The following is a 69,837-nucleotide window of genomic DNA, read 5'->3' on the forward strand; positions in this document are numbered from 1 at the left end:
CCTACCTCTACCAAACTAACTACCTAACATGTCACTTCAGACTGTCAAATGAAACTAGAAAAGTTGAAAATGTGTCAACTTGATATGCAAAATGTCTCCAGCAGGTTCATGTTTATGTCTGCATAGTGGTTCATTACCACCATTTCTACATTTAATGCAGCCCTTTTAGTATGATATGCAAGATTAAATTTAGGTATTTTTGCAAAACTGTCTCTATTATTAAGATCTGTACTGCAGAATACGGATCAGATTCAATGTTTCACTGAGCACCCGAACCCCTTCTTATGATTGATTTACTTAGGTGGCTGTCATTATCAAACTCAATGTTCAATCTATTTATTTCTTCTTTCTTCTACAGCTGCTTCAGATCAGCTTTCCTAGAAAAATATTTCAAGGTGATTTTGCAAACTTTAAACTGCACTGACTACTGTTTAAACAGTGATGGAGGAAATACACATTTTCATTAAGTAAAAATGATGAAAAAGTTCAAAAATGAGTCCAAAGTGATGCTTCCACCTTCCTTTTTTCATTCGGCACAGACAGATAGAAAGACAGATTATATGTAAATCAACCAGACATTACAGAAACTCTGTATTTGGCAGCTGCAGGATAGAGTTCCGTTAAACATCACATTATTTCATTGCTTCCTCTTGATTACACACAAGTCAGTGAAGACTTCCTAGTTGTGCTGATGAGTGCAGAACTTATAGTTTGTCACAGAATCTTTTAGGTGCAAATGGGGATTTTCTTAAAAAATAGATTCAAAAATCTTAATATTGAAAAACAAATAAGTATAGATAATGTGTTTGGTTCGTAGAATAGGGGCAAATAATACAATTCTGATTCATGATTAATGTCATTTGCCATAAAAGGACAGATATAACAATAACAAGGAACATTCTGTCAGCATTGTGTTTCTGTGATTCTTTCTGTGTGTCAACAGTGACACAGACATCAAAGCCAACATTTTCATGTCTTAATAGAGCACTGTGATTATCAGCATAATGTATATATTCTGAGATAATTATGATAGTATGTTCTTATAAGGTGATAAATAACCCCTTGACTTCCATATCTGACTGTTAAAGTGTTGCATTCTGCATTATTTCCTTGTTAGAATCCATCAGTTGTACTGTGAGCCAAGTTCCTTGATGACTTTTTCATCACTTCAGAACTGAAGAAGCCGCCTGGAGCAGCAGCAAAATGTCTTAAAGCAACTGGAACACGTCCAGCTGCTTTGCTTTCTAACTCTTTGATTATGCTGGATAATTAAATGAAGGCATGTAACACTTTTGTTTGTCAAAAGTGTCAAAAGCTTGAATCAGTGTGAATTGTTAGTGATTAGAGATACTGATCACTGAGGCTTTTATCTTATCTTATCCTATGAACATAATCTACATATTTACAGATCTACAAGTGAGTATCATAGCTATATTATAAATGCTACCTGGCTCCTAAAGTTGAGCAGGTTCATCAGAAAGTTACTTTTCTGTTTGTGTTTGTTGTCCAGTTGTCATGATGTAACTGAAAGCAATCCTTACAGTCTAAACCATTTCACACCTTTTGGTTTGTTTTCAGTAAATAAACAGGACGAGTTCCCTGGATTTCTTTGTTAATTGGACTCGGTGGGTGTATTATGTTGTTATTCCCACAACTATGTGTTCATAAGTTTGTTTTGTTACTGTATTTGTTATTGATGGAAACAATTAAGGCCCCAAAGTTGAAGAGATGTGATGATCCAGGTGAGTGTTTGTTTGGTGACAAAGCCAGCATAGGGACTCCCTACCACACCATGCATTCACACCTCTAATTGATGTTGTCTATCCTGAGACATAATTATCAAGACAAGTGAGCTGCCAGGTAAACACACACTAAAGATTTTAAACTTTTCAAACTATTCTGTATATTAAAAGATAAACAAAACAAGCAGAAAATGCAGGACAGGAATGGGATCAAATGTCACTGTAGGAACTAGGACCAGGAAGTTGTTCCTGGAAAAGCTGCTGCTTTAAGCTAAACGCTAACACACTGTACCCATACTAATCCAGGCTGATGTTAAACATGTATAATGTTTAACATTTACTTATTTGACTTCACAAACATCTAATAAGAATCAACTTAAGTCATTAGATTATAACATCACAACTTGGGGGAAAAGGGCTGTTTTCTACACAACACTGTAGAACTGAGCTTGGCTGGATCTTAACTATGACATAGTTTAGCCCTGACATGCATATCTTCAAAAAGCTCAGTATTTAGGCCCTCTATCGAACATGTCATTATGTCAGTACTATTCATCATGTGTGGTATTACTAATCATCCATCCATCCAACATGACAGCATTCCTACCTCTACCCAACTAACCACCTAACATGTCATTTCAGACTGACTAGAAAATGTATCAACTTGATATGCAAAATGTCTCCAGCAGGTTCATGTTTCTGTCTGCATAGTGGTTCAGTACTACTGTTTCTACATTTAATTCAGCCCTTTTAGTATGATATGCAAGATTAAATTAAGATATTTCCACAAAATACCACATTCTAAAGACATGCTCTAAATTGCTTGTAGATGTGAGTGTGAATGGTTGTCTGCTGTGAACTCTTGATTGGTGACCTGTCCAGGGTTTACCCAAAGCCAGCTGGGATAGGCTCCAGCCCCCTGCAACCCTCCACTGCAGGACAAAGCGAGTTAATAAAAAATGGATGGATGGTATGGGTAAATTCCTTACCACAGATGCCTGTGTGATGCTATAAATTCTAAATAAATCTTTAGTTCCATGCTCCAAATGTGAACACAGGCATGTGTGCAAGATTGTATTTTTTCAATGTTCCTAAGCATTTAGTTGTCTTTACAATTATGTGTGTGCAGATGTGAGTTTCAGGAGACCTCACATGACCTCAGGGGTTGTTCAGGTTTTCTAGTGGCCTCCTAGCTGATGTCTACGCAGGGCCTAGTGTTCACCTTTTGATGATTACAGTCATTTTAAGTGTCGTATGTGTTTAGGGATGCATTAAGCAGAACCTGTCTGTATTCAACAGACAGTGCTGGGAAGGATACTTTTAAAAAGTATTGAGTTACAGAATGCAGATTACTTGTCCTAAAATGTAATCTGTAATTCATGATTCAAGCAATCATAAGCGTGCAATGTGACACCTTCACTCTTCATCCTCATCCTCAGACTCTGAACCCCATCAGCTTGGCTGCACTGTCCTCTCTGTCACTCCAATGACTATTCACCGTCATACACATGCACATAACCAGACAATGAGACAAGAGATCAGGAGAAAGTCGGAAATCTGCTGTAAACAAGATCGATGTTACAACGAAGACATTTGATTGGTCATGGTCTCCTGTCACTGGTTGCGTAACAATATGGTAATTAGATGGAGTCTGATAAGTATTAAGGTTCTGCACAGTGATACATGTGACAGCCTTTAACACAGAGGTACTGGATGATAACTGACCCTGGTAAGCTATGCACAGTATGTGTTATGATTTGTCTCTGTATAAGATAAGATAAGATAAGATAAGATAAGTATTTCTGTATTGATAATAATATGAACTGTATTGAATTGTAGGTGACTGAAGACATGAAAACAGAAGTTAGTATCAACTGGACTGATGTAGTGACTGACACATATCAATGCTCTGAGATTGTTGGCTTCAACAGCCTGTCTCCAAACAACCATTTGAGTATATGTAGATTGTTATATGTTCTCCTAAGTTTATTAGCTGTTATAACCACATGTGGAAACCTGCTTGTAATAATCTCCATTATTTACTTCAAACAGCTGCACACTCCTACTAACTCTCTCATCCTCTCTCTGGCTGTGGCTGACCTGATGGTTGGGATTATTCTCTTTCCTCTCAGCATGGCGTTCTCTCTCAAATCATGTGCAAATTTTGAGGGTTTATTCTGCAAAGTACGAGGTAGCTTTGATGTTTCACTGTGCACATGTTCTATTCTGAACCTGGTTTGTATTTCTATTGACAGATACTGTGCAGTGTGTCAGCCTCTGACATACAGAGCTAAGATGAATCACCCGGTTGTTGTGATCATGATCATGATATGCTGGGTGGTTTCTGTTCTGACTGGGATTGGGGTTATAATTTCTGGGTTAAACAATAAAAACTGTGGGGACAGGTGTTTAATAGAAGTCATCGTGTCTAACACTGTGACGCCTATATTAACCTTTTACCTCCCAGTGATCATAATGCTGTGTATCTACTTAAAGATTTTTCTTGTTGCACAGAGACAGACGCGCAGCATCCACAACACAACAAAGTGTGGAGCAGCTGTCAGTAAGATGGAGAGGAAGGCCACCAAAACTCTGGCTATAGTTCTGGGAGTGTTTCTTTTCTGCTGGTCTCCTTTCTTTCTTTGCATCACCTTTCTGCCTCTTGCTGGTGATTCAGCGCCCCTTTCTGTGATTGAATCCATCAGGTGGCTCTCATTATCAAACTCAATGTTGAATCCATTTATTTATGCTTTCTTCTACAGCTGGTTCAGATCAGCTTTCAGAATGATCATTTCTGGGAAAATGTTTAAAGGTAATTTTACTAACTGTAAACTGCACTGATTGCTGTTTGAAAAGTAATGAAGGAAATATAATTGTATGTACGTATATGTGTTGTGAAAACAGGTATTTACATGATTAAATATCTGCGATAGAACAAAATGTCCCATGTGTTGTTGTTTTTGTACTCATTCATTGTAAAAGCTTGATTGTACTGCTGATTTTTGTCATGGTTAATTGTTGGTGTGTAGAATATTTTACGTAAAGAGAAACTCCAAAATGGTGCCTACACAATGCCTGTGGCTGGACAGACAGGAGGCAGAAGTGAACTGTGTAAACATCAAAATAAACGATGTGAAGCGTCATGCAATAAGAACAGAACTTACATGTAGGTAAAGAATGGAAACCATGATTTAACTAACTTTAACTAACAATAAACAGCTGGACATTACACAAGCTCGGTATTTGGGGGCTGCAGGATAGAGTTCAGGCATCCCGATTATTTTGTCACTGCCTCCTCTCAGTCACATGTGAGTCTGTAAAGACTTCTTGTGTTGATGAGTACAGATCGTGCATCATGGGAGTCGGAGTCTGTTGCTGAACGAGCTCCTGTAGCTGGTCAGCACAGTGTGGAGTGGGTGAGAGGGACAGTATAGTTTTTATTTTGGACAACATCCTCCTCTCTGACACCTCTGTCAAAGAGTCCATGTTGTGGGAGAGGAACTGGACTCACTGACAGAGGTGTGTCAGAGGAGGACACACTGTGCTGACCAGCTACAGGAGCTCGTTCAGCAACAGACTCTGACTCCCACGATGCACCACTGAGAGACACAGGAAGTCATTCCTGCCTGTCTCAATCAAACTACTGAACTCTGAACTGTAACAATTCACTCAGACACTGTACATTCATACTGGTACATTCATGTCATGCTCTTTACTATGTAAAGGTTTTTATACAGTAGTAAATATGTTCTTCTTGACATAAAACTCAGCAATGTAAATGCTATCTAGGTATTTAGATATTTATTCTATATTTCAATTTATCTTTGATTCTATTTGTCTGTAACAAACAAATGGGGATAAATAAAGTAATTCTGATTCTGAGAAGGTTTTGTTTGTGACATTATGGTTACAAAATGTCATTATTGATTATTCAACAAGTGCATAGATAATGTGTTAAGTTCAAAGAATGCATGGGCAACTAAAAAAATTCTGATCCATGACAAAAAATGTGCATTAGGAAGACAGATGTAACAGTAAACATGACTGTGCTTTCTATGGCTTAATATGTAGGCTAAGAAACATTGTTTTGATGACTCAGCAAACATAAAAAAGGTACTACAGTTTTTCTTTTAAGTGATTAATTCCAACATTGACTTGAGGTATAGGAGCGCATGTCCAAAAGATAAGTTCATTAAGTTGGCATGCAGATGAAGCTCCCTGCTTTCACGACTGCCTGTCTGCATTTAGCCCCACCTTTTTTAATTAGATTAAATGAAGGTTAAATCTACTGACATTAGTCAAAATGTCAATGGTAAGCAGCCCTTAAACTTAAGCTTCAAAATAAGACTGGGTGATGTAATGAATTAGGGTCACACTAGAAGAAATACTGGAAAAAAGAAGACAGTGAAGATCCAGTGTGACATAACTGACAATCCCAGAGACAAACACAAAGGCTTCATACTTTGTCTTTACATAATCCCCAGTATGGCCCCTCACTTCATAGTCCTGATGGTGCACAACTGATTCCTTACAGAAAAGCGTCTACGGCCTTCTATAGTGGAATAGTTTATATATATAGCTATAGGACAGAATAAAGTATAGAAGAGAGCACTACACATGTTTTACAGTAGTATAGAGCTGCCATTCACACCTGTGCCAGAAATTAGTTTGTGGATATCTTATTTAGTTTCCAAAGATATTACTCAATAAACCTGGTCTTTGCAACGCTTTAAAATCAACCAATCAGATATATTGTTTTTAATTTTTTCTTTCATTTCTTTAGTTTTAATTTTTTTTTCCAAACTCCAGAGCAGAATCAGCCTCACAGCCAACACAGTCCTTGTCTCTCCCTCGGGATGATGTGATGTCATGCAATGCCTTTACTACAATGCTGGAATTTATAATTTAGGAGATTACATGTAGCACTTTATCAGAAACAGCAGAAACCCCCCAGCACATCAGGATCATGATCACAACAACACAGTGATTGATCTTAGCTCTGTATGTCAGAGGCTGACACACTGCATAGTATCTGTCAACAGAAATACAAACTAGGTTCAGAATAGAACATGTGCACAGTGAAACATCAAAGCTGCCTCGTACTTTGCAGAATAATCCCTCAAAATTTGCACATGATTTGAGAGAGAACGCCATGCTGAAAGGAAAGACAATAATCCCAACCATCAGGTCAGCCACAGCCAGAGAGAGGATGAGAGAGTTAGTAGGAGTGTGCAGCTGTTTGAAGTAAATAATGGAGATTATTACAAGCAGGTTTCCACATGTGGTGATAACAGCTAATAAACCAAAGAAAACATATATTAATCCACATATAGTGGAATGGCTGTTTGCCGGTATATTATTAAAGTTAACAATCTCAGAGCAGTGATATGTGTCAGTCACTACATCAGTCCAGTTGATACTAACTTCTGTTTTCATGTCTTCAGTCACCTACAATTCAATACAGTTCATATTATTATTAATACAGAAATACAGAGACAAATCATAACACATACTGTACATAGTTTACCAGGGTCAGTTATCATCCAGTGCCTCTGTGTTAAACGCTGTCTGTGCATGAATGCTGGCTGTCACATGTATCACTGTGCAGAACCTTAATACAACCGCAATCTAATTACCAAGGGACAGGAGACCATGACAATTAAACTGACCAATCAAACACTATATACATAGTGTTGCCATTTAATGTTTCTGCAAACCAGATACATGCATTCCCAACATTCCTAAGCCTAAAATACATGTCAACATTTCCATATCACTTCTTTTTGTAAAATGGGCGTTAATTTAATTCATTCTAATTATATTACATGTCATATTTCTATATAATTAGTGCTGTGGCTACGTTGAGAAAAACAACAACACAACAAAGTGTGGAGCAGCTGTCAGTAAGATGGAGAGGAAGGCCACCAAAACTCTCTATATGACTATTCTCTGTCTTGATCTAGCATATATTACTCAATAAACCTGGTCTTTGCAACGCTTTAAAATCAACCAATCAGATATATTGTTTTTAATTTTTTCTTTCATTTCTTTAGTTTTAATTTTTTTTTCCAAACTCCAGAGCAGAATCAGCCTCACAGCCAACACCGTCCTTGTCTCTCCCTCGGGATGATGTGATGTCATGCAATGCCTTTACTACAATGCTGGAATTTATAACTTAGGAGATTACATGCAGCACTTTATTTCTTGACGAGTCAACAATAATATTAAGTAGGCTAAATACTAAACTATTGGCAGTTATTTAAACAGTTAGCTTAGCAGGCACGTTCCTTGTTATTGTTATTATGTCTGTCTTGTCAAAGCCATAGCCTAGCATTATGTCATGATTCAGTCTTAATATTTGTTCCTACATTCTGTGAACCTCATACAAATTCTTTACTTATTAATTACCCAATAATGTATTTTTTTGACATGTTATATTTTTATTCCATGGTTTTTCTCATCAAAGATCATTTGTGCTTCTTGTCCATACAACATTTTTCTTTATTGGATATATTTGATACCTTAAGTACAAGCTTAAGGTCTCCTTACAGACAAGATCACAGTATTTACATTTATAGTAGTCAGTGCAGTTTACAGTTAGTAAAATCACCTTGAAATATTTTCCTAGAAATAATCATTCTGAAAGCGGATCTGAACCAGCTGTAGAAGAAAGCATAAATAAATGGATTGAACATTGAATTTGAAAACAGAGAGAGTTAGTAGGAGTGTGCAGCTGTTTGAAGTAAATAATGGTTTAATGTTATTAAAGTTAACAATCTCAGAGCATTGATATGTGTCAGTCACTACATCAGTCCAGTTGATACTAACTTCTGTTTTCATGTCTTCAGTCACCTACACTTCAATACAGTTCATATTATTATTATGCTCCACAGCACACTTGCGTACATATAATTATTTTTACACATGGAAAAATGTATTTCCTCCATCACTTTTCAATCAGTGCAGTTTACAGTGAGTAAAATCACCTTGAAATATTTTCCAAGACATGATCATTCTGAAAGCTGATCTGAACCAGCTGTAGAAGAAAGCATAAATAAATGGATTGAACATTGAGTTTGATAATGAGAGCCACCTGATTGATTCAATCACAGGAATGGGTGCTAAATCATCAGCAAGAGGTAAAAACGAGATGCAAAGAAAGAAAGGAGACCAGCATAAAAGAAACACTCCCAGAACTATAGCCAGAGTTTTGGTGGCCTTCCTCTCCATCTTACTGACAGCTGCTCCACACTTTGTTGTGTTGTGGATGCTGCGCGCCTGTCTCTGTGCAACAAGGAAAATCTTTAAGTAGATACACAGCATTATGATCACTGGGAGGTAAAAGGATAATATAGGTGCCACAGTGTTAGACATGATGACTTCTATTAAACACCTGTCCCCACAGTTTTTATTGTTTAACCCAGAAATTATAACCGCAATCCCAGTCAGAGCAGAAACCCCCCAGCATATCATGATCATGGTCACAACAACACAGTGATTGATCTTAGCTCTGTATGTCAGAGGCTGACACACTGCATAGTATCTGTCAATAGAAATACAAACTAGGTTCAGAATAGAACATGTGCACAGTGAAACATCAAAGCTGCCTCGTACTTTGCAGAATAATCCCTCAAAATTTGCACATGATTTGAGAGAGAACGCCATGCTGAGAGGAAAGAGAATAATCCCAACCATCAGGTCAGCCACAGCCAGAGAGAGGATGAGAGAGTTAGTAGGAGTGTGCAGCTGTTTGAAGTAAATAATGGAGATTATTACAAGCAGGTTTCCACATGTGGTAATAACAGCTAATAAACCAAAGAAAACATATATTAATCCACATATAGTGGATTGGCTGTTTGCTGGTATATTATTAAAGTTAACAATCTCAGAGCAGTGATATGTGTCAGTCACTACATCAGTCCAGTTGATACTAACTTCTGTTTTCATGTCTTCAGTCACCTACAATTCAATACAGTTCATATTATTATTAATACAGAAATACAGAGACAAACCATAATACATACTGTACATAGTTTACCAGGGTCAGTTATCATCCAGTGCCTCTGTGTTAAACGCTGTCTGTGCATGAATGCTGGCTGTCACATGTATCACTGTGCAGAACCTTAATACAACCGCAATCTAATTACCAAGGGACAGGAGACCATGACAATTAAACTGACCAATCAAACACTATATACATAGTGTTGCCATTTAATGTTTCTGCAAACCAGATACATGCATTCCCAACATTCCTAAGCCTAAAATACATGTCAACATTTCCATATCACTTCTTTTTGTAACATGGGCGTTAATTTAATTCATTCTAATTATATTACATGTCATATTTCTATATAATTAGTGCTGTGGCTACGTTGAGAAAAACAACAACACAACAAAGTGTGGAGCAGCTGTCAGTAAGATGGAGAGGAAGGCCACCAAAACACTCTATATGACTATTCTCTGTCTTGATCTAGCACCCATTCCTGTGATTCAAACAATTCAGTGGCTCTCATTATTAGACTTAATGCTGAATCCATTTATTTATGCTTTCTTCTACAGCTGGTTCAGATCAGCTTTCAGAATTTTTTTCTGGAAAAATATTTCAAGGTAATAATCTAACTGTAAACTGCACTACTGACTACTGTTTGAAAAGTGATGGAGGAAATACATTTTCCATGTGTAAAAATAATTATTTGTATGCAACTGTGTTGTGGAGCATGTGTTTAAATTACTAAATATCTGCAATAGAACAAATGTCCCTGTGTTGTTTTTTTGTCATGACCCTGTGTTTCTTTTGGTTTTGTTTTCCTTGTTTTGGGTTTTTTGTTAATCCTGTGTTCAGTTACCATATTTTCTCGACCATAGGGTGCACCGCATTATAAGGTGCAGTCTCAATTACGGGGTCTACTTCTGTACTCAACACATACATAAGGCGCTCTGTATTATAAGGCGCATGCTACGCTAAAACATACATTCTACCAAAGGTAACGGGAGCAAAACTGTGAGTTAAGTCGAACTTTATTACAACAATGTACAATAAACAGTAAACACCTGTGCGAGTTCAAACATGCAGCTTCCCTCTCATCACTGTCAGAGTCACTGTCACTGTCGTTGTCGGCTGGCTGTTCAGAAATTATGCCGGTTTTTCGCAAAAGCTCGCACAACAGTCATTGCAGAAACATTAGTCCACGCATCCACAATCCATTCGCATATGGTGGCATAACTTGCCCAACGCTGCCTCCCAGTAAGTAATTTAGTAGTAAAGAATTTCATAAAATTCTGAATTATGACAGAAAGCTATTTGCATTAGGAAGATAGATATAACAGCAAACATGCCTGTATGCTAAGCTAATTGTTTAAGTGCTTTCTATGGCTTAATATGTAGGCTTAGAAACATTGTTTTGATGACTCGGCAAACAAAAAAGTGATTGATTAAGTGATTAATTCCAACATGACTTGAGGTATAGGAGTGCATGTCCAAAAGATACGTTAATTAAGTTCATCTTATGAAATGTTAATGGAGGTGTTTGGTTGGTAACTTAGAATGAGGCAAGGACCACAGGACAGTATTTATTCAGGTGTGGCCACTTTGAATTAAGATTAAGATTAAGAAACCTTTTTTAGTCCCACAATGGGGAAATTGCATGATGAATGGCATGCAGATGATGTCTCTCAGCACAAGCTCCCTGCTTTCACGACTGCCTGTCTGCTTTTAGCCACACTTCATTCAATTAGATTAAATGAAGGTTAAATCTACTGACATAAGTCAAAATGTCAATGTTAAGAGGCCCTTAAACTTAAGCTTCAAAATAAGACTGGGTAATGTAGTGGAAGGTCTATTCAAAGACCATAGTAGAGACATTATTGTGTCACCAAAAGAGGAGAAGGATGGGCCCTGCCTATTTTTTATGATGCGCTGTGATTTGTAAAAAGATGCTGAGTCGGTCTTCATCTTGATATTTTATATATATATGATATAATTAGGGTCACATACTGGAAGAAATACTGGAAAAAAGCAGACAGTGAAGATCCAGTGTGACTAACAGACAAACACAAAGGCTTCATGATGCTGCAGTCTTGCGATAACTTGGTGGATATGCCACATGTTGCATTTGCACTTGTGGGGTGATGCAAAAGCAAATTGTGCTGGCGTTTGAAAACTCTCTGGGCAAGTAGTATGGACAGAGACTTACAGCCCAAAGCTTGATGTCAGTTCTGCATGTTGTCATATTAATGGTGGCATACCCAGGATTACACCTTTGCATCTCTGTCTGCTCTAATTGTAGTGAAGCCAGGGAGATGCATGTTAGCATCTGGGATGCTAGTAGTTAGACCCATCTCTGAAACACAGCACTTTCTGTATATCCTCATGTTATTCACCAGTGCAGCTGTCACCTTTGCTTCCCAATGAACATAGAACAGAGGGCTTGAATCACGGCTTCTCTAGGCCTTGCCTTTACATAATTCCCAGTATGGCCCTTCACTTTTTAGGGTAGGTGGGGGACAAGGCCAGCACTGGCCATAGTCCTGAGTGCAAACAACTGATTCCTCATGGAGAAGCGCCTACGGCCTTCTGTTGTGGAATATTTTATACACCACCGTTCAAAAGTTTGGGGTCACTTGGAAATGTCTTTTTTTTTTTATTAATTTTGCTTGTTTTTTCAATGAAGATAACATTAAAGTAATCAGACATACAGTCTAGACATTATTAATGTGGTAAATAACTCCTGTGAAATTATGTTAGCACAGCTAAAATGTTATGCTGATCAGAGAAGCTATAGAACTGGTGACACCAAACCTTACAACAATAGTGTCGCTTTGGGACAGAATAGAGTAAACAAGAGAGCACTACACAAGTTTTAGTATAAGAGCTGCAATTCACGCCTGTGCCAGAAATTAGTTTGTGGATATCTTAATTACTTTCCAAGATATTACTCAATAAACCTGGTCTTAAAAATCAACCAATCAGGTTTTTAATTTTGTCTTTTATTTCTTTAGTTTTACAATTTTTTTCAAACTCCAGAGCAGAATCAGCCTCACAGCCAACACAGTCCTTTTCTTTCCCTCAGGATGATGTGTGGTAAACACTGTGATGTCATGCAAAGCCTTTTTCTACAATGCTGGAATTTACAACTAAAGAGATTACATGTAGCACTTTTTTTTCTTGACGAGTCAAAGATAATGTTAAGTAGGCTAAATACTAAACTATTGGCAGTTATTTAAACAGTTAGCTTAGCAGGCACGTTCCTTGTTATTGTTATTATGTCTGTCTTGTCAAAGCCATAGCATAGCATTATGTCACGATTCACAGTTTTAATATTTGTTCCTACATTCTGTGAACCTCATACAAAAAATCTTTGCTTATTGTGTTATGATATATTCTTATTCCATGACTTTTCTCATAAGAGTTCATTTCTGCTTCTTGTCCATCCAACACATCAAATATCATTGTTTAAACAGCAATCAGTGCAGTTTACAGTTAGTAAAATTACCTTGAAATATTTTCCCAGAAATGATCATTCTGAAAGCTGATCTGAACCAGCTGTAGAAGAAAGCATAAATAAATGGATTTAACATCGAATTTGATAATGAGAGCCACCTGATGGATTCAACCACAGAAAGGGGTGCTGAGTCACCAATAAGAGGCAGAAAGGTGAGGAAAAAAAAGAAAGGAGACCAGCAGAAAATAAACACTCCCAGAACTATAGCCAGAGTTTTGGTGGCCTTCCTCTCCATCTTACTGACAGCTGCTCCACACTTTGTTGTGTTGTGGATGCTGCGCGCCTGTCTCTGTGCAACAAGGAAAATCTTCAGGTACAAACACAACATTATTATCACTGGGAGGTAAAAGGATAATATGGGTCCAACAGTGTTATTCATGAGGACTTGTATTAAACATCTGTCCCCACAGTTTTTGCTGTTTAATCCAGCAATTACAACCCCAATCCCAATCAGAACAGAACCCCCCCAGCATATTAGGATCATGATCACAACAACACGGCGATTGATTTTAGCTCTGTATGTCAGAGGCTGACACACTGCATAGTATCTGTCAACAGAAATACAAACCAGTTTCACAATAGAACATGTGCTGAGACAAATATCAAAGCTGCCTCGTATTTTGCAAAGTAAACTTTCAAAATACAGACAAGATTTGACAGAGAACACCATGCTGAGAGGAAAGACAATAATCCCAACCAGCAGGTCAGTCACAGCCAGAGAGAGGATGAGAGAGTTAGTAGGAGTGTGCAGCTGTTTGAAGTAAATAATGGAGATTATAACAAGCAGGTTTCCACATGTGGTGATAACAGCTAATAAACCAAAGAAAACATATAATAATCCACATATAGTGGATTGGCTGTTTGCCGGTATATTATTAAAGTTAACAATCTCAGAGCATTGATATGTGTCAGTCACTACATCAGTCCAGTTGATACTAACTTCTGTTTTCATGTCTCCAGTCACCTACAATTCAATACAGTTCATATTATTATTAATACAGAAATACAGAGACAAATCATAACACATACTGTACATAGTTTACCAGCAGGTCAGTTATCATCCAGTGCCTCTGTGTTAAAGGCTGTCTGCATGAATGCTGGCTGTCACATGTATCACTGTGCAGAACCTTAATACAAACGCAATCTAATTACTATAGTTACACAACAAGGGACGGGAGACCATGACAATTAAACTGACCAATCATGTTTTCAGTCACATGATTGTCACCTACAATTCAATACAGTTCAGTTCAGTTATAATTAATACATACATACTGTGCATAACTTACCATGGATGAATGCTGGCTGTCACATGTATCACTGTGCAGAACCTAAATACTTATCAGACACCATCTAATTACCATATTGTTTCACATCCAGGGGTTATTCTGACCAATCATGTTGTGAATTGTTTGTTTAACCTCCCTTATGTTAAGTTTCAGTCCCATAACTCATGTATACATTTGAAAAACATTTTTTTGATTAGTTGTCATAATTAGTAGGGTTCTCTCAGATAGTAAACGAACCCACACACTGTCACAATCAGCATCTGAGAAAAAGGTGTACTACAGCAGATGTCTGTCTGTAGATGCCGTATCACAGTATAGGACAGCAATCCCACCATTACTCCTTACAGTCCCATGTAAGTGGTACTTACAAGTACAAGTACTGAAGGGGGTACCAACTTAAATATTACTCCTGCAGAAATGGACTATTTTGTCAACAACACTGCAAACACATTACACTCAGCCTCTTCTGATTTGTAGTTTTCTTATTCAGTGGAGCAATGCTGTCTAAAACTGAATGTAATGTGTTTGCAGTGTTGTTGACAAAATAGTCCTACTTTAAATCTATGAGGGAGTCTTAAGACGGTCATAGTCGACGTCCATATGAATGTTAAAGTCACCCACTATAATGACTTTATCTGTACTGAGCACTTAACTTGGGTAGAAGTCTGAAAACTCCAGCAGAAACTCTGAATAAGCAGCAGCACGTGGATAATACACTACAACAATTGAAATGCCACAACTGGCTTTTCTGACTTTGACAGGGAGACTCAAATCAATTATGACAACTAATCAAAAACATGTTTTTCAAATGTATACATGAGTTATGGGACTGAAACTCAACATAAGGGAGGTTAAACAAACAATTCACAACATGATTGGTCAGATGAATACCTGGATGTGTAACAATATGGTAATTAGATGGTGTCTGATAAGTATTAAGCTTCTGCACAGTGATACATGTGACAACCAGCATTCATCCATGGTAAGCTATGTACAGTATTTATTATGATTTGTCTCTGTATTTCTGTATAAATAATAATATGAACTTTATTGAATTGTAGGTGACTGGAGACATGAAAACAGAAGTTAGTATCAACTGGACTGATGTAGTGACTGACATATATCACTGCTCTGAGATTGTTAACTTTAACAGCATATCTCCAAACAGCCATTTCACTATCTGTGCAATATTATATATGTTTCTTGGTTTATTAGATGTTATAACCATATGTGGAAACCTGCTTGTAATAATCTCCATCATTTACTTCAAACAGCTGCACACTCCTACTAACTCTCTCATCCTCTCTCTGGCTGTGGCTGACCTGATGGTTGGGCTTGGGCTTTTTCCTCTCAGCATGGCGTTTTCTGTCAAATCTTGTCTTTATTTTCAGGGATTAGTCTGTAAAGTACGGAACAGCTTCGATATTTGTCTCAGCACATGTTCTATTCTACACCTGGTTTGTATTTCTGTTGACAGATACTATGCAGTGTGTCAGCCTCTGACATACAGAGCTAAGATCAACCACAGTGTTGTTGTGATCATGAATCTGATGTGCTGGGGGGTTTCTGCTCTGACTGGGATTGGGGTTGCGATTGCTGGATTAAACAGTGAAAACTGTGAGGACAGGTGTTTAGTAGAAGTCCTCATGTCTACAACTGTTGGACCAATGTTATCCTTTTACATCCCAGTGATCATAATGTTGTGTATCTATCTGAAGATTTTCCTTGTTGCACAGAGACAGGCGCGCAGCATCCACAAGACAAAAAAGTTTGGAGCAGCTGTCAGTAAGATGGAGAGGAAGGCCACCAAAACGCTGGCTATAGTTCTGGGAGTGTTTATTTTATGCTGGTGTCCTATATTTCTTTATCTCACCTTTCTGCCTTTTACAAATGATTCAATACCCATTTCTGTGGTTGAATCTCTTCGGTGGCTCTCATTATCAAACTCCATGTTCAATCCATTTATTTATGCTTTCTTCTACAGCTGGTTCAGATCAGCTTTCAGAATGATCATTTCTGGAAAAATATTTAAAGGAAATTTTTCTAACTGTAAGCTGCACTGATTGCTGTTTAAACATGATGAATGAAGTACTCTGATCTTCATGTAGTATATGTTCTGTGGAGCATGGGCAAAGTATTAAATGTATGCAATAGAGAAAAATCTTCCCTGTGGTTATTATTTCTTGTTACTCATTCATCAATGTAAAAGCTATATATTACCACTATTATTGGTGTTTAAAACAATCTTGAAAAATTAAAATGATCAATCCAACTTGATGCCTCCACCCTGCCTTTTCTTAAATATTTTTGTAATAAGAAAACAACAGATGGTTCATGAGCTTTTGTTAAAACAGTAGTCATGTTGAAATAAAACAGTATTCTTTGTTTTTTAAACACAAAACACAGTGTTTATTCCTGTGTTTCACATTTTGTCATTTGACAGATAATGATTAGCAAATGACACATTAAACATACCAGACATCAATAATCTTTGCACTATGTATCTCACATAAGCATGTGTAACTCCTGTTACCCTAAGAGAAGAAAAAAAGATGGGGATCTGATATCTGGAACATTTTTGATCTGTTATAGGTTTTCTGAATTAAATAGGTTTTTTAAGGAGATTGGTGGTAGCAGACTCTCTCAGAGTAATAAGGCCTCCAGCTCACACACAAACTCCTCTCTACAGGCAGGTTTGATATGTATTACTGTATACATGTCTGTCCCAAAAAGCAACTTGAGATAAGTGTAAGGTCACAAAGTCAGAAAAACATGAAATCCTGTTAACAGGAAAAATCCCATCCTGACATTGTCCACCTTTGCTTCCAGCAGAGGCCTCAGCTAAGCCCATGCAGGTCATGATCTCTGCTGCCAGGGGGTTCACCACCCCTGCACTCCTTGGGGAGCTCCTCTTGGCAGAGTACCCAGAGGCCTAAAGGTGGCCCAAGACAATATAATGATGTAACAGCAATCGGTCCATAGTCATTTAAACTCATAATGGGGGATTTTGTTAGCACAGGATTAATGGTTGCTGACTTGAGACAAGGTGGAAAAGAAGCTTGTAACAGAGAGAGATTAAAGATCCTGGTTAGGACATCTCATAGCTGTTCAGCACAAGCTTCAAATACTTTACTAAGAATCCCATCTAGTTCCCCTCCTCAGATCTGCTCTAGCCTCCTTTTGTACGACCCTGTCTCCTGATGTGAAAGCAGAGTTGTGGGCCTTCAGAAGTGAGTGAACTGCACTATGCCTCAGTATGCCCCAAGGAATGTTACGTAGTAGTGTAAATGAGTTGTCGGTGGATCAGACGTTGACAAGCATAAGGCTACACTGAGAAGTGGAGGCCTGGTGTGAAGCATTTAAAACACAACAAAATGTCAAGCAGCTGTCAGAGGAGTGATCCATTCAGCTCTCGACCCCTATAGGTAATAATCAGACATAAAAATCATCAGCTATAACATTTATTTTATAACTCCATACCAAGCGGCAACCTCTGGGTCTCAGACTTGAAGCCCATGCGGTAGTGTTAAAATTTGTAGTTCATGCCACAACCAATGGGGGCTGCCTCCGGAAGTGAGTCATCCCCCCTAGACTCCATTTTAAAATGACCAACTTCACAGCAGAGATGAACATGTTTACAGCCTGCTACAAAAAAACATTCTGGTCTCAAAGAATAAGTTCAATTCTAGTGTCAATTGTCAAGGGGTGAATCTTACTCGTTTTAATTTCATTCAGACTTAAAATCACGCATAATTATGGGCGTTATCGCTTTGAGTGACAGGCGGTTGCGGATCACAGCATGAGTTTCCTGCTTCTACGATCACCCGCCACAATTCTAACGCATTGTGTTCTGTGTCCTGATTGTAGACTATTGTCAATCAATCTCCTCCGTGCAGAGCACTGTATATGAAGTGGTGTTCTATAATATTAGATCTATTTTTGTACGAAGGTTTGAACTTTGAGAGTGTTTAAACGAGAGAAAAGTGTGGAAATGTTAATGCCTGTCTGAGAAAGGTGTATAAAGTGTGTAGTCAAGGGGTTTCACAGCCTTGAAAACATATATAATAATTGGAAAAAATAAAGATGACTACTTCGCGGATTTTGCCTATTGCGGGTTATTTTTAGAACATAACCCGCGTGATAAATGAAGGACCACTGTACAAAGCAGATACCAAACTAGAACTCAGATTATGTAAAGGATGTATAACAAAAAAAACTGTAAATGCTTTTAAGGTAACACTGAGAATTGGAGGCCTGATCACTTGGAATTTTTAAACCAAGGAAAAGAAAAACCTTTTGAGTTAGTTCCAATATTTTAAGTCACCTAACTGAACACAGACACGAAGGTCTGTACATTATTTAAACATGTACAATACTGCTTGTAGCTGTGATTGAAAGCAGTACATTTTAAAAATCAGTATATGGCAACTACGCAGTTATTTGTTTAAAATTAATGTGTTTTTATGTGTATATGAGTTGTGGGGCTGGAGTTTGATAAAGAACAAGAGACAGCCAAAAAAAACAAAAACAAAACAAAACATATACGATGTGTTTGATTGGTCAGTTTAATCCCTGATTGTGTAACAATATGGTAATTAGATGGAGTCTGATAGTATAAAGGTTCTGCACAGTGATACATGTGACAGCCAGCATTCATGCAGACAGCCTTTAACACAGGTACTGGGTGATAACTGACACTGGTAAACTATGTACAGTATGTATTATGATTTGTCTCTGTATTTCTGTATTAATAATAATATGAACTGTATTGAATTGTAGGTGACTGAAGACATGAAAACAGAAGTTAGTATCAACTGGACTGATGTAGTGACTGACACATATCACTGCTCTGAGATTGTTAACTTTAATAATATACCAGCAAACAGCCAATCCACTTTATGTCGATTAATATATGTTTCAATTGCTTTATTAGCGCTTATCACTATATGTGGAAACCTGCTTGTTATAATCTCCATTATTTACTTCAAACAGCTGCACACTCCTACTAACTCTCTCATCCTCTCTCTGGCTGTGGCTGACCTGATGGTTGGGATTATTCTCTTTCCTCTCAGCATGGTGTTCTCTGTCAAATCTTGTCTTTATTTTGATGGTGTATTCTGCAAAGTACGAGGCAGCTTTGATATTTGTCTCAGCACGTGTTCTATTCTGAACCTTGGATGTATTTCTGTTGACAGATACTGTGCAGTGTGTCAGCCTCTGACATACAGAGCTAAAATCAATCACCGTGTTGTTTTGATCATGATCCTGATATGCTGGGGGGTTTCTGCTCTGACTGGGATTGGGATTGTAATTGCTGGATTAAACAGTGAAAACTGTGAGGACAGGTGTTTAGTAGAAGTCCTCATGGCAAACACTGTTGGACCAATGTTATCATTTTACCTCCCAGTGATCATAATGCTCTGCATGTACCTAAAGATTTTCCTTGTTGCACAGAGACAGGCGCGCAGCATCCACAACACAACAAAGTGTGGAGCAGCTGTCAGTAAGATGGAGAGAAAGGCCACCAAAACTCTGGCTATAGTTCTGGGAGTGTTTCTTTTATGCTGGTGTCCTTTCTTTCTTTATGTCACCTTTCTGCCTTTTACAAATTATTCACCACCCATTTCTGTGGCTGAATCTCTTAGGTGGCTCTCATTATCAAACTCCATGTTCAATCCATTTATTTATGCTTTCTTCTACAGCTGGTTCAGATCAGCTTTCAGAATGATCATTTCTGGAAAAATATTTAAAGGAAATTTTTCTAACTGTAAGCTGCACTGACTACTGTTTAAACATGTTAAAGTACTCTGATCTTCATGTAGTATATGTTCTGTGGAGCATGGGCAAAGTATTAAATGTATGCAATAGAGAAAAATCTTCCCTGTGGTTATTATTTCTTGTTACTCATTCATCAATGTAAAAGCTATATATTACCACTATTATTGGTGTTTAAAACAATCTTGAAAAATTAAAATGATCAATCCAACTTGATGCCTCCACCCTGCCTTTTCTTAAATATTTTTTTAATAAGAAAACAACAGATGGTTCATGAGCTTTTGTTAAAACAGTAGTCATGTTGAAATAAAACAGTATTCTTTGTTTTTTAAACACAAAACACAGTGTTTATTCCTGTGTTTCACATTTTGTCATTTGACAGATAATGATTAGCAAATGACACATTAAACATACCAGACATCAATAATCTTTGCACTATGTATCTCACATAAGCATGTGTAACTCCTGTTACCCTAAGAGAAGAAAAAAAGATGGGGATCTGATATCTGGAACATTTTTGATTTGTTATAGGTTTTCTGAATTAAATAGGTTTTTTAAGGAGATTGGTGGTAGCAGATTCTCTCAGAGTAATAAGGCCTCCAGCTCACCAGTGTTAATTTTGGCAGCAATTTTTGATTTAGTTTTTATTTTAGTCTTGTGACTAAAATGTCATTTGATTTTAGTCACATTTTAGTCATCAACATTTTTTTAACTTTTAGTCTAGTTTTAGTCGACTAAATATCAAAGAATTTTAGTCGACTAAATCTGCCGTGGATATAGTCGACTAAAATTCTATGATATATATTTTTTCATGAAATAATTAAGGTTTGAAGTGCAATAAAACAGGCACAGCTTTAACTTGTGTAATTTGAAACAAACACCTCTTTATTTTATTGCTATGATCTTTTCACAAAAGCACCAGTGAACAGTGAGCTGCTCTCCCTGAATACACTGTTCAGTCATGACCTTCCTCATGAATACTCCATAACTACAGCAAAACACTTCAGTGACAACTCAGAAACAGGTCGCATGCTGTAAAACCATCAGCAGCGGTGTCTTCATTTATAGATTTTGTCACGTGTATGAGCGGAAGTTAAGATGACTCGTCTGCAAACGTCGCTTCAGGTTTGTTGTGTTTTTACCGCTGATAGTCGCTCCACACAGTTTGCAAACCGTCTTGTTTGTCTTGACATCAAACGTGTCCGTGTGTCTGTTCTTCTCCTGTGTTGTGTTACCATGCATGAGGACGCCTTCTTCCAGCATCACTGGGTAACGTCCTTACACAGAGAGACCACTTCTGATTGGCTCTCTGCCGCCGTCTCCTGATTCGTCCCTCCCTTCCACAAACAAAATCTGCTCTGATTGGATCTCGTCTCCATCAATAATTTCGTCTCGTTTTTATTCGTTGACGAAAGTGTCAATACATTTCGTCTTCGTTTTTGGCACCGTGCGTTAGTTTTTATTACGTTGACAAGCATAAGGCTACACTGAGAAGTGGAGGCCTGGTGTGAAGCATTTAAAACACAACAAAATGTCAAGCAGCTGTCAGAGGAGTGATCCATTCAGCTCTCGACCCCTATAGGTAATAATCAGACATAAAAATCATCAGCTATAACATTTATTTTATAACTCCATACCAAGCGGCAACCTCTGGGTCTCAGACTTGAAGCCCATGCGGTAGTGTTAAAATTTGTAGTTCATGCCACAACCAATGGGGGCTGCCTCCGGAAGTGAGTCATCCCCCCTAGACTCCATTTTAAAATGACCAACTTCACAGCAGAGATGAACATGTTTACAGCCTGCTACAAAAAAACATTCTGGTCTCAAAGAATAAGTTCAATTCTAGTGTCAATTGTCAAGGGGTGAATCTTACTCGTTTTAATTTCATTCAGACTTAAAATCACGCATAATTATGGGCATTATCGCTTTGATCGCTGATCACAGGGCGAGTTTCCTGCTTCTACGATCACCCGCCACAATTCTAACGCATTGTGTTCTGTGTCCTGATTGTAGACTATTGTCAATCAATCTCCTCTGTGCAGAGCACTGTATATGAAGTGGTGTTCTATAATATTAGACTTATTTTTGTACGAAGGTTTGAACTTTGAGAGTGTTTAAAGAAGAGAGAAAAGTGTGGAAATGTTAATGCCTGTCTGAGAAAGGTGTATAAAGTGTGTAGTAAGGGGTTTCACAGCCTTGAAAACATATATAATAATTGGAAAAAATAAAGATGACTACTTCACGGATTTCGCCTATTGCGGGTTATTTTTAGAACATAACCCGCGTGATAAATGAAGGACCACTGTACAAAGCAGATACCAAACTAGAACTCAGATTATGTAAAGGATGTATAACAAAAAAAACTGTAAATGCTTTTAAGGTAACACTGAGAATTGGAGGCCTGATCCCTTGGAATTTTTAAACCAAGGAAAAGAAAAACCTTTTGAGTTAGTTCCAATATTTTAAGTCACCTAACTGAACACAGACACGAAGGTCTGTACATTATTTAAACATGTACAATACTGCTTGTAGCTGTGATTGAAAGCAGTACATTTTAAAAATCAGTATATGGCAACTAAGCAGTTATTTGTTTAAAATTAATGTGTTTTTATGTGTATATGAGTTGTGGGGCTGGAGTTTGATAAAGAACAAGAGACAGCCAAAAAAAACAAAAACAAAACAAAACATATACGATGTGTTTGATTGGTCAGTTTAATCCCTGATTGTGTAACAATATGGTAATTAGATGGAGTCTGATAGTATAAAGGTTCTGCACAGTGATACATGTGACAGCCAGCATTCATGCAGACAGCCTTTAACACAGAAGTACTGGATGATAACTGACACTGGTAAACTATGCACAGTATGTATTATGATCTGTCACTGTATTTCTGTATTAATAATAATATGAACTGTATTGAATTGTAGGTGACTGAAGACATGAAAACAGAAGTTAGTATCAACTGGACTGATGTAGTGACTGACACATATCACTGCTCTGAGATTGTTAACTTTAATAATATACCAGCAAACAGCCAATCCACTTTATGTCGATTAATATATGTTTCAATTGGTTTATTAGCTGTTATCACCTCATGTGGTAACCTGCTTGTGATAATCTCCATTATTTACTTCAAACAGCTGCACACTCCTACTAACTCTCTCATCCTCTCTCTGGCTGTGGCTGACCTGATGGTTGGGATTATTCTCTTTCCTCTCAGCATGGCATTCTCTTTCAAATCTTGTCTGTATTTTCATGGATTATTCTGCAGTGTACGAGGCAGCTTTGATATTTGTCTCAGCACGTGTTCTATTCTGAACCTGGTTTGTATTGCTATTGACAGATACTGTGCAGTGTGTCAGCCTCTGACATACAGAGCTAAAATCAATCATCGTGTTGTTTTGATCATGACACTGATATGCTGGGGGGTTTCTGCTGTAACTGGGATTGGGATTGTAATTGCTGGATTACACACTGAAAACTGTGGGAACAAGTGTCTAATAGAAATCCTCATGACAAACACTATTGGACCCATATTATCCTTTTACCTCCCAATGATCATAATGCTCTGCATGTACCTGAAGATTTTCCTTGTTGCACAGAGACAGGCGCGCAGCATCCACAACACAACAAAGTGTGGAGCAGCTGTCAGTAAGATGGAGAGGAAGGCCACCAAAACTCTGGCTATAGTTCTGGGAGTGTTTCTTTTATGCTGGTCTCCTTTCTTTCTTTGCATCACCTTCCTGCCTCTTACTAATGGTTCAGCACCTACTTCTGTGATTGAGTCACTTAGGTGGCTCACATTATCAAACTCAATGCTGAATCCATTTATTTATGCTTTCTTCTACAGCTGGTTCAGATCAGCTTTCAGAATTATCATTTCTGGGAAAATATTTCAAGGTGATTTTACTAATTGTAAACTGCAATGATTACTGATTGAAAAGTGATGCAGCTTTTCCTTAAGTAAACATATTTATACATATGTAAGTGTGCCGTTAAGCATGAACTTAAAGTATTAAATATATGCAATACAGAAAATGTTTCATGTGGGGATTATTTCACATTATAATTAACGTGTTGTTTTGGTCATGATACTGATGTACTTAGGGGTTTCTGCTTTGGAATTGTGATTCTAATGCTGGATTGAACAATGACAATTGTGAGGACAGGCGTTTAATAGCATACATGAGTCCTCATGACAAACACTGTTGGATCTATAATATCCTTTTACCTTCCAGTGATCATAATGCTGTGTGTCTACCTTAAGATTTTCTTGTTATGCAACAAGAAGCCTACAGCATCCACAACACAACAAAAGTTTGTGTAAAGCCCTTAACTGTAAAGAGCTAGACATAGCTGTTAGGCAAACAGGCACAAAACAGCTGACTGGTTCCCCCCTGAATCCTGAGACAGGAAGGGGCTAAATAGAGTTTGGAGATTGGTCTGTAGATTCCTAAGATGTCCAGGTCTAGTGAAGGTTTTTTTAAAGTATAGGACTAATCACAGCAGTTTTAAAAGCCTGTGGTACATATCCTGTTGCTAGAGACAGGTTGATCTGGTCTAATATGGAGTCTCCTATCAGAGGAACAACATCCTTGGGGAGCCGAGATGGGATGGGGTCTAAAAGACATGTAGTTAGTTTAGAAGTACTGCTGCTGGTGGTCAGCTCGGGGACAAAGCAGTCCAGGGTTAGATCAGGATCTGTTTCTAGAAGTGGTGGTGTATCCTCTAAATATTAGTGCTTTTATTGGTGAAGAAACTCATAAAGTCTTCACTACTGAGAGCTGCAGGAAAACTAAGGCCCAACAGAGCTGTGGCTCTTTTTCAGCCTGGCTACAGTGTTAAAGAAAGAGCGCGGGTTGGTTTTGATGACTAGTAAGCTGTCCTAGCTTTACGAAGGGCCTTCTTATACACCAGTAAACTGTCTTTCCAAGCCCTCTGTGATTCATCTAATTTAGAAGACCGCCACTTCCTCTCCATCCTTCCTATAGTCTGTTTCAGTGATCGAAAATTTGAGTTGTACCATGGAGCTAGCCTCTTCTGATTTGTAGTTTTCTTCTTCAGTGGAGCAATGCTGTCTAAAACTGAATATAATGTGTTTGCAGTGTTGTTGACAAAACAGTCCATTTCTGCAGGATTAATATTTAAGTTGGTACCCCCTTCAGTACTTATACATGGGACTGTAAGGAGTAAGGGAGGGATTGCTGTCCTAAACTGTGATACGGCATTTTCAGACAGACATCTGCTGTAGTAGACCTTTTACTCATATGCTTATAGGTCTAGAAGAGTGAAATCAAATGTTAATTATGAGTGGTCTGAAAGGACAGGATTTTGAGACCACACTAGCAGGATCTCAATTTCTAAGCTGTAGGTGAGAACCAGGTCAAGGGTGTTATTGTGACAGTGTGTGGGTTCGTTTACTATCTGAGAGAAGCCTAAATCTAAGAGGGAGTCTTAAGATGGTCATAGTCGATGTCCATATGAATGTTAAAGTCACCCACTATAATGACTTTATCTGTACTGAGAACTAAACTTGATAAGAAGTCTGAAAACTCCAGCAGAAACTCTGAATAAGCAGCAGCACGTGGATAATACACTATACACAACAAGTAAAACTGGCTTTTCTGACTTTCTGACAGGGAGACTCTCTAATGAATTATGACAACTAATCAAAAAAATGTTTTTCAAACATGAGTTATGGGACTGAAACTTAACATAACTTAACATAAGGGAGGTTAAACAAACAATTCACAACATGATTGGTCAGATTAATCCCTGGATGTGAATCTATGGTAATTAGATGGTGTCTGATAAGTATTTAGGTTCTGCACAGTGACACATGTGACGGCCAGCATTCATCCATGGTAAACTTTGTACAGTATGTGTTATGATTTGTCTCTGTATTTCTGTATTAATAATAATATGAACTGTATTGAATTGTAGGTGACTGGAGACATGAAAACAGAAGTTAGTATCAACTGGACTGATGTAGTGACTGACACATATCACTGCTCTGAGATTGTTAACTTTAACAGCATATCTCCAAACAGCCATTTCACTATCTGTGCAATATTATATATTTTTCTTGGTTTATTAGATGTTATAACCATATGTGGAAACCTGCTTGTAATAATCTCCATTATTTACTTCAAACAGCTGCACACTCCTACTAACTCTCTCATCCTCTCTCTGGCTGTGGCTGACCTGCTGGTTGGGATTATTCTCTTTCCTCTCAGCATGGCGTTCTCTGTCAAATCTTGTCTTTATTTTGATAGTGTATTCTGCAAAGTACGAGGCAGCTTTGATATTTGTCTCAGCACATGTTCTATTCTGAATCTGGGATGTATTTCTGTTGACAGATACTATGCAGTGTGTCAGCCTCTGACATACAGAGCTAAAATCAATCACAGTGTTGTTTTGATCATGATCCTGATGTGCTGGGGGGTTTCTGCTCTGACTGGGATTGGGATTGTAATTGCTGGAATAAACGGTGAAAACTGTGAGGACAGGTGTTTAGTAGAAGTCCTCATGGCAAACACTGTTGGACCAATGTTATCATTTTACCTCCCAGTGATCATAATGCTGTGCATGTACCTAAAGATTTTCCTTGTTGCACAGAGACAGGCGCGCAGCATCCACAACACAACAAAGTGTGGAGCAGCTGTCAGTAAGATGGAGAGGAAGGCCACCAAAACTCTGGCTATAGTTCTGGGAGTGTTTCTTTTATGCTGGTGTCCTATATTTCTTTATCTCACCTTTCTGCCTTTTACAAATTATTCACCATCCATTTCTGTGGCTGAATCTCTTCGGTGGTTCTCATTATCAAACTCCATGTTCAATCCATTTATTTATGCTTTCTTCTACAGCTGGTTCAGATCAGCTTTCAGAATGATCATTTCCGGCAAGATATTTAAAGGTAATTTTACTAACTGTAAGCTGCACTGATTGCTGTTTAAACATGATAAATGAAGTACTCTTCATGTAATATGTGTGCTGTGGAGTATGTGCAAAGTATTAAATGTATGCAATAGAGAAAAATCTTCCCTGTGGTTATTATGTCTTATTACTCATTCATCAATATGAAAGCTATATATTACCACTATTATTGGTGTGTGAAACAATCTTCACAAAGTAAAATTATCAATCCAACTTGATGCCTCCACCCTGCCTTTTCTTAAATATTTAAAGTAATTGTATAAATAAGAAAACAGAAAACAACAGATTGTCCTCACATTTCATGAGCTTTTGTTAAAACAGTAGTCATGTTGATATAAAATATGAACAGTATGCTTTTTTTTTTTAAAGACAAAACAGTGTTTTTGATCCGTTATAGGTTTTCTAAATTAAATAGGTCTTTAAGGAGATTGGTGGTAGCAGACTCTCTCAGAGCAGTAAGACCTCTAGACCACACACACAAACCACACATACAACACTACTTATAAAAGGAATAACTAAAGTCAATCCCAGAAAAAAGTCTACACAGCAGTGTGCAGAACAGTTAGCATATAGTTAACATCTGTTTGCTATGCACTGGTCCACATTTTTTTACTTCTGATCCAATCCCGATACCTGAATTTGGATATCTGCTGACACCAATACTATTCTGATACCAGAGCTATGGATGCTTTATTATTATTATTATTATTATTAGTTTGGTTGCCCAGCAACCAAACTCTTGTTATTATTGTTGTTGTTGTTGATTTTATATGAGGCTGTAATAAACTCTCTACAGGCAGGTATGATATGTATGACTGCATACATGTATGTCCCAAAAAGCAACTTCAGGTAAATGTAAGGTCACAAAATAAAGTCAAAATTCTGTCTATCCCCTACCCCCCTGAATCCTGAGACAGGATGGGGCTAATAAATCATTAACCATCTCTGCAGAGACCACCACATGATCCACAGACATCATGCCCAGAAGCTGCCTGATAGAGTGCACGCAATGTAAGTGGACAAACCAAGTCATACGCACAAGTTTGTGTCATTTACTCACATATAAGCAGTAAATACCAGAGGTCAGGTTATAGACCCTTCCTGAGCCATATGGCAGTCTTGTTGGGGCAGTCTGAAAGCCATTCCCCATGTCCTCTTCAATTGCCTCCTAAATTTCAAGATTTTGCATCAGTAACAGCTGTTGCTGCTGCCTGGTTGGCCTCCAGTACCTGTCAGCTGCCACTGGAGTCCTGCAAGACAACCGGGCTTGGTAGCACTCCTTCAGCTTGATTGCCTCCCACATCCAAAGTTCTTGAACTGTTGCCACAAAAGGCATTGAAAACACACAACTCACACTCTATGTCCGTTGCCTCTCATGGAATGCAGGTAAAACTCTACCAAAGATGGGGGTTACAAATCTTTCTGAGAGGTATACAAGCTAGTTGTTTTCACAGAGCCTCACTGCACGCTTGGATCCACTGGGTCTGTCATTTCATTCTTTTCAGGGTAAGACCAGCTGAGAACCATGGCAACAGGCAACAGGTACTCAACAGTCAGCCTGGGCCTGGCCCATCCTAAATATGGGACTCAAGATTCCTTTCTTTAAATTCTCCATTAGTGGTCTATGGATCAAGTTAGTCTAGGATCTTCACCCCAGACCTGTTTGTCTTGGGAAAACCAGAGGAATCGTAAGACTATGCAAGCCCTTCTGCCATGGCAAGGCCTTGACTTACAAAGGGCTTATAAAGGTTGCTGTGTGTAATTATGCAGAAGACGTTTATTTTTATTTTTTTTTACAAACTTGTAATTACGCTTGTGAATACCAGATGAATGAGGCATGGACCACAATCTGCTTCACCTTATCCCTCCAGCGAATACCTTTAATGGGCGAAGCCTACACATTATACAAATGTTGATTACCAAATTATGGTCACAACCCTTTAAGCCTCACTGGTTCCTTAATGGGCTGAAGAAATAATGGGCAGATGGATCGTTGGTACAAAACCATGCTGTTTTTCTTCACATTCTTTAAACATTTTTTATATGATTTTCTGGGTGATTTAGACTTTCTCACTAAACTGTCTCAATTTGTAAAGATGTTTATTACAAATGTCTTTCAACGTACACAAGTTGTTGGGCTGATTTTTGGTAACAAACATAATGGAGCGATATGCTGTGTTTGATTGGTCAATTTAATCCCTGGTTGTGTAACAATATGGTAATTAGATGGAGTCTGATAGTATTAAGGTTCTGCACAGTGATACATGTGACAACCAGCATTCATGCAGACAGCCTTTAACACACAGGCACTGGATGATAACGGACACTGGTAAACTATGTACAGTATGTATTATGATGTGTCTCTGTATTTGTGTATTAATAATAATATGAACTGTATTGAATTGTAGGTGAATGAAGACATGAAAACAGAAGTTAGTATCAACTGGACTGATGTAGGGACGTACACATATCAATGTTCTAAGACTGTTAACTTTAATAACATACTAGCAAACAGCCATTCCACTATATGTGGATTATTATATGTTTTTATTGGTTTATTAGCTGTTATCACCACATGTGGAAACCTGCTGGTAATAATCTCCATTATTTACTTCAAACAGCTGCACACTCCTACTAACTCTCTCATCCTCTCTCTGGCTGTGGCTGACCTGATGGTTGGGATTATTCTCTTTCCCCTCAGCATGGCATTCTCTTTCAAATCTTGTCTGTATTTTGACGGATTATTCTGCAGTGTACGAGGGAGTTTTGATATTTGTCTCAGCTCGTGTTCTATTCTGAACCTGGGATGTATTTCTGTTGACAGATACTATGCAGTGTGTCAGCCTCTGACATACAGAGCTAAAATCAATCAATGTGTTGTTGTGATCATGATCCTGATGTGCTGGGGGGTTTCTGGTCTGATTGGGATTGGGATTGTAATTGCTGGATCAAGCAATGAAAATTGTGGGGACAGGTGTCTAACAGAAGTCCTCATGACAAACACTATTGGACCTATATTAGCCTTTTACCTCCCAGTGATCATAATGCTCTGCATGTACCTGAAGATTTTCCTTGTTGCACAGAGACAGGCGCGCAGCATCCACAGCACAACAAAGTGTGGAGCAGCTGTCAGTAAGATGGAGAGGAAGGCCACCAAAACTCTGGCTATAGTGATGGGAGTGTTTCTTTTATGCTGGTCTCCTTTCTTTCTTTGCATCACCTTTCTGCCTCTTACCAATGGTTCAGCACCTACTTCTGTGATTGAGTCACTTAGGTGGCTCACATTATCAAACTCAATGTTGAATCCATTTATTTATGCTTTCTTCTACAGCTGGTTCAGATCAGCTTTCAGAATGATCATTACTGGGAAAATATTTCAAGGTGATTTTACTAATTGTAAACTGCACTGACTACTGTTTGAAAATGATGCAGCTTTTCCTTAAGTAAACATATTTATACATATGTAAGTGTGCTGTGAAGCATGAACTTAAAGTATTAAATATATGCAATACAGAAAATGTTCCATGTGGGTATTATTTCACATTATCTGCTTTGAGAGTGTGATTGCACATGTGATTGTGGTTGAACAATGACAATTGTAAAGACAGGCATTTAATAGCATACTTACGTCCTCATGACAAACACTGTTGGTTCTATGTTATCCTTTTACCTTCCAGTGATCATAATGCTGAGTAACTACCTTGAGATTTTCTTGTTGTGCAACAAGAAGCCTACAGCATCCACAACACAACAAAAGTTTGGGTAAAGCCCTTAATTGCAAAGAGCTAGTGATGGCACAAAACAGCTGACTGGTTCCCCCCTGAATCCTGAGACAGGAAGGGGCTAAATAGAGTTTGGAGATTGGTCTGTAGATTCCTAAGATGTCCAGGTCCAGTGAAGGTTTTTTAAAGTATAGGACTAATCACAGCAGTTTTAAAAGCCTGTGGTACATATCCTGTTGCTAGAGACAGGTTGATCTGGTCTAATATGGAGTCTCCTATCAGAGGAATAACATCCTTGAGGAGCCGAGATGGGATTGGGTCTAAAAGACAAGTAGTTGTTTCAGAAGTACTGCTGCTGGTGGTCAGCTCAGGGACAAAGCAGTCCAGGGTTAGATCAGGATCTGTTTCTAGAAGTGGTGATGTATCCTCTAAATATTAGTGCTTTTATCCGTGAAGAAACTCATAGTGTTCACTACTAAGAGCTGCAGGAAAACTAAGGCCCAACAGAGCTGTGGTTTGTTTTTCAGCCAGGCTACAATACTAAAGAAAGGGCGCGGGTTGTCTTGATGACTAGTAAGCTGTTCTAGCTTTACGGAGGGCATCTTATACATCAGTAAACTGTCTTTCCAAGCCCTCTGTGATTCATCTAATTTAGAAGACCGCCACTTCCTCTCCATCCTTCCTGTAGTCTGTTTCAGTGATCGAAAATTTGAGTTGTACCATGGAGCTAGCCTCTTCTGATTTGTAGTTTTCTTCTTCAGTGGAGCAATGCTGTCTAAAACTGAATATAATGTGTTTGCAGTGTTGTTGACAAAACAGTCCATTTCTGCAGGATTAATATTTAAGTTGGTACCCCCTTCAGTACTTATACATGGGACTGTAAGGAGTAATGGTGGGATTGCTGTCCTAAACTGTGATACGGCATCTTCAGACAGACATCTGCTGTAATAGACCATTTTCTCATATGCTTATAGGTCTAGAAGAGTGAAATCAAATGTTTATTATGAGTGGTCTGAAAGGACAGGATTTTGAGACCACACTAGCAGGTTCTCAGTTTCTAGGCCATAGGTGAGAACCAGATCAAAGGTGTTATTGTGACAGTGTGTGGGTTCATTTACTATCAGAGAGAACCCTACTAAATCTAAGAGGGAGTCTTAAGACGGTCATAGTCGACATCCATATGAATGTTAAAGTCACCCACTATAATGACTTTATCTGTACTGAGCACTTAACTTGATAAGAAGTCTCCAGCAGAAACTCTGAATAAGCAGCGGCAGGTGAACGATACACTTCAAGTAAAACTGGCTTTTCTGACTTTCTGAATCAGAATCAGAATCAGAATCATGTTTATTGCCATGTAAGTGAAGGGGGTTCACATTACTAGGAATTTGCCTTAGTGATTGGTGCATACAAAGAACATATAACAATTAACATGCAATAAGATAAAAACTAAGATAAAATTAAGTAAATAAGTAAATAAATTAAGTAAATAAACTAAAGTAAGGGAGACTCAAATGAATTATGACAACTAATCAAAAAAATGTTTTTCAAATGTATACATTAGTTGGGACTGAAACTTAACATAAGGGAGGTCTAAACAAACAATTCACAACATGATTGGTCAGAATAATCCCTGGATGTGAAACAATATGGTAATTAGATGGTGTTTGATAAGTATTTAGGTTCTGAACAATGACACATGTGACAGCCAGCATTCATCCATGGTAAGTTATGCACAGTATGTATTACGATTTGTCTCTGTATTTCTGTAATAATAATAATATGAACTGTATTGAATTGTAGGTGACTGAAGACATGAAAACAGAAGTTACTGTGAACTGGACTGATGTAGGGACGTACACATATCAATGTTCTAAGACTGTTAACTTTAATAACATACTAGCAAACAGCCAATCAACTATATGTGGATTATTATATGTTTTTATTGGTTTATTAGCTGTTATCACCACATGTGGAAACCTGCTTGTTATAATCTCCATCATTTACTTCAAACAGCTGCACACTCCTACTAACTCTCTCATCCTCTCTCTGGCTGTGGCTGACCTGATGGTTGGGATTATTCTCTTTCCTCTCAGCATGGTGTTCTCTTTCAAATCTTGTCTGTATTTTGACGGAATATTCTGCAGTGTACGAGGGAGTTTTGATATTTGTCTCAGCACGTGTTCTATTCTGAACCTGGGATGTATTTCGGTTGACAGATACTATGCAGTGTGTCAGCCTCTGACATACAGAGCTAAAATCAATCACTGTGTTGTTGTGATCATGATCCTGATATGCTGGGGGGTTTCTGCTCTGATTGGGATTGGGATTGTAATTGCTGGATTAAACAGTAAAAACTGTGGGAACAGGTGTCTAATTGAAATCCTCATGAAAAACACTATTGGACCCATATTATCCTTTTACCTCCCAGTGATCATAATGCTCTGCATGTACCTGAAGATTTTCCTTGTTGCACAGAGACAGGCGCGCAGCATCCACAACACAACAAAGTGTGGAGCAGCTGTCAGTAAGATGGAGAGGAAGGCAACCAAAACTCTGGCTATAGTTCTGGGAGTGTTTCTTTTCTGCTGGTCTCCTTTCTTTCTTTGTCTCACCTTTCTGCCTCTGACCAATGGTGCAGCACCTATTTCTTTGATTGAGTCACTCAGGTGGCTTGCATTATCAAATTCAATGCTGAATCCACTGATTTATGCTTTTTTCTACAGCTGGTTCAGATCAGCTTTCAGAATGATCATTTCTGGAAAAATATTTCAAGGTGATTTTACTAACTATAAGCTACACTGACTACTGATTGAAATGTGATGAAGGAAATTTCTGTTTTTCTTTAAGTAAAAACAATTACACTCATATGTGCTGTGGAGAATGTATTTAAAGCATTAAATATATACAACTGTTCTATGTTCTATGTGGTTATTATTTCTTATTATTTGATTAATTCCTATAACTCATTAGTTATTAAATGAGTACTTTCATGGTTAAATAATTGTGTGTTAAAATATATATATATATATAACACAGTCTCATTACTATATAACCTGTAAGGATGTTCATTATGTGTTAAGTTCACAGAAGATAGGGGCAATAACAATAATCTGACCCATAAGCCAATGCTGTAGGTGTGATAACAAGGAACATGCTGTTTAACTTCCTTTAATAGTTTAATTAGGAGGCTAAGTAAATTCAGCAGACAAAAACAGTGCTACATTTAATCTCTTAAGTGATAAATTCCAACACTGAAGAAAGAGGCTTTGCCTGATAGTGCTGTGTTTACTACCACATAATGCTGAGGGAGACAGGAGGGATGTGTGGAAGCTTCTTTTGCTGTCTACCTCAGCAAAAGTAAGAATAAAGAATAAAGGCTGACTGTATCACCTGTAACCGAGGTCTCTCTTTTGTATTAAAACTTAGTGCCTTCACTTAGCAGGAAGCTATGAATTACAAATTTTCTAAGAATATTTTTTACCAAGTATTTGGAAAAGCAGCTCACTCTTTTCACTTTACCCCACACACACATACACACACATCCTTCTAAATTAACAAAAAATGTTGCAGGCCTGAGACGATGCTTGTTTGTTTTGAGGTCTAAACCTGAGTGACCTCTTTACTTGAAAAGCAAACCAAAAAATAAACAAATGCAAATGAGCAGTTTACTCACGGCCTCACAACAGTCAGTTTGCAGCCTGGGAAATGGGTCACTGGGCAGAGATGAGGATGACAAGATGAGCGGGGAGGCGTAGTTAGATACAGTAGCATACAGCGAATGCTAACATGTTAATAGCGATCTTCTACACTTCCTACACTAACATTAAGAGACACATAAACATTCCTTACGAAGCATTACCTTCAGAAAACCTCAGAAACATGTTATGTTATAAAGCATCAAACTCTGAATTCACTACTTAACGAGAAATCCTCTGGTAGTTTTTAGACTCATCCACTCTGTATGTCAGCGGCTCTCACCTCAAGACTGACCATGCTTCTGCATTTACACAACAAACACACTATGTGCCGATACGCAGACCCAGAAAGTTTTATCCACTTCATTTTTAAATAAAAAACCATGACACTATGTCTTAACCCTTAACAACATTATTAGTCATATAACGAAACACAGGCAGAAATGTTCGTGCTATATTTATATTTGTAAATATATTTGATTATATTAAAATTTCAAAATGTCTTTCAGTGTCTGAGTTATTGTTAAGTTTGGTAAACATATGGAGGGATACAAAACACACACACACAAATTGATTGGTCAGTTTAATTGTCATGGTCTCCTGTGCCTGGTTGTGCAACAATATGGTAATTAGATGGAGTCTAATAAGTATTTAAGTTCCACACAGTGATACATGTGACAGCCTTTAACACAGAGGTACTGGATGATAACTGACACTGGTAAACTATGTACAGTATGTATTATGAGTTGTCTCAGTATTTCTGTTTTAATAATAATATGAACTGTATTGAACTGTCATTACCTTATATCCTTATAATATCCTTATATCCTTACCTTATATCACTGTTGTACAATATACAATGCCTATAGATGTTCATGCTGCCATCTTTCTTGTTTAATTTGCAATTTATAAGCTGCTCTTAAATTTTTTCTGGCAAAAGAATTTCCTCCACAATTAATGCAGTTTTATCTTATTTTATCTAGGTAACTGAAGACATGAAAACAGAAGTTACTATCAATTGGACTGATGTAGGGACTGACATATATCAGTGCTCTGAGGTTGTTAACTTCAGTATCATTCTGGATAACAGCCCTTTATGTGCATTATTATATGTTTTTATTGTTTTATTAGCTATTATCACAGTGTCTGGAAACCTGCTTGTTATAATCTCCATTATTTACTTCAAACAGCTGCACACTCCTACTAACTTTCTCATCCTCTCTCTGGCTGTGGCTGACCTGATGGTTGGGATTATTGTCTTTCCTCTCAGCATGGCGTTCTCTGTCAAATCGTGTCTGTATTTTGAGAATTTATTCTGCAAAGTACGAGGCAGCTTTGATGTTTCACTGAGCACATGTTCTATTCTGAACCTGGTTTGTATTTCTGTTGACAGATACTATGCAGTGTGTCAGCCTCTGACATATAGAACTACAATCAATCATGATGTGCTGGGGGGTTTCTGTTCTGACTGGGATTGGGGTTATACTTGCTGGGATAAACAATAAAAACTGTGGGAACAGGTGTTTATTACAAGTCCTCATGACAAACACTGTTGGATCTATATTATCCTTTTTTCCCAGCTATCATAATTTTATGTATCTACCTGAAGATTTTCCTTGTTGCACAGAGACAGGCGCGCAGCATCCACAACACAACAAAGTGTGGAGCAGCTGTCAGTAAGATGGAGAGGAAGGCCACCAAAACTCTGGCTGTAGTGATGGGAGTGTTTCTTTTATGCTTGTGTCCTTTATTTCTTTGCATCACCTTTCTGCCTCTGACCAAAAGATCAGCACCCATTGCTGTGATTGAATCACTCAGGTGGCTCTTATTATCAAACTCAATGTTCAATCCATTTATTTATGCTTTCTTCTACAGCTGGTTCAGATCAGCTTTCAGAATGATCATAACTGGGAAAATATTTCAAGGTGATTTTTCTAACTGTAAGCTGCACTGATTGTTATTTTACTTTGAAGTAAAATGATTAATAAAGTGTTTCTGTGGAGCATATACTAAAGATAGTAGATATTTCTTATTACTCATTTCACCAACATAAAAGCTGAATATATATATATATATATATATATACACGTGTATATATATATATATGTATATGTTTATATATATATATGTATATATGTTTTTTAGCACAGACATGTAGAAAGGAGGGAGGATAGACAGGAACAGAAGTGAACTTTTTAAACCTAAAAATAACTAATGTGAAATATTCATACAGTAACAGCCAAGAAAAAATCTAAATGCTGGTACTTTTACATGATAAATAAGTTATTGTATTCACATATCCACACAACTGGGCATTTTTAGAAAGTCTGTACTAGGGAGCTGGTAAAGTCTAGTTAACCGTTTTTTCAGTCCTCCAGGTGTGGTTCTTCATCTGAGGTTGTTTTTGCTTAAAAGGAGCACCCAAACAATCAGATGATTGTGTATTACGCTTTTACACAAAAAACATAGAATTTAAACAACTCCATTTATAAATGATAAACTACTGAACATGACAGTCAACCTCTATGCCTACGTCTGCCTACTTGTACATCTACTGACCCTTTTTTAGGATCGAGGCCTTGTCGTGGCAGAAAGGCTTGTGTGAAAAGTCACTCCAGCTAGAGTGGGATTGAATCCGGATAGCTTTTAAGCTGGATACATTCAGACTATTTTCAAATCTGGCTATCACACACGTGTTCGCGCTCAATTCAGTTTAACCCGGCTTCTTTGTTGTCCTCCAAACTGCTAGGTGGTACATTGTAAAATTCAGACCTTATTCAGGCCCACTATGGTATTACACAGTGCGTGTGCGTCTTGCAGAGCTTCGACTGCAATCCGATGGAGGTGAGGGAGATAGAGTCTGAGTCTGCAATGTTTTTTGACTCCAATGTTAAGGCGGCAGGACCCTCGGGTGTGGGAGGCCATCAAGCTTGGTTGACTTGTGGGACACCAGAGAAAGCTGACAGATATCGGTGGGCCAAGTGGACTTAGCCAACGGCTGTCACTGAGGCAAAAACTCGGGTGTGGGAGGAGCTTGGTGAGGACATGGAGAATGACTTTTAAACAGACCTGAGAAAATTTTGGCAAACCATCAGGCAGCTCAGAAAGGGAACCCAGTGCTTCACCAACACTGTGTTCAATGAGGATAGGCTGCTGATGAGCTTAACCGGTGATGTTATTGGGCACTGGAAGGAATACTTTGAGAACCTTCTCAATCCTAACAACATGTCTTCCATCGAGGAAGCAGAGGTAAAGGACTCAGTGGTGGACTCATTATCACCCAGGTTGAAATTGCAGAGAAAGTAAAAAAGCTCTATGCCAGCAAGACTAAGACCTTAAGTCTGTGGATGTTGTGGGGCTGGCAGGGATTGTGTGAGGAAGGACCCAAACGCAGGACTTTTTGGCAAGTGCAAAAAAAAAAAAAAAAAACTTTTAAGATTATTTCCAGGGTGGTGGCACAAAGAAAGTACCAAAAAGCACAAGAAACAAACTTACTTAAAAAACAACTAACAAACTGATCTACAGGAACTCGGGAAACAAAGACAATCTGGCACAGACAAAAGGAATCACAGAGTAGAGTAGACACAGACAACAAGAAACAGAAGAAAATCAGGGCTGAGCAGGTAATCAAAACAGGTGGGATGACAAGGGAGACCGGACATTTAAAGTAAAACAGTCAACAAGGCCATACCACAGGAAACAAAACACGCTAGACAGAAAGAAACACTGGACTGGCGTGGCAATCGGAGGCAATGCCTCTGGGCTGGTGGACCGTGGTGGTGTTCAAGAAGTCGGATTGGAGGGTTTGCTTTAACTAAAGGGGGATCACAGTCATCAACCTCCCTAGGGAAAGTCAATGACAGAGTACAAGAGAGGAAATTTCGGCTTAGAGTCGAACCTCAGATTCAGGTGGACCAAATGTGGAACACTGGACCAGCTCTATACCCTTCGCAGGGTACTCAAGGGTTCATGGGAGTTCACCCTACCAGTCCACATGTGTTTTGTGGATTTGGAGAAGAGGTTCAACTGTGTCCATAGTGGCATGCTGTGTGAGGTACTCTGAAAGTATGGGGTCCGAGGCCCTATGCTAAGGGAGCGCCGAGCCACCCTTTGAAGAAAACTCATTTCGGCCGCTTGTATTCTCAATCCCATTCTTTCGCTCACTACCGAGAGCCTGTGACTGTAGGTTAGAGAAGGAACGTAGATTGACTGATAAATTAAGAGCTTTGTCTTTTGACTCAGCTCTTTCTCAACCACAACTTACCAGAACATCAGCCAAATTACTGCAGAAGCTGCACTAATCCGCTTATCAATCTCCCACTTCATCCTTCCCTCACAAAACCGAGATAGACAAACGCCTCCAGTTGGGGCAGGAGCTCTCCCCCAACATTAGGAGGAGGCAGCTGACCGGCCTTAGGCATCTCTTTCGGATGCCCCCTGGACACCTCCCTGGGCAGGTGTTCCGGGCATGTCCTACCAGGAGGAAACCTCGTGGGGAGACCCCGGATGCAGTGGAGAGACTCTCAGCTGGCCTAGGAATGCCTCGGGATTCCCCCAGAATAAGTGTCCAGTGATAGGAAATTATAGGTGTCTCTACTTAGACTGCTGCCCCTGCAACCCAGTTTTTGTGTAAATGTGTTGTCCATGGAGTAGACACTGAAGAGCATGAGGCAACACTGAGGATGTTGTTTATACAGCAGATTATCACACATTTATCTAACAGATAATCTTATTCTACATCCTCTTATGTTTAAACACAGGTTTTAGACTGTCTGAGAATTCATATACTAATATTACATGAATGTACAATCCATAGCTAGTTGGTCAGGATGCTATAACAATTTTGAGTTTATTTGTTGCGACTTCTACACAAAAAAAATCGTTCAATGTGTTCCTTTATTTTCAGTCACATGCAGAAATGTTATGATGCTGCTGTTTGGTGACAGACATGGGACAGATCTTTTTTTTTTAAACATATACATGGTTTGATTGGTCACATTAATTATCATGGTCTCCTCCTCCTTCGTTGTGCAACAATATGGTAATTAGATAGAGTCTGATAAGTATTAAGGTTCTGCACAGTGATACATGAGCCAGCCAGCATTCATGCAGAGACAGCCTTTAACACAGATGTACTGGATGATAACTGACACGGGTAAACTATGCACAGTATGTATTATGATTTGTCTGGTTTGTATTTCTGTATTAATAGGAATATGAACTGTATTGAACTGTCATTACCTTATAGCCTTACCTTGTTATTGCTGTACAATATACAATGTCTATAGATGTTCATGTTGATAGTTTTCTTATTTAATTCATAATTTATAAGCTGCTCTTAAATTTCTACTGGCAAAAGAATTTCCTCCAGTATTAATACATTTTTATCTTATTTTACGTAGGTGGCCGAAGACATGAAAACAGAAGTTAGTATCAACTGGACTGATGTAGGGACTGACACATATCAGTGCTCTGAGATTGTTAACTTTAATAACATACCGGCAAACAGCCATTCCACTATATGTGGATTATTTTATGTTTTTACTGGTTTATTATCTCTTATCACTATATGTGGAAACCTGCTTGTTATAATCTCTATTATTTACTTCAAACAGCTGCACACTCCTACTAACTCTCTCATCCTCTCTCTGGGTGTGACTGACCTGATGGTTGGGATTATTGTCTTTCCTCTCAGCATGGTGTTTTCTGTCAAATCTTGTCTGTATTTTGAAAGTTTACTCTGCAAAGTACGAGGCAGCTTTGATATTTGTCTCAGCACGTGTTCTATTCTGAACCTAGTTTGTATTTCTGTTGACAGATACTATGCAGTGTGTCAGCCTCTGACATACAGAGCTACAATCAATCACCGTGTTGTTGTGATCATGATACTGATATGCTGGGGGGTTTCTGTTCTGACTGGGATTGTGATTATAATTGCTGGATTAAACAGTGAAAACTGTGAGGATAGGTGTATAATAGAAGCCCTCATGACAAACACTATTGGATCTATTTTATCCTTTTACCTCCCTGTGATCATAATGTTGTGTATCTACCTAAAGATTTTCCTTGTTGCACAGAGACAGGCGCGCAGCATCCACAACACAACAAAGAGTGGACCAGCTGTCAGTAAAATGGAGAGGAAGGCCACCAAAACTCTGGCTATAGTTCTGGGAGTGTTTATTTTCTGCTGGAGTCCTTTCTTCCTTTGCTTTCTTTCCTTCACCTTTCTGCCTCTTACTGGTGGCACAGTACCCACTCCTGTGACTGAAACACTCTGGCGGCTCTCATTATCAAATTCAATGCTTAATCCATTTATTTATGCTTTCTTCTACAGCTGGTTCAGATCAGCTTTCAGAATGATCATAACTGGGAAAATATTTCAAGGTGATTTTACTAACTGTAAACTGCACTGACTACTGTTTGAAAAGTTATGGAGGAAATAATCAGATTTTTTTGTCAAGTAAAAATTATTACACATATGTAAGTGTGATGTGGAGCATGTACTTCAAGTAATAAATATAGGAAATAGAGAAAAATTTTCTCTGTGGCTGTTTCTTTTTATCATTTATTCATCTATATAAAAACTGGATTTTACTGCAGATTCTTTAAGGGTCAGTTATTGGTGTGTAATGTATATATATATATGATAATAAAAATAAGGATGATGCCTCCACAATTCCTGTCTTTAAAGCATTAAAAATAAACTAGAAATATTAAAAAGTTTAAATAAAATACAATAATAAGCAATGTTAAAATATTTGGCAACACTTTATTAGAATGGGTGTGCATAAGGCTGACATGACGCTGCCATAAACATGACATGACACCTGTCATGAACATCAATGAATGCTTATGACAGTTGTCATAAGGTGTCAACCGGTAAGTTATGTCACTTTTGATGCAAAGTTGACATTGTTTCAGAATTATATAGATTTTTGGTGACATTGTCAAAAAAGTGAAAATTCTAGTTTATTGACGATACAGTGGATGATGTTAATGTACTTGTCAGGCTTGACAACACTTGTACAAATTTAAACTACCGTTCAAAAGTTTGGGGTCAGAAAAACATAGATAACATTAAAGTAATCAGACATACAGTCTAGACATTTTTAATGTGGTAAATGACTATTCTAGTTTTAATGGAATATATACAAAGGAATACAGAGGCACTTTTCCAGCAACCATCACTCCTGTATTCTGTACACTGTGTTAGCTAATTGTGTTTAAAAGGCTAATTGATGATTAGAAAACTCCTGTGAAATTATGTTAGCACAGCAGAACTGTTATGCTGATCAGAGAAGCTGTAGAACTGGCCTGAAGACCCCAAACTTTTGAACGGTAGTGTATATAAGCAAATGTATATGTGCAATATACTGTGGAGAGATATGTAGTCTTGTGTTACATAGTACAGTTTAATTTTAGTTTCATGTCAGCACAATTCAATGACAAGATAATATGCCATTTAGGTTTCTTATTTATTTTTTCCTTTCTTCAGGTTTGCACAAGGTTTGTGGTTGACGCAACTTGACATGATCACTGAGGGGATAGCTGCAAGCTCCAGGACATTAACAAGAACGGCAAAAGTACTCAGAAAGGTTGTCACATCACATACTGGTCTCTAATTATAGGTACTATAATTAATTAAGTTAAATATATGCTTTATAAATCACCATTATAGATTGTTGGATTTAACATTGCTACACAATACACACACTGAGTGACACATGCAATGCATATACTGTACATTGCAAAGCACAAACTTTATTTCTAAACATGTGCATACATATTTGTCAAATTCCATACTAAGGCTTCGTTACCACTCAACTTGCTGATGTTTTAATTCTACATTTGAAGGTTTGCATCGCTGCCCTCAAGCGACTGAGGAAAAAAAAAACATTGAAATTAGTGTCTATGATTTGAATGACATGAGGAATCAGGCAGTTGATTGAATAAGCTTTACATGTGGATTGTGCAGCACACCCTCTTGCCTGTTTTTAATATGCAGGGTAATACTTTGTGCTATAGTGCCTGTGGCAAGGACACAATTAAAAAATGTGATACAGCCCAAACCTTATTAAAATATTTGTCATTTCTTTTTTACTTTTAGTACCATCATGGTCGATGCGGCAACACTTGGCACCGTGAGCGGCAGTGGGTCTTTGGGATGCTGGAGGTTGATGGGAATTCTAGAAGACCCATAGGCAAAATTAGACGCCATATCAGACTTAGAACATCCGTCCTTACTGATGAGTGGCGTGCCTACAACGGGCAACTTGCAAAGTATGGATATGGTCAGTATTCTGTCTGTCATAAAAAAAACTTTGTTAACCAGGAGACTGGTGCTCATACTCAACATATTGAGCGTGCATGGCAAAACTACAAGCAAGAAGTATGGCGCCATAGAGGCAATCGTACTCCTGAGTCACTGAAGCTTCATCTCAAGATGATAGTGGCACCACTGGTTAGGTGTACCCCATTACAATGGTGTCTTGGGCAGACTTTTCCATGATGTAAAAAAACAAATCAAGTGAACATCAAATCTGACTCTGTGCACTGTCTGCTGGCATCTGTACTGTCTGTCCTGTTGACACAAACTTTTCCTTAGGGCACCTATATTGTTCGCATTCTCTTCTTACTAAATTCTTGCTTGTGTTGCATGAACTCTCAGATATATGTTGCTTTAAATAAAATTATCTGCTCTGGAACCCTCTGCTTGTGGACAAATAACATAACAGTTCCTTTTGTTCAAATGTTTGTGTTCAAATACAGCAAGGAAATCTATCTCTTGACTTGTGTATTGTTTTTGTTAAGGCAAACTTTTTGTTAAGGTTATTTGATAGTGTAGTGTGAAGTACACTTCTTAGACATCTTAATGAAAAGTGCAAAATTGTTCCACTTTACTTGAATTCACAGAAAACAGTCATGACACTGTTATAAACTGATTTGACCTTGTAATTACACTTAATGACATCTTAATGAAAAGGACAATATTCATGACACAATTATAATGGTGTCATGACAGCCAATATCAAAACCAACCATATATGATAGCTTAATGTCATGTTAAAGATATAAAACAATACTTTCTTACAGTTTGACAATTAGGTCTGCTATGTCATATTTATGACAGGTTATGTTGTCTTGGGTAATGTCAAGTTGACATAACAAAGACATCTGAAACAATGTCAACTTGTATTTATTTACCGATTTACCGATTGAAACCTTATGACAACTGTCATAAGAATTCATTGATGTTCATGACAGGTGTCATGTCAGGATTATGACAGCGTCATGTCAGCCTTATGCACAACCATTCAAATAAAGTGTTACCCATTTTTTACATAATTTTATGGGTGATTTAGACTTTCTCACTAAACTGTCTCAATTAATTATATTATATCATCTAACTAAATATAGGCAGAAATGTCTATTTGTAAAGATGTTTATTACAAATGGCTTTCAACATACACAAGTTATTGGGCTGGAGTTTGGTAACAAACATAATGTAGCGATATGCTGTGTTTGATTGGTCAGTTTAATCCCTGATTGTGTAACAATATGGTAATTAGATAGAGTCTGATAGTATTAAGGTTCTGCACAGTGATACACGGGACAGCCAGCATTCATGCAGACAGCCTTTAACACAGAGGCACTGGATGATAACGGACACTGGTATACTATGTACAGTATGTATTATGATTTGTCTCTGTATTTCTGTATTAATAATAATATGAACTGTATTGAATTGTAGGTGACTGAAGACATGAAAACAGAAGTTAGTATCAACTGGACTGATGTGACTGACACATATCAATGTTCTAAGACTGTTAACTTTAATAACATACTAGCAAACAGCCATTCCACTATATGTGGATTATTATATGTTTTTATTGGTTTATTAGCTGTTATCACCACATGTGGAAACCTGCTTGTAATAATCTCCATTATTTACTTCAAACAGCTGCACACTCCTACTAACTCTCTCATCCTCTCTCTGGCTGTGGCTGACCTGATGGTTGGGATTATTCTCTTTCCTTTCAGCATGGCGTTCTCTTTCAAATCTTGTCTGTATTTTCATGGATTATTCTGCAAAATACGAGGCAGCTTTGATATTTGTCTCAGCTCGTGTTCTATTCTGAACCTGGGATGTATTTCTGTTGACAGATACTATGCAGTGTGTCAGCCTCTGACATACAGAGCTAAGATCAATCACCGTGTTGTTGTGATCATGGTCCTGATGTGCTGGGGGGTTTCTGCTCTGATTGGGATTGGGATTATAATTGCTGGATTAAACAGTGAAAACTGTGGGAACAGGTGTCTAATAGAAGTCCTCATGAAAAACACTATTGGACCCATATTATCCTTTTACCTCCCAATGATCATAATGCTCTGCACGTACCTGAAGATTTTCCTTGTTGCACAGAGACAGGCGCGCAGCATCCACAACACAACAAAGTGTGGAGCAGCTGTCAGTAAGATGGAGAGGAAGGCCACCAAAACTCTGGCTATAGTGATGGGAGTGTTTCTTTTCTGCTGGACTCCTTTCTGTCTTTGCATCACCTTTCTGCCTTTTACGAATGGTTTAGCACCTACTTCTGTGATTGAGTCACTTAGGTGGCTTGCATTATCAAATTCAATGCTGAATCCATTTATTTATGCTTTCTTCTACAGCTGGTTCAGATCAGCTTTCAGAATGATCATTACTGGGAAAATATTTCAAGGTGATTTTACTAACTGTAAGCTCTAAATACTGTTTGAAAAGTATTTAAAAAAGTATTTAAAGCATCAAATATATACAACTGAGAAAAATGTTCTATGTGGTTATTATTTCTTATTATTTGATTCACTCATCCAACTCATTAGTTATTATATGAGTACTTTCATGGTTAAATAACTGTGTGTTAAAAATACATATATAACAGTCTCATTACTATATAACCCGTAAGGATGTTCATTATGTGTTAGGTTCATAGAAGATAGGGGCATTAACAATATTCGGACGCATAATCCAATGCTGCATGTGTGATAACAAGGAACATGCTGTTTAACTTCCTTTAATAGTTTAATTAGAAGGCTAAGTAAATTCAGCAGACAAAAACAGTGCTACATTTAATCTCTTAAGTGATAAATTCCAACACTGAAGAAAGAGGCTGTGCCTGATAGTGCTGTGTTTACTACAATATAATGCTGAGGGAGACAGGAGGGATGTGTGGAAGCTTCTTTTGCTGTCTACCTCAGCAAAAGTAAGAATAAAGTGATGTACTTATCTTTTGCACAAGAAAATTTACTGATAAAAGGTGTTGAAGCACTCTGGGCAGAGCCCTGGGTTAAATTCAAAAATGGCTGACTGTATCACCTGTAACCGAGGTCTCTCTTTTGTATTAAAACTTAGTGCCTTCACTTAGCAGGAAGCTATGAATTACAAATTTTCTAAGAATATATTTGACCAATTATTAGGAAAATCAGCTCACTCTTTTTATTTTGCCCCACACACACATTCACACACACCCTTCTAAATTAAGAAAAAATGTTGCAGGCCTGAGACGATGCTTGTTTGTTTTGAGGTCTAAACCTGAGTGACCCCGTTACTTGCAAAGCGAACCAAAAAATAAATGAAGTGAGCAGTTTACTCACGGCCTCACAACATTCATTTGGCAGCTTTGGCAGTAGTTACTGGGCAGAGATGAGGATGACGAGATGAGGGGGGAAGGCACAGGCAGGCAGCATCAACACCCAGGCACGGCAACGAGGTATCATAGCTGAACTCCTGGTTACGTTCCCAGAAGGACTGAGAAAAACCTGAGGAACGTCTCATGGTCAGAGTCCTACAGCAAACACACATAACATCTCTTAGTAAGTATCTAAACCAAAAGTCACTTCAATAAACTCATGATAAGCTAGGTCCAGCTTTAAACTTAGTGCACAATAACAGCATACACTAAAACTAGAGTAGTTAGTTACAGTAGCATACAGCGAATGCTAACGTGCTAATAGCGATATTCTACACTTCCTACACTAACATTAAGAGACACGTAAACATTTCCATACAAAGCATTTACCTTCAGAAACCTCATGTTATAAAGCATCAAACTTTGAATTCACCACTTAACGAGAAATCCTCTGGTAGTTTTTAGACTCATCCACTCTGTATGTCAGCGGCCCTCACCTCAAGACTGACAGCGTGATGCCGTGTGAGGTTAGGTAGTATAACCGACCATGCTTCTGCATTTACACAACAAACACACTATGTGCCGATACGCAGACCCAGAAAGTTTTATCCACTTCATTTTTAAATAAAAAACCATGACACTATGTCTTAACCCTTAACAACATTATTAGTCATATAACGAAACGCAGGCAGAAATGTTCGTGCTATATTTATATTTGTAAATATATTTATTAAAATTTCAAAATGTCTTTCAGTGTCTGAGTTATTGTTTTATTAAGTTTGGTAAACATAATGGAGGGATACAAAACACACACACAAATTGATTGGTCCGTTTAATTGTCATGGTCTCCTGTTCCTGGTTGTGTAACAATATGGTAATGAGATAGAAGTATTAAGGTTCTGCACAGCGATACATGCGACAGCCAGCATTCATACAGAGACTGGATGATAACTGACACTGGTAAACTATGTACAGTATGTATGAGTTGTCTCTGTATTTCTGTATTAATAATGATATAAACTGTATTGAACTGTCATTACCTTATATCACTGTTGTACAATATACAATGCCTATAGATGTTCATGTTGCTAGTTTTCTTGTTTAATTTCCAATTTATAAGCTGCTCTTAAATTTTTTCTGGCAAAAGAATTTCCTCCACAATTAATACAGTTTTATCTTATTTTATCTAGGTAACTGAAGACATGAAAACAGAAGTTACTATGAATTGGACTGATGTAGGGACTGACATACATCAGTGCTCTGAGGTTGTTAACTTCAGTATCATTCTGGATAACAGCCCTTCATGTGGATTATTATATGTGTTTATTGCTTTATTAGCTTTTATCACAGTGTCTGGAAACCTGCTTGTAATAATCTCCATTATTTATTTCAAACAGCTGCATACTCCTACTAACTCTCTCATCCTCTCTCTGGCTGTGGCTGACCTGATGGTTGGGATTATTGTCTTTCCTCTCAGCATGGCGTTCTCTGTCAAATCTTGTCTGTATTTTGAGAATTTGTTCTGCAAAGTACGAGGCAGCTTTGATGTTTCACTGAACACATGTTCTATTCTGAACCTGGTTTGTATTTCTGTTGACAGATACTATGCAGTGTGTCAGCCTCTGACATACAGAGCTAAGATCAATCATCGTGTTCTCGTGATCATGATCCTGGTGTGCTGGGGGGTTTCTGTTCTGACTGGGATTGGGGTTATACTTGCTGGATTAGACAATGAAAACTGTGGGAACAGGTGTTTATTACAAGTCCTCATGACAAACACTGTTGGATCTATATTATCCTTTTACCTCCCAGCTATCATAATTTTATGTATCTACCTAAAGATTTTCCTTGTTGCACAGAGACAGGCACGCAGCATCCACAACACAACAAAGTGTGGAGCAGCTGTCAGTAAGATGGAGAGGAAGGCCACCAAAACTCTGGCTATAGTGATAGGAGTGTTTCTTTTATGTTTGTGTCCTTTATTTTTTTGCATCACCTTTCTGCCTCTGACCAAAAGTTCACCACCCATTGCTGTGATTGAATCACTCAGGTGGCTCTTATTATCAAACTCAATGTTCAATCCATTTATTTATGCTTTCTTCTACAGCTGGTTCAGATCAGCTTTCAGAATGATCATTACTGGGAAAATATTTCAAGGTGATTTTACTAACTGTAAACTGCACTGACTACTGTTTGAAAAGTGATGGAGGAAATAATCAGATTTTTTTCTTAAGTAAAAATTATTACACATATGTAAGTGTGATGTGGAGCATGCACTTCTGTGGCTGTTTCTTTTTATCATTTATTCATCAATATAAAAGCTGGATTTTACTGCAGATTCTTTAAGGGTCAGTTATTGGTGTGTAATGTATATACAAAATAAAAATAATGATGATGCCTCTACAATTCCTGTCTTTAAAGCATTATAAATAAACTAGAAATATTAAAAAGTGAAAATACAATACAATAATAATAAGCAATGTTAAATTATTTATTAAAAGTATAACAACTAAGAATATAAACAGTGTTATAGTAAGCCACATATGCGCACATTAGGACCTCATGCAAAGTCTGTACTATAGACAACTGGGACAACAAACTCTAGCTGAGCCCCTTGTTTCATCACTGCAATACAGTCCCACACCTTTATGGAGAAGGCAAATCTTGGCTTAAAATAGACAACAAAATTAGGGGACGGGACAAGAGCTGAAAAACAAAATATATATATATACATATATACATACATATATACATATACATATATACATGTATATATATATATATGTATATATATATATATATATATATATATATATATATATATATATATATATATATATACATATATATAATATATATAATTTCTGTTCTTTTAGTAAAAGTAATTATGTTGTGTAACATATACATAAATATTAAATATACTCAAGAGAAAAAACTCTGTTTTTTGTAAGAAAAAGAACTCACACCCAGATTGCATATTCAAAAATATATATGTACACACACACACACATATATATATATATATATATATATATATATATATATATATATATATAGTATATATATATATATATATATATATGTATACATATATGTATACATACATATATATATATATATATATATATATATATATATATATATATATATATATATATATATATATATGTATACATATATGTATACATACATATATATGTACATATATATATACAGAACAAATTAAAAATTTCAGATCTATTTAATTCAAAAGAGAAGCAGCAGATTTTGTTTTGTTTTTATGAAACTAATTATCAAAATCATCCAAGCAACGTCATCATTTTAAATTTGATGAATGAATGAATGCAGCAGTCTGCAAAGCAGATAATCTAAAGCAGCAATTCAACACAATGACTGTTACCAGTTTTAATGCCAACCATGCTGCAAAATCAGATCACCACAAACAAAAAATAACAAACATTACAGCATCAGACAAACATTCTGTTTCTACTATCTGTAAATCAACATTGGTATGGGAGTAAGCAACAGCTGCATGGTTCATGAAAGCTTGCTAAAGCTAAAGAGACAGGTGTTGGAAATCTAGTGGTATTATGTGAGGATACAAGCGATGGCTAGATGGTTAGCATATCACAACACATTAATCTTGGGTATGACATCATGCTATTATTTCTTCACATATTTGAAATAATTTCAAGGCATTTGTTAGGTGATTTCTGTACTATTGCATGGGGTTCTGATTGTAAAACATATATTGAAAAACAACAATTATAATATTTTTCGATTTAAACATGAGGTATGTAACTGTAATCTGAAAAAAAGACTACGCAAGTTGTGATGATGCTGTTTGGTAATAGGCATGGTTTGATTGGTCAGTTTAATTGTCATGGTCTCCTGTCCCTGGTTGTGCAACAATATGGTAATTAGATGGAGTCTGATAAGTATTAAGATTCTGCACAGTGATACATGTGACAGCCAGCATTCATGCAGCCTTTAACATAGAGGTACTGGATGATAACTGACACTGGTAAACTATGCACAGTATGTATTATGATTTGTCTCTGTATTTCTGTATTAATAATAATATGAACTGTATTGAATTGTAGGTGACTGGAGACATGAAAACAGAAGTTAGTATCAACAGGACTGATGTAGTAACTGACACATATCACTGCTCTGAGATTGTTGACTTTAATAACATACCGGCAAACAGCCATTCCACTATATGTGGATTATTATACATTTTTATTGCTTTATTAGCTGGCATCACTATATGTGGAAACCTGCTTGTTATAATCTCCATTATTTACTTCAAACAGCTGCACACTCCTACTAACTTTCTCATCCTCTCTCTGGCTGTGGCTGACCTGATGGTTGGGATTATTGCCTTCCCTCTCAGCATGGTGTTCTCTCTCAACTCTTGTCTGGATTTTGAGAATTTATTCTGCAAAGTACGAGGCAGCTTTGATATTTGTCTCAGCACATCCTCTATTTTACACCTAGTTTGTATTTCTGTTGACAGATACTATGCAGTGTGTCAGCCTCTGACATACAGAGCTAAGATCAATCACTGTGTTGTTGTGATCATGATACTGATGTGCTGGGGGGTTTCTGGTCTGATTGGGATTGGGATTGTAATTGCTGGATCAAGCAATGAAAATTGTGGGGATAGGTGTTTAATAGAAGTCCTCATGGCAAACACTATTGGACCAACGTTAGCCTTTTACCTCCCAGTGATCATAATGCTGTGTATCTACCTGAAGATTTTCCTTGTTGCACAGAGACAGGCGCGCAGCATCCACAACACAACAAAGTGTGGAGCAGCTGTCAGTAAGATGGAGAGGAAGGCCACCAAAACTCTGGCTATAGTTCTGGGAGTGTTTCTTTTCTGCTGGTCTCCTTTCTATTTTTTCATCACCTTTCTGCCTCTTGCTAGTGACTCAGTACCTATTCCTGTGACTGAAACAGTCTGGCGGCTCTCATTATCAAATTCAATGCTGAATCCATTTATTTATGCTTTCTTCTACAGCTGGTTCAGATCAGCTTTCAGAATGATAATTTCTGGGAAAATATTTCAAGGTGATTTTACTAACTGTAAACTTCACTGACAGGAAATAGTCTGATTTTTGTGCCTGGCTATATGTATGTAAGTGTAATGTGGAGCATGTACTTAAAGTAATAAATATATGCCACAGAGAAAGAGGTTTTCTGTGGATATTATTTTTTATAGCTCATGAATGAATGTAAAAACTATGTTTTACTGTTAATTATTTCTAAGTAATGGTGTGTAAAATAATTTACAAAATGAAAACAATGATTCCAAAGTGCTAATGCCATATTTACCCATCATAAAACATCAAATGAGCGTGCGCCAAAAATCAGCTGTTGACCATGGCATTACCAGTAACATCTTCCCAACCTTCCTTGTCTCCTCCCCACTGTATTACTGCATCATCCCATCAACTCTTTAGAGAAACACTGTTGTGCGACCATGTTGAAATTTACAGTAAAGCGTGCTAAACTGCTCTTAAAAAGCAGTTCTTGCCCAACTTTCAGAACTTTGTGATTTCATACTTTTTAAAAGTAGTTTGAGCACTGACAGTTTTCTTCAGTAAAAGGATCACAAGATCTGTGCTGTTCTGTACTGTGTGTGCGGGAGTACGTTTCAACATACAACCAACGCACACTCAAAGTAGACATGAACACACAGGGTAGGGAGAGGAGACACCAAATGACTCTTAAAATGATAAAAATGTAACGAGACTACATTTATAAAGGTATATACTGTGGTAGAGGTCTTCAATTTATTACTATTGTTTATGAAAAACATGATGCCCTTTGCCTTTCTTATGGAAGTCTGCATGGCACTCACAAAAAATAATTGCCCACCCCTGATCTGAGGCCACACGGAGACAAAGCCAGTTAAATTTCAAAACATTTTCCATAAAGACAGCATTGCTTCAATGAATGCGTGCGTCCACACATATCCTCACAAAACCACTGAAAAATGTATATTACATATGCCAGGCCTGTGAGTGGTGCTGTAACACTACCACAGACCCATGCCAAAAACAAAAAAAAGAAGACATGGGGCATGCACACAAGCTTGTGTGATATAAACAGAATAAAATGGATCTAAAAACGTCTTAGTTATTGTCTACTTACTGCTTGCTGTTTTAGTAGAGGAGCTGTAGATTTTTCTGTAAAAGCAAAAACAAGTTTAGCAGTTTGTTCTTGTCAGAGGGAGCTCATGCGGGTCAAGGAAAAGGTGGAACTGTGACATCATTGTTAAAAAAAAGTTTCGTACTGAGAGTTTACATAAAAACATATCCACTGTAGGAGCCGGTTTTAGAAGTTATTTTTCTTAAGCTCCTCAAAGGCCGGATCCATGTGGATGAAACGCCTGTATTATTAGGATGGTCCGACTGGTGAACCCCGAGTGCAGCACACAGGAGGAACCCAAAATGGAGGCAGAAGAATAGTAGTAATAGCTAATGTCCATACACAGCAACACAGGAAGGCAACAGTACAAAAAGCGTGACCAGGGCAGTGACGTAGTCCAGAACAGTAGTCCAATAACCAGAGAGTGTGTCCGCAAGGCAAAGGTACAGGTGTGGGCAAGGCATAAGCACAATCCAGTCCAAAACCCAATGTGTGTCCGTGAATCAGTCCGCGAGGCAAAAAAGCCAGTAAAAGGGGCAAAGGAGGTACCCACAATCCAAAACAACAAAGACAATTTGATGGAGTCTGATAGTAGTAAGGTTCTGCACATTGATACATGTGACAGCCAGCAGGTTCTGTATTAATAATAATATGAACTGTATTGAATTGTAGGTGACTGAAGACATGAAAACAGAAGTTAGTATCAACTGGACCAATGTATTGACTAACACATATCAATGCTCTGAGATTGTTAACTTTAATAACATACTGGCAAACAGCCATTCCACTTTATGTCAATTATTTTATGTTTTTATTGCTTTATTAGCTGTTATCACTATATGTGGAAACCTACTTGTAATAATCTCCATTATTTACTTCAAACAGCTGCACACTCCTCTCCTATCCACCCTAAAACCAGTTCCAAATGTGTGTGTATTATTTTCACTGTAGAGGATGGTAAATCTCGTGTGCCCGTTCCCTTCCATCGCACTTCTTGTATTGCCACAATTCGTATCTGATATTTGTAGAGATCTTTAGCTAGATTTGCAAGAGCCCCTGCTCTGTGCACATTTAGAACATTCCATGTCCCAAAATAAAAATTGTGTCTTTTTCCTCGCGTTGGTAGCATCGAATGATCAGTCCAGTTTTTCACATTTGATTGACTTTTTGTAACCACACTCTTTTTACAGGATCGGGTGGTTGACCCTACGCCCAACCATTGGAAGGTTGCTCCTTACAGCCTTGCTGGCTTTTCTGTTAGGGTAGGTCCCTTAGCCTCATGAGCTCCCGCACTAACCACGAGACAGTGATATGTAAAGTCAAGCTCATCTGCCTTCTCCACCGTTGGGGTGATGCTACCCACTCTCTTCCACTTTCTAAGCCGTTGGCTGTGGTCTTCTTAGCTGCTCTTGGCTTTGCCGCTCGTCTTTGACCATATCGCCATGGGTGACCCTACCAGTAGCTATGCTACCGATGGTGTTGCTCTCAGATTCACCGCAGCTACTAGGCTCACCCACCACACAAGGTGGCAGTTACTCAAGTGAGAGATGAATACAATGTGCACTGCTCTGCTTTATTTTGACCTAGACCCACACTGTATGCTTGACCTGCGAGTGCATAGATAATGATCTACATGATGTATTTTAGCTGTATGCAATACTCACCTAGCCTGTCACCTGTAAAGCAATTATTACCAGTAAGTTAACACCATGGCCTGCACCAAAAAATGCAAATCCAACCTGGAAAAACTCAAATCTGAGTATGACATCATGCTATTATTTCTCCACATATTTGAAATAATTTCAAGGCATTTGTTAGGTGATTTCTGTACTATTGCATGGGGTTCTGATTGTAAAAAATATATTGGAAAAACATTAAAATTATAATATTTTTCGATTCAAACATGAGGTATGTAACTGTAATCTGTAAACAAAAGGGAGAGCAAAAAAAAAAGACTACGCAAGTTGTGATGTTGCTGTTTGGTAATAGGCATGGTTTGATTGGTCAGTTTAATTGTCATGGTCTCCTGTCCCTGGTTGTGCAACAATATGGTAATTAGATGGAGTCTGATAAGTATTAAGATTCTGCACAGTGATACATGTGACAGCCAGCATTCATGCAGCCTTTAACATAGAGGTACTGGATGATAACTGACACTGGTAAACTATGCACAGTATGTATTATGATTTGTCTCTGTATTTGTGTATTAATAATAATATGAACTGTTTTGAATTGTAGGTGACTGGAGACATGAAAACAGAAGTTAGTATCAACTGGACTGATGTAGTGACTGACACATATCAATGTTCTGAGCTTGTTAAGTTTATTAACATACCGGCAAACAGCCATTCCACTATATGTGGATTATTATACGTTTTTATTGCTTTATTAGCTGGCATCACTATATGTGGAAACCTGCTTGTTATAATCTCCATTATTTACTTCAAACAGCTGCACACTCCTACTAACTCTCTCATCCTCTCTCTGGCTGTGGCTGACCTGATGGTTGGGATTATTGCCTTTCCTCTCAGCATGGTTTTGTCTCTCAAATCTTGTCTGTATTTTGAGGGTTTATTTTGCAAAGTACGAGGCAGCTTTGATATTTGTCTCAGTACATCCTCTATTTTACACCTAGTTTGTATTTCTGTTGACAGATACTTTGCAGTGTGTCAGCCTCTGACATACAGAGCTAAAATCAATCACTGTGTTGTTGTGATCATGATCCTAATGTGCTGGGGGGTTTCTACTCTGATTGGGATTGTGATTGTAATTGCTGGGTCAAACAATGAAAACTGTGAGGACAGGTGTTTAATAGAAGTCCTCATGGCAAACACTATTGGAGCTATATTATCCTTTTACCTCCCAGTGATCATAATGTTGTGTATCTACCTGAAGATTTTCCTTGTTGCACAGAGACAGGCGCGCAGCATCCACAACACAACAAAGCATGGAGCAGCTGTCAGTAAGATGGAGAGGAAGGCCACCAAAACTCTGGCTATAGTTCTGGGAGTTTTTATTTTCTGCTGGTCTCCTTTCTATTTTTTCATCACCTTTCTGCCTCTTGCTGGTGACTCAGTACCCATTCCTGTGACTGAAACAGTCTGGCGGCTCTCATTATCAAATTCAATGCTTAATCCATTTATTTATGCTTTCTTCTACAGCTGGTTCAGATCAGCTTTCAGAATGATCATTACAGGGAAAATATTTCAAGGTGATTTTACTAACTGTAAACTTCACTGATTACTGTTTGAAAAGTGATGGAGGAAATAGTCTGACTTTGTGTCTGGCTATATGTATGTAAGTGTGATGTGGAGCATGTACTTAAAGTAATAAATATATGTATTGTTATGGTGATTCTTTTGAACAGAAGTGGACTAAAATAATACAAAATTGTCAATACACCACCTAAAAACACTTTAAAGATGATGGATCATCATCTGGTTAAGACCTGGTCCCCTTACGACTGGTATAGGCCTCAAATGACCCTGCGCCTAAAAATTTACATAGGCGGCAAAAGTCAGTTGTTGAGCATGGCATTACCGGTAACATCTGCCGAACCTTCCTTGTCTCTTCCCCATTGCATCATGTACTGCATCATTACATATACTCTTTGAATGCGTTTGAATGCCTGCGTCCACACATATGCCAGGCCTGTGAGTGGTGCTGTAACACTACCACAAACACATGCCAAAAAAAGAAAAGAAGACATGGGGCATGGACACAAACTTCTGTGATATAAACAGAATAAAATCGATCTAAAATCTTCTTAATTATTGTCCACTTGCTGCTCGCTGTTACAGCAGAGGAGCTGAATCCTTTGCTGCAAAAGCAAAAACAAGATCCGCAGTTTGTTGTTATAAAATAGCAACTGCTCCCCATGAATCACTGGAAAACTGGGCGTAGCTATGGCCCAATGGCCCCATGGAGGAACCGGAACTAATCCCGATGTGAACCGGAAGACACTACCACTTCCGGTCCTGTCAAAGTCTGGGACAATTCCTTGCATATACAATACAAAACTTTGTGAATATGCCCGCTCTCATCTGTGGCTGGACAGGGCTTAATTCTACATCCTGCTCTGTTTAAACACAGACGTTAGACTGTCACTGAAAATTTATGAACTAATATTACACAAGTGTAAAATCCATAGTTAGTTAGTTAGGATCTTGGGTATAACATCATGCTATTACTTCTTCATATGCTTCAAATAATTTAAATTGTATTTGTTGGAACTTTTTCAACTTTTTCAATTCTTTTTTTTTGTATTTTCAGTCACATAAAACAAATGCAGAAATGATATTATGATGCCGTTTGGTAACAGACCTGGGAGAGATTTTTTTTTCCTCATATACATGTTTTGATTGGTCAGTTTAATCCCTGGTTGTGTAACAATATGGTAATTAGATGGAGTCTGATAGTATCAAGGTTCTGCACAGTGATACATGTGACAGCCAGCATTCATGCAGACAGCCTTTAACACAGAGGTACTGGATGATAACTGACACTGGTAAACTATGTACAGTATGTATTATGATTTGTCTCTGTATTTCTGTATTAATAATAATATGAACTGTATTGAATTCTAGGTGACTGAAGACATGAAAACAAAAGTTAGTATCAACTGGACTGATGTAGTGACTGAATGTTCTGAGATTGTTAACTTTAATAACATACTAGCAAACAACCATTCCACTATATGTGAATTATTATATGTTTTCATTGCTTTATTAGCTGTTATTACCACATGTGGAAACCTGCTTGTTATAATCTCCATTATTTACTTCAAACAGCTGCACACTCCTACTAACTCTCTCATCCTCTCTCTGGCTGTGGCTGACCTGATGGTTGGGATTATTGTCTTTCCTCTCAGCATGGCATTCTCTCTCAAATCTTGTCTGTATTTTGAGGGTTTATTCTGCAAAATACGAGGGAGCTTGGATATTTCCTTGAGCACGTGTTCTATTCTGAATCTGTGTTGTATTTCTGTTGACAGATACTATGCAGTGTGTCAGCCTCTGACATACAGAGCTAAGATCAATCACTGTGTTGTTGTGATCATGATACTGATGTGCTGGGGGGTTTCTGCTCTGATTGGGATTGTGATTGTAATTGCTGGATTGAACAGTGAAAACTGTGGGAATAGATGTTTAATAGAAGTCCTCATGGCAAACACTGTTGGACCCATAATATCATTTTACCTCCCATTGATCATAATGCTGTGTATCTACTTAAAGATTTTCCTTGTTGCACAGAGGCAGGTGCGCAGCATCCACAACACAACAAAGTGTGGAGCAGCTGTCAGTAAGATGGAGAGGAAGGCCACCAAAACACTGGCTATAGTTCTGGGAGTGTTTCTCTTCTGCTGGTCTCCTTTCTTTCTTTATTTCCCTTTTCTGCCTCTTACTGGTGATTTAGTTCCCATTCCTGTGATTGAAGCTGTCAGCTGGCTTGCATTATCAAACTCAATGCTGAATCCATTTATTTATGCTTTCTTCTACAGCTGGTTCAGATCAGCTTTCAGAATGATCATTTGTGGGAAAATATTTCAAGGTGATTTTACTAACTGTAAACTTCACTGACTACTGTTTGAAAAGTTATCGAGGAAATAGTCTAGATTTTTGTGCCTGGCTAAAGTTAATTATATGTATGATGTGCTTAATCATGAATGTAAAAGCTGGATTTAACTGTGGATTATTTTCATGGGATAATATTTACAAAAAGAAAAGCAGCACATTTTAGGAGTTGGTTTTAATCATGTAGGTTATGTAGGTTTTTAATGTAAAAATGAAAAAAATTAAATGCTTATTTATTTTTCAAATTCAAAACATTGGTTTTTGTTCCTTTTTCTCTTTTCTCATTCAGCACAGGTAGAAAGAAGTGCTGACATGCACCAACTACATCGAGCAGACAGGACGCACCACAACAGAGGTTTCGGTGGATTCTTAAAATAAAATGCTGTGAGACTGAATTATTGCGGATTTAACATCGCTACTGGCAGACAAAACGCCACAGCCATGTACGAGGAGAGATTCAGTTTCTCAAAAGTAGAATAACAACATTTTATATGATATAACATGCTTTTCATAAGAGCAACATCATAAAGTAAAAGGCAGGGAGAGAAGCAGCAACTGTTCTTAGAGTGGAAGGTTAAAAGCTGCCCCATGTGTACACTATCGTTCAAAAGTTTGGGGTCACATAGAAATGTCTTTATTTTTTTTTGAAGACAAGATTATAGTAATCAGACACAGTTCAGACATTGTTAGTGTGGTAAATGACTATTCTAGTTAGAAAAAGGCTGACTTTTAATGGAATATATACAAAGGTATAAAGAGGCCCTTTTCCAGCAACCATCACTCCTGTGTTCTAATGGTACATTGTGTTAGCTAATTGCGTTAAAAAGGTTAACTGATGTTTAGAAAACTCCTGTGAAATGATGTTAGCACAGCTAAACTGTTATGCTGATCAGAGAAGCTATAGAACTGGCCTGGAGACCCCAAACCTTTGAAGGGTAGAGTACATGTCAAGTCAAGTCGATTTTATTTATAAAGCACATTTAAAACAACTTTCATTGACAAAGTGCTGTAAACCAGAGTCAATCACACATTAATAAAATCAAAGTAAAATAATAACACTACAGTAGACAAGATAAAAGACATAAGAGATAAAAGCCAAGGTGAGCTGTCTATTAAAGGTAGGGTAGGAGATTTCATTCTGATGCACTTTTTGTTAAATTAGTGTAACTTCTCTTTACAATCCGATAGAAACCAATTAGTTCGACAGTTTCACATTAAAACGAAGAATATTAATCATCTGTGGAAGCTATAAAATGCTAAAAACATCAGCCAATCCAACGAGGCGCACCTGCGCGGAGTATTGGTTGGTTGTCACATTCTTGCTGCTCTGCGCGCACCAGAGAGGTAGGTGCATGATGGCCGAAGTCACCGACTGGTTGGGAGGCGTGGCATCAGGGTGAACTCGAGAGAAAGGGGCGTGTGTTTATTTTCAAAATCTGGCTGACTCTCACTGAGTTTTCAAAATCTCCAACCCTACCTTTAAGTGTTACAAGCCAAAGAAAACAACATGTGTTGATACATGCTTTGTAACCCAGTGTCATACTTGTAGAGAGGACATTAACCATCAGGTAAAAAGGCAGATTACTGTGTGACTTTGTGAATCTCACAAGAGTGTAGAACACGCTACACTTCTAAAATGCTTCTGGTGTAAACTGATGTTGTGTGAGAGCCGTGTGTATTACGTCGGTAAAACGCTACGCTTTTGCATGTGGTGTAAATCCAGGGTTAGTCAAATCAGTCCAGATAATACTTACTTCTGTTTTGGTGTCTTCAGTCACCAATCAGTGACATTAAACCTTAGCCAGCCAACAGTCATAGTAATTGTGGTGACCTAGGCGAGAATATGGCATCTCAAGCTTAATCACGGGACACTAATTTTTTCCATGACCACCCACCCACTCCCCATCATGTGGGAGGCGCCCAACGTGACTGACTATGTTGCCTACGCCAAGGGCCTGAGACACTGGAGTTACTTCCATAAGGACGAGCTACATTCAAGTACATAAGTACACATTTCTTATGTTTACTGACTGCATATTTTCTCAACTCAACTCAACTTTATTTATTAAGCACTTTAAAATCAACCTTGTTTGCCAAAGTGCTGTACACCAATGTAAAAGCATATAAAACATATAGGACACATACAAATAAACAAATAAAAGCAAAATAAAATATAAAACAATAACAGCCAACATCTCTGACTAAGTAAATACATTTGACAGTCATCAGCATAACAGTGGAATGTGACAACATGCTTTCTGAGAATAGATCCAAGAGGAAGTAGGGAGAAAAGAAGAGGGCCAAGTATAGAGCCTTGAGGCACTCCACACAAGCCTTAAGTGAGAGGAGAGAGCCTCAACATCGCAATTTGAGTCCAGAGCTTCAGTTGTGTATAACACTGAGTTGAAAGCCGTGGAGAACTGAGCGGCAGTGGAAGAGTTAATAACACCACTGCGGTGCACAGGAGCACGAGGTTTAACCGTGTGACAGGGCAGAGGTACCTCAAACACAAAAGGCATGTGGTCTGAGAACACAGCAGCACAGACCTCTAAACTAGAAACAGTAAAACCATGGGATAAAACAAGATCAACAGTGTGCCCCCGTTCATGTGTAGGATCAGACACATGCTATACAAAATTAAAATCACTATGCCTCCTCCGCGACCTAACATCCTGGGAGAGTTAAAGTATGTGCAGTCAGGTGGCAAAAGTTCACAAAGAGCGCTGGATTCCCTCGTAGTCATCCATGTTTCTGTTATGCACAGAAAATCAAACCGGCGCAACGTAATGAAATCCTTAAGGATAACATTTTGTTTGCGAGTGATCTAGGATTCACCAGGACCATCCGGATCTAGGGAACGCCGCAAGACGAAACAACAACAGTCGGATCCAAATTCTTGCAAAACAGATGTCAGGAGAGCACGCCAAGCAAGCTTTCAGCTTCACTGCATTTTCCCCTGCGTCTATGCCCTCTGCGTGCAGGTGGAGGCGGAACACTGTGAAGGTAAGCCGGTATAGCAGAGAAAACCTGGGGGCACAAAGTTTTCGATCCATCTTGTTCAAACTGCCCCTAAATTTTCTAAGGACGGTCGAAGATTTAGGAGGGTTTGGTGATCATACACCAGTAAAGAGTTCCCCCTGTTTTGCATGACCCTTGTCAAAAAACAGAAACAGAAACGATTATGTAAACAATAAACTGAAATGACAATATTTTCCATCACCTAAATAAACACAGGCTGTGTATAATAGTTTTACTTGTGCACTATTGCATGTAGTTGTGGTTGAAAGCAAGTATGTTGCTCCTCAGTCACGATGCCGGTACAGTGTATTCAGAATATGTTACTCAGATTAAGTAATGTAACGGAATACATTACAAATTACGTTTTAGGGCATGTAGTCTGTATTCTGTAACTAAACACTAAGTTTTCGTCCCAACACTGCATACATACGTCGAGAGAGCTGGAGGTTGGAAACAAACATCAAGGGGGCTTTAAAACCACAGGCTCATGGTGTTCGATTGGTCAGTTTGTGATGTCTCCTGTCTCTGGTTGTGTAACAATATGGTAATTAGATGGAGTCTGATAAGTATTAAGATTCTGCGCAGTGATACATGTGACAGCACATGCATGGACCTTCATCACAGGTACTATAATATGTTATAATATGTACAGTATGTATTATGATTTGTCTCTGTATTTCTGTATTAATCATATGAACTGTATTGAATTGTAGGTGACTGAAAACATGAAAACAGAAGTTGCCTTTAACTGGACTGATGTAGTGACTGACATATATCACTGCTTTGAGATGGTTAACCTGAATAATGTAGTGGCAAATAGAAATTTCACTGTATGTCGATTATTTTATGTTTTTATTGCTTTATTAGCTGTTATCACGATATGTGGAAACCTGCTTGTTATAATCTCTATTATTTACTTCAAACAGCTGCACACTCCTACTAACTCTCTCATCCTCTCTCTGGCTGTGGCTGACCTGATGGTTGGGATTATTGCCTTTCCTCTCAGCATGGCGTTCTCTCTCAAATATTGTCTGGTTTTTAAGAATTTATTCTGCAAAGTACGAGGCAGCTTTGGTATTTCACTGAGCACATGTTCTATTCTGAATCTGTGTTGTATTTCTGTTGACAGATACTATGCAGTGTGTCAGCCTCTGACATACAGAGCTAAGATCAATCACTGTGTTGTTGTGATCATGGTCCTGATGTGCTGGGGGGTTTCTGCTCTGATTGGGATTGGAATTGGAATTGCTGGTTTAAACACTGAAAACTGTGGGGACAGGTGTATAATAGAAATCCTCATGGCTACAACTGTTGGACCTATATTAACCTTTTACCTCCCAATGATCATAATGTTGTGTATCTACTTAAAGATTTTCCTTGTTGCACAGAGACAGGCGCGCAGCATCCACAACACAACAAAGTGTGGAGCAGCTGTCAGTAAGATGGAGAGGAAGGCCACCAAAACCCTGGCTATAGTTCTGGGAGTGTTTCTCTTCTGCTGGTCTCCTTTCTTTCTTTATTTCCCTTTTCTGCCTCTCACTGGTGATTCAGCTCCCATTCCTGTGATTGAAGCTGTCAGCTGGCTTGCATTATCAAACTCAATGTTAAATCCATTTATTTATGCTTTCTTCTACAGCTGGTTCAGATCAGCTTTCAGAATGATCATTACTGGGAAAATATTTAGAGGTGATTTTACTCACTGTAAACTGCACTCATTACTGTTTGAAAAGTGATGAGAAAATAGAAAACACTTATATGTACAGTATGTAAGTGTGATGTGCTTATTCATGAATAAAAAAGCTGGATTTAACTGTGGATTATTTTCATGGAATAATATTTACAAACAGAAAACTCCAAAAGTCCAAAAAGAAAAGCAGCACATTTTAGGAGTCGGTTTTGATAAAACTAATACTAGTCATGTAGATTTGTAATATAAAAATAAATCCTTATGTATTTTTCAAACTCAAAACAGTGTTTTTTGTTCCTTGTTCTTTTTTCCCCGATTCAGCACAAGTAGAAAGAGGCGCTGACATTCGAGTAGCGTATGAGAACTTTATGAGAAAAGAGTCATGCAAACATTTATATTTCCTATAGGAAAGGTTATCTTAAATAGCTTCTGCTATGATCTGGTGTTATATAGAAATGAAATTGACTTGACCTGATGATGGGGAAACACTGAACTGATTCTTAAATATGTTGAATGTTGGATAATTAGGATATATATATTTTGTGCTCATCTATGGTATTTCCAGAGTGTTAAAAGTAGAAAAACCCTCAACAATGTGAACCGAACCGAAACCCGTGACCTCAGAACCGTGATACGAACCGAACTGTGGATTTAGTGAACCGTTCCACCCCTAATCAGTAATGACTTCCTAGTTGGTGCAAATTAGTTTTTTTTTTAATATGTTCTAAAATCTTATTGCTGAATAATCAATAAGGTCACTGATGATGTCTGCTATTTGTGTTGATTAGATTGATATAATAACAACAGTAAGAAGGAACATGCTTTTATGCTAAGCTGATTATTAAACTGCTGTTATGAGTTAAAAAAGAAGGCTAAGAAATACTATTTTACTGACTGCAGACAGAGGAGGTGCTACATTTAATCTCAGTAATACATTCTAACATTGAGGAGAAAGGCTTTGCATGATGTCACTGTAGTTAAAAACAATCTCGAGAGGGAGAAGAGAAGAGTGAGAGCTCTGAAGCCGATTCTGCTTTCCAGTTTGAAAAAAAAAATCAAGAAACTGAAAACAAAATAAAATAAAAAAACAAATGCATCTCATTTGTCAATTATTATAAGTCATGGACACTAGATTAATTCTATCTAACTTGGAAGCTAATTAAATAAAAACAAACAAAAACAATAAAAGCCTATTAACATCTGGCAGCAATCGGACCTGTGGTGTAGAATCATTTAAAACCCAACATCTGTAACTGGTCTGCCTCACCAGAAATAAAAAGAAACTGGAAACTAGCATTGAGATGATGTAAACAATGTACTGCAAGTCAGTTTGTCCATGGAGCAGACATTGAAGAGCAAAAGGCAACATGGAGGTGTGGAGGCCTGATCCCTGCAGCAAGCAGACATCATGTAGTTTATGCAACAGATTATCACAGAGATCGGCTGTAATAATTAATCAAATAGTAACTCTAATTCTACATCCTGTTATGTTTACAGGTTTGGTCAGAGATGCTTGAAAAAACAGTAAGAGTCAGCAAGATTTTAAAAACAACAATTAAAAACTACAACCCACTTCTCAGGAGGACATTGCAAAAATCTTCAGGTTTGTACCAGCACATTACTTTCCTAGGTTTTGTCACATCACAGAAAACTACCTGCTGTACGTCTAAATCTCAATGGCCAGTGCCTCTCTGTGTGTTTGCTGACCAGGAACTGACAGGCTTCAAGGTGGTAACTTCTTTGTATGAACTCTAACACACTGAAATAACTTAGGTCACTACTTATTCAAAGCTAAGATACCAACATAATGTAAACGGCATAAAAAAATGCTCAAAAACGCTAATGACCAACAATAGATCTACATCTTAGGCTTTATTTAAGTTACACGTTAGCAACCTTAGCCTAGTGAAACCTCACAGAGTACATAACATTAACGATCGCCTCAAGAAATGTAAGTTAAGATGATGATGAATGATGTAAAATAGTTGCTTTTTCAAACACTGTTTTTCTTTTATGACTGCTTGGTATTTTCTCTGCCATCATAGTCTGATTCTCCTGAAGATTCCGAAGTTGCAACTGTTGACCAGTTGAACAATGACCTCTGCACTGTACATCACACGTGACAAGTGCACTGAAATTCTTTGGTAGTTGCACGGCAAACAAGTTTGAATCCAACACTGCAACGACTTGAACAGGATCACACACAATGATTGGCTACTGTTTTAGAGCCCTGTCACTTCCACGGACGATTAATATTTTTGTTTTGACAGGAAAGCATTTCTTTCATTCAGTGTAAAAAGATAAAAAAGAAAGATCTTCTTCTCTATGTAGAGAAGATTGAAGCAAGGCGTCTGTCAATCTTCTCTATGTACTATGACCTGAATCAACAACACAGCTTCTCTGCCATCAAATGGAGGTATTACATGGAAAGTTCAACTAGTGGTATTATGTGAGGATACAAGCAATGGCTAGATGGTTAGCGTGCCACAACACATCAATTTTGGGTATGACATCATGCTATTATTTCTTCACATATTTGAAATAATTTTAAGGCATTTGTTGGGTGATTTCTGTACTATTGGACATAGTTCTGATTGGTTGGTTCGGTGAATTTATTAAAAAACATTCAAATTATAAAATTCATTCAATTTAAACATGAGTTATTCAACTGTAATGTGGAAAAAAATGGAGATCAAAAACAAAACAAAAACTGACCATACACAAAAATGTTATGATGTTTGAATACAGACATGGTTTGATTGGTCAGTTTAATTGTCATGGTCTCCTGTCATTGGTTAGTGAACAATATGGTAATTAGATGGAATTTCATAAGTATTAAGTTTCTACACAGTGATACATGTGACAGCCAGCATTCACGCAGACAGCCTTTAACACAGAGGTACTGGATGATACCTGACACTGGTAAACTATGTACAGTATGTATTATGATTTGTCTCTGTATTTCTGTATTAATAATAATATGAACTGTATTGAATTGTAGGTGACTGAAGACATGAAAACAGAAGTTAGTATCAACTGGACTGATGTGACTAACACACGTCACTGCTCTGAGGTTGTTAACTTTAATAACATACCGGCAAACAGCCATTCCACTATATGTGGATTATTAAATGTGTTTATTGCTTTATTAGCTGTTATCACCTCATGTGGAAACCTGCTTGTGATAATCTCCATCATTTATTTCAAACAGCTGCACACTCCTACTAACTCTCTCATCCTCTCTCTGGCTGTGGCTGACCTGCTGGTTGGGATTATTGTCTTTCCTCTCAGCATGGCATCCGCTGCAAAATCTTGTCTGGATTTTGATGTTTTATTTTGCAAAATACGAGGGAGCTTTGATATTTCACTGAGCACATGTTCTATTCTACACCTGGTTTGTATTTCTGTTGACAGATACTATGCAGTGTGTCAGCCTCTGACATACAGAGCTAAATTCACTCAACGTGTTGTTGTTGTTATGACCCTTATATGCTGGGGGGTTTCTGCTGTGATTGGGATTGTGATTGTAATTGCTGGATTAAACAATGAAAATTGTGGAGATAGGTGTATGATAGACATCCTTGTGGCAAACACTGTTGGAGCTGTATTATCCTTTTACCTCCCAGTGATCATAATGCTGTGTATCTACCTGAAGATTTTCCTTGTTGCACAGAGACAGGCGCGCAGCATCCACAACACAACAAAGTGTGGAGCAGCTGTCAGTAAGATGGAGAGGAAGGCCACCAAAACACTGGCTATAGTGATGGGAGTGTTTCTTTTCTGCTGGTCTCCTTTCTTTCTGTGCATCACCTTTGTACCTCTTACTGGTAAATTAGCACCTATTTCTGTGAATGAATCAGTCAGGTGGATTGCATTATCAAACTCAATGTTCAATCCATTTATCTATGCTTTCTTCTACAGCTGGTTCAGATCAGCTTTCAGAATGATAATTTCTGGTAAAATATTTCAAGGTGATTTTACTAACTGTAAACTGCACTGATTACTGAAACAAAACAAATTGTCCTTCATAAAATTAACAGATTACAATATCCATAATCAGGGGGAAACAAAAACAAAAAAAAAACAACCTTGAGCTAAGGATGTCATTTATCGCTACCACTAGAGGTTGCCAAATCAAGTGAAACAATTCTGATTTCCCTCTCAGTGAGAACTGAATTTTCTCCAATTGTAGGTGTTAGGGCTGAGAGGGAGGGAGGTTCTCTATTTGTCCAATTTAGTAAAATTAATCTTCGTGCCAGTAACAACACGTGATTAAGGAAATTTCTGATCTGATTTTTTTTTAGGTAAAAATGATTACACATATGTAAGTGTGATGTGGAGCATGTACTCAAAGTATTAAATATATGCTGTAGTGAACAATGTTCCCTCTTGCTGTTTCATCACTCATTCATTAATGTAAAAGCTGAATATTACTGCAGAGTCAATAATTAGTGTGTAATTTAAATAAAAGGAAAGTGATGATGTTTAAATGTGATGGAAGAAATGCTACTTGAGGATCTTTTCCTCAAGCAAAATTGACCAAAATAACACTTATTTACTTCTTAATAATCAATATTAAAGCTGGCCTGTACTGCTGATTCGTTGAGAAGACTGAAGCAAGGCGTCTGGACATGTAGAGTTTTCTTGAAGACGTTTTGCTGCTCATCCAAGAGGCTTCATCAGTTCTAACTGTTTGGTGGGGGTTCGCTTGGATGAGCAGCGAAATGTCTTCAAGAAAACTCTACAAGTCCAGACACCTTGCTTCAATCTTCTCTACGTATTATGACCTGGATGACTGAGAATCTTCAGCAACATGTTTACTGCTGATTGTTTTTATGGTGAAACATTGGTGTGTACATGTTTTTTTAGAGGGAAAGTAATAAGCCCAAAGTGATGCCCCCACAGTGGCTGCCTTAAAACATTCAAAATAACCAGAATTAAAAAGGCATTATTAAAGTGTGAAAACAACAACAGGCATCCTCAAACACAGGCAAGTATATGAAACTTTGAAGTCATGTGGGTTTTTTGTTTCAGTTGTAATTGTTTATCAATCTCAAAATACATTTTTCCTCTCATTTCTCACTTAGCACAAAGAGGTAGAAAGATGTGTTGATGGAGAAGAAGGAGTAGAGAACTGTGCAATAAAACATTTAGTACATTTCACTTTATGTTACTGCCTTCTCTCAATCAAAGGTAATATTGTTTTGGTGACTCTTCAAACAAACAAGGTGCTACATTTAATCTATTCAGTGATAAAATCCAGCATTTCAGAAAGAGGCTTTGTATGTCACTTTATTTACCACCACATAATGCTGAAGAGAGAGGAGGACTATGTTGCAGATATGAAGCAGACTATGCCCTCTTGTTTGGAAACATCTGTGGTGTAGAAGCATTTAAAACAAACTTCATAATTGTTTCTCTGCTCCACCACAAGCAAGAAGAACTAGAAAGTAGTACTGAGATCATTTAAACAATAAACTATAAATGAGTTCATGAAGTCCATGAAGCAGACATTGAAGAGCAAAAGGCAACACTAAGAGATGGAGGCCCAAGTCTTGCAGGAGCCTGAGCTTGTGCAGGTGGCTAAGCGCTACCGGATAGAAATAGTCAGGTTGTCTCCATGCACAACTTGGGCTCTGGAATCAACTCCTTTAGAGAGGTTTGACTCCTCCACTCCACAGTGAGTGGTGGCAGGCTGGTGTGGGCTTGCTTAAAGCTCCCTAGCTCAGCTGCCATGTGTTGGGAGTTTTCCCCCGTAAATAAGAGGGTCTGCATCTTTGGGTTTGGGAGAGGTCTCGCTAGGTAGTTTCAGCTTACAGGCCTAACAGCAGTGCAGAGTACTCAACCTTCTTAGAGTCCCTGGGAGGGATACTGGAGGGTGCTCTAACTGGGGACTCAGATTGCTGGGGGTTTTAAATGCCCACATGGGCAATAACAGTAATACCTGGAGAGGAGTGATGAGGGAATGTCCTCACCGAGTGGTGTTTTGTTATTGGACTTCTGTGCTGGACAAACCTGGCAGAACCTAACATATTGTGAGGGTCTGTTTGGATCATTTGGCTGAACTCAGGAGAGCTTCAACCAGATTCCATCTGGGGACATTGAAGCTGCGGCCGTAAAGTGTCCGGTGCCTGTCATGGTGGCAATCCTTGAACCGGGTGGTGGACACCGAAAGTCAGGGATGCCGTCAAGCAAAGAAAGGAGTCCTATCAAGTCTGGGTGGCTTATGGGACACATGAAGCAGCTGATAGTTATCGGCAGACCAAGCGTGCTGCAGCTAGGTCAGTTGTGGAGGCAAAAACTGGGGTCTGGGAGGACTTTGGAGAGGCCATGGAGGAGGACTATTGGTCGGCCTCAAAGTGATACCGGCATCTCAGAAAGGGAAAACAGAAGTTCACCAACACTGTTTACAGTGGAGGTGGGGACTTATTGACTTTGACTGGGGATGTTGTTGGATGGTAAAAGAAGTACTTTAAGGATCTCCTCAATCCCACCACACGCCTTCCATTGAGGAAGCAGAGATTGGGGACTTAGTGGTGGACTCGCTTATCACCTGGGCTGAAGTTGCAGACGTAGTCAAAAAGCTCTGTGAAGAAAGGCACCAGAGGTGGATGAGATCTGAAGGCAGAACCATAACACTCTGGATGTGGTAGTGCTGTGTTGGCTGACACATCTCTGCAACATCGCATAGCAACCGGAAGCAGTGCCTCTAGATTGGCAGACCAGGAATCGGAGGGTGTGCTCCAACTACAGGGGGATCTCACTCCTCAGCCTCCCTGGGAAAGTCTATGCCAGAGTACTGGAGAGGAGAATTCAACCTATAGTCAAACCTCAGGTTCGGGAGGAACAATGCGTTTTTCTTCCTGGCTGTTGTGAAGTATATAAGGTTATTTACGCACTGACATGTACTCGATTATATATGCTGACACTTTGAGAAAAACACATCTATAACTCTTACAGAGAGTTAGGGAGGAACTCTTTGATGCGGTGAAGGCCCAAGCAGTAGGAGGCACGGACGTAAGATAAATCATCCAACATAGAAGGGACAAAGTGTTTCATAGTCATAA

At 38.1% G+C, this 69,837-nt stretch overlaps 18 protein-coding genes and 1 pseudogene across 18 annotated transcripts in view; 17 read left to right on the top strand and 2 right to left on the bottom strand.

Annotated features, from left to right (window-relative positions):
* Positions 1-3,593: 3,593 nt before the first annotated feature.
* Positions 3,594-4,583, top strand: LOC114429079 (trace amine-associated receptor 1-like). The gene has a single exon (XM_028397929.1). The coding sequence runs from the start codon at positions 3,594-3,596 to the stop codon at positions 4,581-4,583; it is 990 nt and encodes a 329-aa protein (XP_028253730.1).
* Positions 4,584-8,699: 4,116 nt separating this feature from the next.
* Positions 8,700-9,689, bottom strand: LOC114428983 (trace amine-associated receptor 1-like). The gene has a single exon (XM_028397800.1). It carries the CDS (start codon positions 9,687-9,689, stop codon positions 8,700-8,702), a length of 990 nt encoding a protein of 329 aa, XP_028253601.1.
* A 3,516-nt stretch (positions 9,690-13,205) lies between these two features.
* On the bottom strand, positions 13,206-14,195 carry LOC114428987 (trace amine-associated receptor 1-like). Its single transcript, XM_028397807.1, has one exon. The coding sequence runs from the start codon at positions 14,193-14,195 to the stop codon at positions 13,206-13,208; it is 990 nt and encodes a 329-aa protein (XP_028253608.1).
* Positions 14,196-15,605: 1,410 nt separating this feature from the next.
* On the top strand, positions 15,606-16,595 carry LOC114428930 (trace amine-associated receptor 1-like). Its single transcript, XM_028397736.1, has one exon. The coding sequence runs from the start codon at positions 15,606-15,608 to the stop codon at positions 16,593-16,595; it is 990 nt and encodes a 329-aa protein (XP_028253537.1).
* Positions 16,596-19,323: 2,728 nt separating this feature from the next.
* Positions 19,324-20,313, top strand: LOC114428929 (trace amine-associated receptor 1-like). The gene has a single exon (XM_028397734.1). It carries the CDS (start codon positions 19,324-19,326, stop codon positions 20,311-20,313), a length of 990 nt encoding a protein of 329 aa, XP_028253535.1.
* A 2,934-nt stretch (positions 20,314-23,247) lies between these two features.
* LOC114429081 (trace amine-associated receptor 1-like) lies at positions 23,248-24,237 on the top strand. Its single transcript, XM_028397930.1, has one exon. The coding sequence runs from the start codon at positions 23,248-23,250 to the stop codon at positions 24,235-24,237; it is 990 nt and encodes a 329-aa protein (XP_028253731.1).
* A 2,026-nt stretch (positions 24,238-26,263) lies between these two features.
* On the top strand, positions 26,264-27,253 carry LOC114428927 (trace amine-associated receptor 1-like). The gene has a single exon (XM_028397732.1). The coding sequence runs from the start codon at positions 26,264-26,266 to the stop codon at positions 27,251-27,253; it is 990 nt and encodes a 329-aa protein (XP_028253533.1).
* Positions 27,254-29,664: 2,411 nt separating this feature from the next.
* Positions 29,665-30,654, top strand: LOC114428928 (trace amine-associated receptor 1-like). The gene has a single exon (XM_028397733.1). The coding sequence runs from the start codon at positions 29,665-29,667 to the stop codon at positions 30,652-30,654; it is 990 nt and encodes a 329-aa protein (XP_028253534.1).
* A 2,127-nt stretch (positions 30,655-32,781) lies between these two features.
* On the top strand, positions 32,782-33,771 carry LOC114428975 (trace amine-associated receptor 1-like). The gene has a single exon (XM_028397790.1). The coding sequence runs from the start codon at positions 32,782-32,784 to the stop codon at positions 33,769-33,771; it is 990 nt and encodes a 329-aa protein (XP_028253591.1).
* Positions 33,772-35,659: 1,888 nt separating this feature from the next.
* Positions 35,660-36,618, top strand: LOC114429082 (trace amine-associated receptor 1-like; annotated as a pseudogene).
* Positions 36,619-37,502: 884 nt separating this feature from the next.
* Positions 37,503-41,077, top strand: LOC114429083 (trace amine-associated receptor 1-like). The gene is made up of 3 exons (XM_028397931.1): positions 37,503-37,636; positions 37,760-37,913; positions 40,067-41,077. Exons 1-3 carry the CDS (start codon positions 37,503-37,505, stop codon positions 41,075-41,077), a joined length of 1,299 nt encoding a protein of 432 aa, XP_028253732.1.
* Positions 41,078-44,427: 3,350 nt separating this feature from the next.
* LOC114428978 (trace amine-associated receptor 1-like) lies at positions 44,428-45,411 on the top strand. Its single transcript, XM_028397793.1, has one exon. The coding sequence runs from the start codon at positions 44,428-44,430 to the stop codon at positions 45,409-45,411; it is 984 nt and encodes a 327-aa protein (XP_028253594.1).
* A 2,124-nt stretch (positions 45,412-47,535) lies between these two features.
* LOC114428376 (trace amine-associated receptor 1-like) lies at positions 47,536-48,519 on the top strand. Its single transcript, XM_028396728.1, has one exon. The coding sequence runs from the start codon at positions 47,536-47,538 to the stop codon at positions 48,517-48,519; it is 984 nt and encodes a 327-aa protein (XP_028252529.1).
* Positions 48,520-50,448: 1,929 nt separating this feature from the next.
* Positions 50,449-51,438, top strand: LOC114428375 (trace amine-associated receptor 1-like). Its single transcript, XM_028396727.1, has one exon. The coding sequence runs from the start codon at positions 50,449-50,451 to the stop codon at positions 51,436-51,438; it is 990 nt and encodes a 329-aa protein (XP_028252528.1).
* A 3,304-nt stretch (positions 51,439-54,742) lies between these two features.
* Positions 54,743-55,732, top strand: LOC114429084 (trace amine-associated receptor 1-like). Its single transcript, XM_028397933.1, has one exon. It carries the CDS (start codon positions 54,743-54,745, stop codon positions 55,730-55,732), a length of 990 nt encoding a protein of 329 aa, XP_028253734.1.
* A 1,358-nt stretch (positions 55,733-57,090) lies between these two features.
* On the top strand, positions 57,091-58,071 carry LOC114428377 (trace amine-associated receptor 1-like). Its single transcript, XM_028396730.1, has one exon. The coding sequence runs from the start codon at positions 57,091-57,093 to the stop codon at positions 58,069-58,071; it is 981 nt and encodes a 326-aa protein (XP_028252531.1).
* A 3,737-nt stretch (positions 58,072-61,808) lies between these two features.
* On the top strand, positions 61,809-62,816 carry LOC114429085 (trace amine-associated receptor 1-like). Its single transcript, XM_028397934.1, has one exon. It carries the CDS (start codon positions 61,809-61,811, stop codon positions 62,814-62,816), a length of 1,008 nt encoding a protein of 335 aa, XP_028253735.1.
* A 2,967-nt stretch (positions 62,817-65,783) lies between these two features.
* LOC114429086 (trace amine-associated receptor 1-like) lies at positions 65,784-66,770 on the top strand. The gene is made up of 2 exons (XM_028397935.1): positions 65,784-66,108; positions 66,181-66,770. Exons 1-2 carry the CDS (start codon positions 65,784-65,786, stop codon positions 66,768-66,770), a joined length of 915 nt encoding a protein of 304 aa, XP_028253736.1.
* A 1,540-nt stretch (positions 66,771-68,310) lies between these two features.
* Positions 68,311-69,837, top strand: part of LOC114429087 (trace amine-associated receptor 1-like) — a 4,185-nt gene continuing 2,658 nt past the window's right edge. The window contains exons 1-2 of the mRNA XM_028397936.1: positions 68,311-68,376; positions 68,841-69,188. Coding sequence (XP_028253737.1) covers positions 68,311-68,376; positions 68,841-69,188 — 414 coding nt within the window. The remainder of the gene's footprint in view (positions 68,377-68,840; positions 69,189-69,837) is intronic.

The sequence above is a fragment of the Parambassis ranga genome, chromosome 24 (genome assembly GCF_900634625.1).
Source record: "Parambassis ranga chromosome 24, fParRan2.1, whole genome shotgun sequence".
Classification (NCBI taxonomy): Eukaryota; Metazoa; Chordata; class Actinopteri; family Ambassidae; genus Parambassis; species Parambassis ranga.

What these genes read in the sequence shown, in the direction of transcription:
- LOC114429083 (XM_028397931.1), top strand. Translation starts at nt 37,503, where the DNA reads ATGGAGGTGAGGGAGATAGAGTCTGAGTCTGCAATGTTTTTTGACTCC. An exon ending in GAGAAAGCTGACAGATATCG is followed by an intron (nt 37,637 to 37,759) that starts GTGGGCCAAGTG and finishes GCAAACCATCAG; the next exon opens with GCAGCTCAGAAAGGGAACCC. An exon ending in CTTCCATCGAGGAAGCAGAG is followed by an intron (nt 37,914 to 40,066) that starts GTAAAGGACTCA and finishes TATTTTACGTAG; the next exon opens with GTGGCCGAAGACATGAAAAC.
- LOC114429085 (XM_028397934.1), top strand. Translation starts at nt 61,809, where the DNA reads ATGAAAACAGAAGTTGCCTTTAACTGGACTGATGTAGTGACTGACATA.
- LOC114428983 (XM_028397800.1), bottom strand. Translation starts at nt 9,689, where the DNA reads ATGAAAACAGAAGTTAGTATCAACTGGACTGATGTAGTGACTGACACA.
- LOC114429079 (XM_028397929.1), top strand. Translation starts at nt 3,594, where the DNA reads ATGAAAACAGAAGTTAGTATCAACTGGACTGATGTAGTGACTGACACA.
- LOC114428928 (XM_028397733.1), top strand. Translation starts at nt 29,665, where the DNA reads ATGAAAACAGAAGTTAGTATCAACTGGACTGATGTAGGGACGTACACA.
- LOC114429086 (XM_028397935.1), top strand. Translation starts at nt 65,784, where the DNA reads ATGAAAACAGAAGTTAGTATCAACTGGACTGATGTGACTAACACACGT. An exon ending in GGATTTTGATGTTTTATTTT is followed by an intron (nt 66,109 to 66,180) that starts GCAAAATACGAG and finishes GTATTTCTGTTG; the next exon opens with ACAGATACTATGCAGTGTGT.
- LOC114428978 (XM_028397793.1), top strand. Translation starts at nt 44,428, where the DNA reads ATGAAAACAGAAGTTAGTATCAACTGGACTGATGTGACTGACACATAT.
- LOC114428376 (XM_028396728.1), top strand. Translation starts at nt 47,536, where the DNA reads ATGAAAACAGAAGTTACTATGAATTGGACTGATGTAGGGACTGACATA.
- LOC114428375 (XM_028396727.1), top strand. Translation starts at nt 50,449, where the DNA reads ATGAAAACAGAAGTTAGTATCAACAGGACTGATGTAGTAACTGACACA.
- LOC114429084 (XM_028397933.1), top strand. Translation starts at nt 54,743, where the DNA reads ATGAAAACAGAAGTTAGTATCAACTGGACTGATGTAGTGACTGACACA.
- LOC114428930 (XM_028397736.1), top strand. Translation starts at nt 15,606, where the DNA reads ATGAAAACAGAAGTTAGTATCAACTGGACTGATGTAGTGACTGACATA.
- LOC114428927 (XM_028397732.1), top strand. Translation starts at nt 26,264, where the DNA reads ATGAAAACAGAAGTTAGTATCAACTGGACTGATGTAGTGACTGACACA.
- LOC114428377 (XM_028396730.1), top strand. Translation starts at nt 57,091, where the DNA reads ATGAAAACAAAAGTTAGTATCAACTGGACTGATGTAGTGACTGAATGT.
- LOC114429081 (XM_028397930.1), top strand. Translation starts at nt 23,248, where the DNA reads ATGAAAACAGAAGTTAGTATCAACTGGACTGATGTAGTGACTGACACA.
- LOC114428929 (XM_028397734.1), top strand. Translation starts at nt 19,324, where the DNA reads ATGAAAACAGAAGTTAGTATCAACTGGACTGATGTAGTGACTGACACA.
- LOC114428987 (XM_028397807.1), bottom strand. Translation starts at nt 14,195, where the DNA reads ATGAAAACAGAAGTTAGTATCAACTGGACTGATGTAGTGACTGACACA.
- LOC114428975 (XM_028397790.1), top strand. Translation starts at nt 32,782, where the DNA reads ATGAAAACAGAAGTTACTGTGAACTGGACTGATGTAGGGACGTACACA.